Source organism: Monodelphis domestica, chromosome 8 (assembly GCF_027887165.1).
Source record: "Monodelphis domestica isolate mMonDom1 chromosome 8, mMonDom1.pri, whole genome shotgun sequence".
Lineage (NCBI taxonomy): Eukaryota > Metazoa > Chordata > Mammalia > Didelphimorphia > Didelphidae > Monodelphis > Monodelphis domestica.
The window spans coordinates 81,442,823-81,514,911 of record NC_077234.1 but is presented as its reverse complement, the minus strand read 5'-3'; the positions used below and the strand labels follow the sequence as shown (position 1 = coordinate 81,514,911).

At 36.6% G+C, this 72,089-nt stretch overlaps 1 protein-coding gene across 2 annotated transcripts; it reads right to left on the bottom strand.

Moving 5' to 3' along the window:
• Nucleotides 1–26,855: 26,855 nt before the first annotated feature.
• MYL1 (myosin light chain 1) lies at nucleotides 26,856–59,709 on the bottom strand. Of its 2 annotated transcripts, none has more exons than XM_007501799.3 (7): nucleotides 59,452–59,709; nucleotides 43,471–43,498; nucleotides 39,174–39,317; nucleotides 35,965–36,138; nucleotides 34,955–35,032; nucleotides 29,794–29,836; nucleotides 26,856–27,203 (listed from the first exon to the last, which is right to left on the bottom strand). In XM_007501799.3, exons 1-6 carry the CDS (start codon nucleotides 59,563–59,565, stop codon nucleotides 29,808–29,810), a joined length of 567 nt encoding a protein of 188 aa, XP_007501861.1. In that variant the 5' UTR covers nucleotides 59,566–59,709; the 3' UTR covers nucleotides 26,856–27,203; nucleotides 29,794–29,807. The 2 variants fall into 2 exon arrangements, with proteins under 2 accessions (XP_007501861.1, XP_007501862.1); XM_007501800.3 differs by lacking the exons at nucleotides 43,471–43,498; nucleotides 59,452–59,709 and adding exons at nucleotides 43,699–43,723; nucleotides 44,467–44,757.
• Nucleotides 59,710–72,089: the final 12,380 nt, after the last annotated feature.

Here is a 72,089-nt window from a genome sequence, read left to right as displayed (position 1 = left end):
TAAAAATACTGGAATTAAATGAGCTTTCCTTTAAGTGATAAATGGCATCTATCCAAAACCACTAGCAAACATTATCTGTAATGGGAATTAAACTAGAATCCTTTCTATTAAGATTAGGGGTGAAGTAAGAATGTTCATTATCATCATTACTATTTAATATTATACAAGAAATGCTAGCTATAGTAATAGGAGCAGAAAAAGAAATTGAAGGAATTAGAATAACCAATGAGGAAATAAAACTATCATTTGTGAATGTGAAATCCCCTACCCACCACCCCATGATTACATCAGTAATACCAGTTTTTAAAAACTTTTCTAAAAATAATAATTTTTTATAAAGTAAATCAACCAGCTGGTATGACTCTTATCCACCCCATATTGTATTATGTAAAATTGTTGTTCAAACACATCCATGTGACATCTGATTTTTACTTCACTTCTTCTTTGTTAATTGATTTTTGCTGACTGCACTTGATGCTTAGGAGTACTTGAGGCTTAGAAGTACTTGATGTTTAGGAATACTTGATACTTAGGAATACTTGATTCTCGGGAATCACTGAAATATTTTATTTTTAGCAACAAGTTCTTGATCTATATAAGGAGGCTGCTCACAAGGCTTGGGGTCTTCAGTTGTCCACTGAAGTCCAGCTTTATTGTGAGACCAGGCCTCTCTCAATAAATCTATTTCTTTTTGAGTTGGGGACTTTGTTTTATTTTTCAGTGTCTTGGCTAATAAATTTTCATCACACACTCTTTGTAGAGATTTATGGTATACATTGAGAATCCCAGAGAATCAACCAAAAACCTAATCAAAACAATTAACAACTTCAGAAAAATTGCAAGATACAAAATAAACCCACATAAATCACAAGCATTTCTATTTACCACCACCAAAGTCCAATAAGAGAAAGAAAAGGAAATTCCATTTAAACTGTAGGAAATATAAAATACTTAGGGGTATACTTAGCAAAACAAACAGCATCTATATGAACATGATTACAAAACACTTTTTTACATAAAGTCAGATGTAAACAATTGGAAAGACATTAATTGCTCATAGAAAGGCCAAGGTAATATAATAAAAATGACAATTCTGTCTAAATGAATTTACCTATTCAATGCTATATCAATTATGCTACCCAAAATTATTTCCTAGAACTAGAAAAAATAATAACAAAATTAATCTGGAAGAACAAAGGGTCAAGAATATAAAGGGACTTAATGAAAAAATATATGAAGAAAGAAGATTGATTTGTACCTGATTTCAAACCATACTATAAAGTGGTGACCAAAACAATCTCATACTGGCTAAGGAATAGAGTAGTAGAACAATGGAATAAGAAATCAACACAAATTAATGGCCAGAGTAACCTAGTGTTTGATAAACCCAAGTATTCAAGATATAAGAGGAAGAATTCACTATTTGACAAAAACTGCTGGGAAAACTAGAAAACAACATGGCAGAAAATAGGCATAGACAGATATCTCATACCATACATTTAAATCGACATAAATAAATTCTACCATACATCTAAATCTAAATAAAAAACAATATCATAAATGAATTGGGGAAATGTGGATAAGTTTAACTGTCAGACTTATGGATGAGGGAAGAATTAATGACCAAACAAGACATAGAGAACATAACAAAAAAGTGAAATGGAGAATTTTGATTATATTTAAAAGATTTTGTACAAACAGAACCATTACAACCAAAATTAGAAGGGAAACAATAAATTGGGGGGGGGGGGTTATAAGAAGTATCTCTGACAAAGGTCTCATTTCTCAATTATATAGGGAACTGAGTAAAATTTATGAGAATACAAAGCATTCCTGAATTTAAAAATAGTCAGAGAATCTGAACAGGCAGTTCTCATATAATGCAATTAAAACTATCTATGAAATATAAAAAAATGTTCCAAATAACAATTGATTAGAGAAATGCAAATTAAAACAATTCTGAGATATCACGTTATACCTATCAGATTAGCTGATATGACCAAAAAAAGAAATGATAAATGTTGGAGGAAATGTGGGAAAATTGGCACACTAATTCATTGTTAGCAGAACTGTGAACCAATACAACCATTCTGTAGAGCATTTTGGAGACACACCCAAAGGACCATAAAAATATGCATGTTCTTTGTCCCAGCAACACCACTATTGGGTTTGCATCTCAAAGAGATCAGAGATAGGGGGAAATGACTTGTACAAAAATATTTTAGTAGCTCTTTTTGGGATGGTGAAGAATTGGAAACTTAGGGGGGTGTCCCTCAATTGAGGAATGGTTGAACAAGTTGTGGTATATGAGGTTGTAACGGAATACTATTACGCCATAAAGAATGATGAACATGAGTTCAGAAAACCCAGAAAGACTTGTATGAACTGATGCAAAGTGAAGTGAGCAGAATCAGGAGAACAATGTATACAATCATAGAAATATTTTATGATGATCAACTGTGAAGGACTAAACTATTTCAGCAAAATAAAATTCTAAGATAACCCCAAAAGACTCATGATAAAAAATGCTATCCACTGCCAAAGAAGGAATTGGTGGAATCCAACTGCAGATCAAAGAATGCCATCTTTCACTTTATGAGTTTTTTTTAATTGTGTGTGTGATGTGTCTTTTGCACAGGAAATATGGAAATATGTATTGCATGAAAGCATTGGTATAATATATATCAGACTTTTTGCCATCTCAGAGAGGAGGTGATAGAGGAAGGGAGAGAATCTGAATCACAAAATGTCAGAAAACAATTGTCAAAAAGTATTTCTATATGTAATTGAAAAAAAAAACTTAAAAAAGGTAAGGGGAAAAAAAGAAATGTATTTGCAACACAAGCATCTGAATAGTTCAGGGAAAGAAGGAACTCCAACACAGAATAATTTAGAAATTTAAAATTAAATTGTTCTGTGTTCCTGAAAAATGAGCAGACATAAAGCAAGCCTATTTTCCCATATTGTGGTATTGTTATCAAAGTCCATTAAAGAAGATGGTAAATAGATTAAGTCTTCAGAAAAGTAGCAGGATTTGTGGGGCAATCAAACAAGAGAATTTCACCATAGGTACTGCTGATAGATTCTTAGTGCTCAGAATGAGGGGGATGATAATCTTACTGCAATCTCTTCTGCTCAGACCACAACAGGAGTCCTATGTTAAATTCTGAGGGAAGTGATTCAGGAAGGAAATGGTGAACTTGCCAAAGATTATCCAGTAGAAACTGAGTAACTCTCTTAGTAGGGTTAAAGAAGGAATTCCTGCTCATTTATAGAAGACCATATGGTGACTGAAGTCTTTTCCAACTCTGTGGTTGTATAATCTTATGAACTTATTTTTTTTTTCTTTTCAGTTTCTTGGATTGTAAATAGTATTCACATAAGGTTCAAGTATAAATTTCCTACAGGTCAATAAATTGCCTTTATAGAAAACTAATTGCAAATAATATACTCCAACTCAATAAAACAAAAACAAAAAGCTGTGTTGTGTCCTTAAAAATAATTAAAATATAGTTTTATTTTTTGTTTCAACAGAAAGGAATATCACTCTCCTTTATGGCATTCATGTAGTCAAGGAAATATCAATGTGTCATTTTTAACCTTTTGCATTTTTCCTTCTTTCATTCTTAACTGCATTTCCCTTTAGAAGATTATCAATTGCCTGTCCTACTACAAACACTTTGATTTAAGATTGGCCCTGCCAGTCATTGCTACATTAGGTAGAGAAATGAAATGTTTATGAAGTAATCTATATTGTCCTTCTGATCCACAGATTTTGGTAATAGAAAGTTCAATTTAATGTTCCAATAAAGTGCAATCTAATACATACCGTGCCAATTAATCTCAGAGACTGATGTAGGAGCAATGGTTGATGTGTTCTGTTGCATACCAGACTTTCTAAAGCATAATCATGTGGGTAAAAGAATAGAAATGCATTTTACAGCCCAAGATAAATCAAGAATAATAGGTCAGTCTACTGAGAAAGCTTTTTTTTTTCAATTATAGATTTGAAGCAGTTTATATATTTCTAAATAAATCAGGTTTCATAAGTATTAAAAGAATGAAAATTGAGAGCCACTTTGAACATCTTTAAAATGAGAACCTAGGGAAGAATGGTTTAGATTTATCCTTAAGAATCACCAGGTATGGAACATGAAGATACAATAGTGAACTTGGGACCAACTTTTTCAGACATTCTTCAACAAGCCTTCCATTTTTAGGTTCACTTCTTTACACAGACAATTCAGCAATATTCCTGATTGACTCATGAAAATTTAACAAACTAGAATGTTGCCTCTAAATTTGTAAACAGTACTTGAGACACTGGAAAAGACTATTTTGGTGGTGATGAGTCTTCCCTCTATCTAGTCAGATGGAAACTTTTCCATGTATTTAATGAATAGTCTTCATGAATTTCTATGATCCAAATAATTCATCTCTTGTTAGTCAGTCTTCTTATACTGACTCTATTCTCCTTACCTCTACCTCTTAGACTTCCTGGCCTCTTCAGTTCAAATGCCATCTCCTTCATAGGACTTTCCACCCCTAACTGTTATCCCTTCTCTCAAAATTACCATGTACTGACTTTATATATGTTTTCTATCTATTTATATGGGTACATGTTCCCTCAACTGGTGCAAATTCTCTAACAGCAAAGATTGTGTCATTGTTATCTTTACTTAGAATCTAGCACAATGCACTGCTCATAGTAGGTGCTTTAAAAATGCTTCTTGATGACTCGATTGGCTTGGGTAGAGGGATTTTGTGAATAGAGGAAGTTTAGAAAACTATCAGTTCTTCCCTCTTCCCATCTCTTCACTGGCTTATCCATCTATTCTCTCTGAAAGAGGCATTAGGTGATACATGTAAAACCCAGTAGAATTGCTTACTGGCTATGGGAAGAGGGGAGGAAGGAAAGGAGGGAAAGAACATGAATCATGTAACCATGGAAAAATATTTAAAGTTAATTAAATAAAATTTTAAAAAGAAACATGAAAAGGTATCAGGTAGAAAAATAAATGGAACCTATAACCTATAGTCTATGTGGCTCCTCTGACATCAATTATTACTTAATCTTATTGATGGGTATTGGTAAAGGTGATTACATTCTCTAAAAGTATAAAGCAATAGATGAGTTTTATCTCATCAATTCCTCTGACATGCCTGTCAAACAGAGGTGGAAGGCCCTATTATTCAAGTTTCTGAGTTGAGTAAGTCTAAAAAAGGTGAATATTTGGCTATTCTTGGATTGTACAGCAAGTCTGTGGCAGAGTTGAGCTTTTTTCTGATGTGATTTGTTGCTTTATCCAATAGTTAGATCAAATTACTAAAAAATCCTCCAATCCAACCCACCCTTTCCCCCTCCTAAGTTATGCTCACTTAAAGTCAGTGTCAATGCTAAAAGAGTGAAAGTTAGAAATTGTCCAGTTCGCTCTCCTCATTTTACAGATGAAGAAATAGGTTTGTAGAGGTTAGCTGACTTGTTTGAAGCAGTGCAGTTAGTTCTTGTCAGACCCTTTTCCCCTGCCTGCTCATCTCAGTTTTCTTCTCATATCACATTGTCTCCTTTATATGATATAGACATATTTTAAGAATTAAATCTATATTAAACAATTTCTAAAATTATAAAAGTATATAAAATGTTTTGTTTTTAAACAAGTGGTTATTTTTGGAATTTTTTAAGTTATAAATTTCTTAAACAAACTACAATAAATAAAAGAGTAGATTATACACATATATTACATATGTGTATATATACATGTCTTTTAAATATATATATATGTAGATAAAAATCTCATTAAGGTGAACATCACACTTTGTCAAGCCCTAATCTAGCATCCATTATCTGCTTTCTCCCAACTGAAGCTGCATCACTATTAAGTGTCCATTATGTGTCAGGTCAGACCATGGAGATACAAAGACCAAAAATGGAGACACTGTCTTCTACAAGCTTACATTGTACCTAGGTGTGTGTGGTGGGGAGCAAGGACACAATGCATCCACAGACAAATAAGTACAAGACCTTGAGTAAAACATTGAGTGCTTGAGAGAATAATGTTTAGTCATTTTAGAAAGACGCCTGAAGCCTTATGGTGAAGGGCTTAAAAGTTGAACAGAAGAATTTGGATTTTATTCTGTGGGTAAGAGGGAGCCACTGAAGTTTCTTTGACAAGAAAGTGAAAAATCTCAGATATTTAGGAATATATATTTAGTCCCTTTGTGGCAAGTGGATTGAAGAGGGGAGAGACTTGATTCAGGGAGCCCAATTCACAAGCTACTGGGATAGTCTAGGTAAAAAGGTGATTAAAATCTAAATGATGTTGTTTGGGGTATGAATGAAGAAGTTGGGATGGATATGGGAGATAACATTGAGGTAGATTCAACAAAATATGGCAAATGATTTTTGGTAATGAGAAGTGAATGAGAGTGAAGCGCCCAAAATGCCACCTGAGTTGGGAGATTAGTGATCATCCACTAGAAGATAGTGGTACCTTCAATAGATATAGATATAGGGGAAGAGCTAAACAAGTGGAACAAGTATGTGGTTGTATTGGAAAACTATTGGGCTATAAGATATGACAAGCAAGATGATTTCAGAAAAACCTTGAAAGATTTACATGAAGTGATGCAAAATGAAGTGAGCAGAAGCAGAAGAAAATTGGAACAGTAGCAGAAATACTGTATGATGAATAATTGTGAATGACCTAGGTATTTTCAGCAATAGGTTGATCCAAGACAATCCCAACAACTCATGATGAAAAATATCCACTTTCAGAAAAAGAACTAAAGAAGTCTAAATGCAGACCAAAACATACTACACATAATTTTTTGTTTGAAGTCTTGTAATAATTAAAAATGGGTTTGACAAATATAAGAATTTAAAAAAATTATTGTGGTCATCCTTTATAAAAATAATTAAATTCTCCAGTCAAAATGACTATAAGCAGCTTTTATTTACAACAAGGTAGAGACATTAATGTGGGAAATATAGGAAAGAGGGAGAAAAAAAATTGCCTAGCTACAAATACCCTAAATCCTAATCCTAATGCCTCTGGATCATGAATGCAAATCTGAAAGTGAATATCACCAAAATCCAAACTCCTAATTGGGAAGCCCAAATCCAAAGAGCCAGGACATATTGAAGAATCCATCAAGAACCATAAGCACACACAAGGATAAGATCGCCAACAGTCTCACCAAAGCTCATGCTGAAGAGAGTGTCCCACCAAGGCACCAACCAAGAGAGGAGAGAGTGAGAGAGAGAGAGAGAGAGAGAGAGAGAGAGAGAGAGAGAGAGAGAAAGAGAAAGAGAGAGAGAGAATCAAAATGACTCTTCTCCTTGGTCTTGCTTTTTATAGTCCTTTTTCCATTTCACTTCCTGTCTCTCCCACTTCATGGGAACCAATCACAGACTCCCAAATTAGCCTAGCACTGCCCAAGATGGGGCAGTGCTTGTGGCCTTTGGGGGTGTGATCTCTTTTTCTAGTGACTTTTGAACTCTTTTACTTAGTGACTAAGTGTTATGTAGGGGCACTTTAAATTCTTGATTGATTAAATTAAAGGTTGCTGACTGATTACATTAAAAATAAAAAAGAGTTTCTTTCTCTCTTCACAATTTCCACAAAAATGACCCAAATGGAAACAATGTTTTATGTGACTGTATATATAAAATCTGTATCAAATTGCTCACCATCTCAGAGAGAGGGGAGGGAAGGAGAGGGAGAATGAGAATTTGGAATTCAAAATAAAAAATAACCGAATGTTGAAGATTATTTTTACATGTAATTGGGGAAAATGAAATATCTAAAAAAAGAAATAAGTTCAGAAATACAGGAGGTTCTGCAAGTGTGTGTCTCAAAGGAAGGTAGAATAGACATCTCTAGTCTCTTTACTCCCCATTCTTCTCCAAGGGAAACTTTCATTCCTGGCAGGATTGGAAGCAGACGGGTGAGGTTGGAGGACCACTTTGTACTCAAAGAGAGAGAATACCTGGTTAGAATTATCTCGATCTGTTCCCTTATTGTTCTGTAAAGGAATATCTTTGGTTTTGAGCTAACTTTTGATCTCTTTGTCATTTTTTTGGGGGGGGGGGAAGGGAGGACTCCAAGCTCTTTATCTAAATGCTTTATCCTTTCCCCTCATAATGCCAGTTCCACAATGAATACACATAGCAAACAGAATTTAAAAAAACAACAACTCATTTATCCAAATCATAGAAAAACAGAAAGCAGAAGAGATATACATAGAACATATGCTGGACAATATAGAGTGAAGAAGCTCTCCTATTGGGGGATAAATCAGCTCAACCAAAAGAGCTTGATCTCGCCCAAGGGGAAATTCTCCAAAGCCTCTAGAGTAGTAAGCTGGGAATAAGGATGTGATGGAGAGTCTAGTCCCATTCCTGTCTTCTTACAGACTTTTCCTTCAGCAGCCTGAAATCAGGTTGATCTCTTCCATTTTTCTTCTCAAAGCCGTAGGCCAGGAACACTTGAAGCAACTTGACGTCATGAAGAAGACTCAAAGCTTGATGAATTCCCAAAAAGGAACTCAAAGGGGATTGAGTGGTGAAACTAATTCAACCCCACCTCTCATACAGGGCAGGGTCTCCATTTCCATCAGTAAGGAGAGAGTACCCATATCAATGAGTATATTACATAAGGAAGTTGAGAAAAGAGCTTTGGGGAGAAGATTATAAGTTCTGCCATAGACATGTTGAGAGTGAGATGTCTAAGACTCCCTCCTGAAGACGTCCAAAAGGAATTTGATCACATGGGACTGGAGTTCAAGAGAGTAATTAGGGGTAATACAAAGATCTGGGAATTTTCTGAAGAGTGATGATAATTAAACTATGGACCTGATGATGATATCACCAATAGGGTGCAGAGGAAGAAGAATAAATAATATATATGTATATCTAAATAAATAAATAAAGGAAGGAAGGAAGGAAGAAAGAAGAATAAAGAAAGAATAAAGGGCCTAGGATATAGTCATATCATACACTAAGATAGACTTTTTGCAAAGATAACTGAAAAGGACCAAACAATCAAGTGTGAGGAGAATTTTTAATTGGAGAAAAAATAAAATATGATAAAAAATAAATAGATGTAGCAATAGAGTGGATCATGACAGAGCACTATCATGAAAATCCAGAATGAGAGAGAATCTAGAAAAGTGGGTGGTTGGTAGTGTCCGATACTGCAGAGGTCAAGGAGCATGAAGACTGACAAAAGAACACTGGAATGAGCAATAAAGTTGCTGTTGGTGATCATTAAAGAACACAATTTCAGTCACATGTTGCTAATGGAAGCTCGATTTCAAGGGTTTGAAACGCTGAGTTAAAGGTGAGAAAGTGGAGGAAATCTGTGTAGACATCTTGTCCTAGAAGTTGGCTGCTCTAAATTCAAGTTATCTAACTTGAATCAGGTGTTAAATGCTATATGACAATCTTTTTTTTTTCTTCTCTGGTTTTCTCTCTCTTTCTTCCATAGCTGTGCCAAATCTTCTCTCCTTTCGAGTCTGCTTCCCCATCTCCTCTCCCTTCAGCAGAGAATGTCACTTCTTAGTTTACTAAGAAAATTGAGGTCATTTGTCAAGTGCTTCCTTCTTCTCCCTATCCCACCAAGGAATTTCCAGCCTCTTCCCTCTAAAGGAAGGAAAGGAGGAGACATGGGTAGAAAGAACTAGAGGAGAAAGTCTTGGCCCATTCTGTCTCAGGAGATGGAGGCACAGCCCGTAGATTTTCAGATTGGTCCCTTTTTGGGGTGGGAAGAGTATAAGTGCGGTGGAGACAGACCTCTAGCCTCAACATTGATGCTTGGCTAGGGCCATTGCATTCCATGTTTTATATAATATTTTTGGATTTTACCTGTAAGTGACAGGTTCTCAAATCTAATTTACTGAATGACAACCCTGATCAGAAAGATTCCCATCAAAACAAAGCCTCTGTTGTTCTTTATTTAAAGCAGCAGGGTCAACTGTCCTTGGGGTCAGGAAGGAAGACTTAAGTTTAAATCTTATGTCTGACATATACTGCCTGGGTGACCCTAGTGAGTCACTCTTAGTGCTTAGGCAGCTCTATAAAATTCCTTTTTCTATAAAATTCATTTTCAGGATATCAGTTCCTTCAACAATAAAGCGAAAGGATTAGAGTTTGGTTTCTCTGACTCTTTAAAGGACAATAAACATTTTTCTACTTTTGAAATATGCTCATTTCATCTCTCTTTTTCCCAAAGACTCAGAGAAATCACAATGGCATGATCGAAGAATGGAGAAGAGCTGGGACCTGCTTTTTCTGCTCCTTCTTTCATATACCACAGGGAGTCACCAGAGACCAAGTTAAACTGCTTTTCTCTGCCTGTTTAAGTACCCTGCCCTTGAAATTCTCTGGGTCCCTGTTATGAGCCCAACTCTTTTCTCTTTCTTTTTCTGAAATGATTCCTTTGTAGAGTTTGATTTTTGTGAAACAGGAGACCCCTTTCTATTTATTAAGCTATTAAAGCTAATCCTATCTGGCTCAAGGTCAGAAGTAGATCTGAGTAAATGGAAACTATAGAAACACACATGAAAGGTTGATCAGTTAAAAAAAATGGTTGCTGAAAAAAGTTGTTGATAAACTAACAACAAATTTATTTCTGTTCTCTCTCTTAGAGAAAATATTTCAACTTAAGGATAGAGAAAATCATCCAGAATTTAAAAAAATGATACTTGTTGAAGTTTTGAAAATTAATTAAATAGGGGCAACTAATAGGTAGCACCAGACCTGCAGTCAGGAGGACCTAGGTTCAAGTCAGACCTCAGACACTTCCAATCTGTATGATCCTGGACAAATTATTTAACCCTAATTTGCTCCCCTTTGTTACTCTTCTGTCTTAGAATCAATACTGCAAGAGTATCCTAAAGGTCCATAGACTAAGATTTAAAAAAAAGCAATTTTAGAGAAGATATTGCCAGTAACTTGGACCAGGAAAGCAGATATTCCAGAGTGAGGACCATCATGATTCCAAATGGACTAAAAAGATGACAGGGATAGAGGATGTCCCTAGACATCAGGCACTACATCATGAGACTCTGGGTGAGCCTTTGGATATAATGAGCTGAACTATGGGTGGCTGGACCCTTCATCCTCTTCTGTCCTTCCTTTGTGCTGTTATTTTCTCTTATAAAACTCTAGTGCCAAAAAAGGGGGACACCCACTAATGACTCCTCATCAATGTGCCTATGGTACACTTTTTTTTTTAATATATTTTATTTGATCATTTCCAAGCATTATTCGTTAAAGACATAGATCATTTTCTTTTCCTCCCCCCCACCCCCCATAGCCGACGCGTAAGTCCACTGGGCATTAGATGTTTTCTTGTTTTGAACCCATTGCTTTGTTGATAGTATTTGCATTAGAGTGTTCATTTAGAGTCTATCCTCTGTCATGTCCCCTCAACCTCTGTATACACTTTTTAATAGGTTAAGAAACATGAGTGAGACCTTCCATAAAACGTAGCCTATCTTTGGGCCTTTATGCACTCTGATAAGACAATCCTGAAAGGTATCGATATTAGATATAGGATGGTTCATTGAGGAGACAAACATGTTAATCTCCCAAAGAATCAGAGGAGAGATTGTGAGAATTGAACACCAGGTTGCACCCATTTTCTTAGAACTCTAAGGTTTGTCTTAGGGTGTTTCTCTAGTGAACTGGGTTTCCATTCAGCCCCTACTCTTTGATTGGATTAAAAACAGGACCTGAGGAATATCTGGATAAGTGGGGGCATCTGAATATTATGGGAGGATGCTAGAAGCCTCCCTGGTGTTCTGGAAGACCCTTGTCTCTTGTCCCTCATGACTCCTGCCATCTGGAAGACTGGCTTCTGACCTGGACCGAGGTTAAGTCTGTCTCATCAGGGTGACCCAGAAAAAGTTTCTTTTTTTTAGCCAAGAAGTGGGAATAAATGGGGGCATGGGGTAAAAAGTGAGTTTGGGTTAACTAGGTGACACCATGTGAACCATTTTCTCTCTTCTACTAGCTTTTTTACTATTTAATAAATAAGTACAAATGAACACATTAACTCTAGAGAATTTTAATCATAACAATATTGTTCCCTGGCTGAGAATCGAACCCTGGACCATGGTGGTGAGAGGACTGAATCCTAACCAGTAGACCAAGAAAGAAAGAAAGAAAATTAATTTAATAGCCCCAGAAAAACACACAATGCCGAACGGCAGGTCATATCTAAAATATTAACATTGTTCTTATGCCACACATACCCATATCAGAAGATCTGAAAATTCCAGTCCCATCTCTGACACCATTTAGTGACATAACCTTGAATAAGTCACGTAACTTCTCCGTCTCAAATTTCCTCATCTGTAAAATGAAGATAATACCAAATTTACTGTTATTTCCCATTTGTCCTTTTTAGTTAAATAGAAAGCCAACCCCACAGAAATTATGCCTTTCTCTATGCTTTGTAAAGCAGTAAATGCACTGCTGTTTACATAATGAACAAGCTCATTATGTAAAACATATAGCTATGTTTTGTTCACATGGACTCCAGATTTGCTATTTGTGAGATGCTCTTTGACATCCATAATTATCTCCTCTTCTCTGCTTGGAGGGAACTTCTGAGGAGCAAAATGGAGAAGCAACATGATGTAGTGGATTGAGGACTAGTCTTGTAGTCAGGGAGGCTTGGGTTCAAGTATTGACTTGGAAATAGATTGTTTTTGTAACCACCGCCAAGTGTTTTACCCTTCCACTCTCTTGGGCAACTCTAAGACGATAAGTTGCATTATAGGGGTTGACCTGCCATGGTAAAGGGAGTTTTCCCTAAGGAGAGCTCTCCTCCAATGAAATCAGAGACCTGGACAACATCATAGCAAGGCAATGTGCAGACTAGCCTGAAAAAATATGTAAAAGTGTGTGACTGGATAAAGCCCATTTTCCTGTATGGTGAACCTACCCTCTCATGGGTACTGGAGGAAGAGACAAGTGGGGGGGGAAATCAGCGTTTATGTGCTTCCCAGGGGTGAGAGCTGGGAAAGCAACTTGGAATATGATCTCAGCAGAAACTATCAAGTAAGGATCTAAACTTAGATGACCAGTCACAGGCTTCTTTTATGTTGGCATCCTGTCTGGATTTCTGCCAATGTGCCAAGGAAACAACCCCAGTTGGCAGCACCTGCCTAGGTTCCTTTTGGGTTGATCTGGGATTTATATTTTAAAATCCTTAGATCATAATACGTGATAAACTTCTTAGAACTTTCCATTTCCCATTAAGATTCTTATCTCCTTTCCAACTTCACATGACCTGAAGAAAAAAACCTATTGAGGGAAAAATGAGTCAAGAATTTAAATAATCATAAAGTTGAGTCCAATGTCCTGAATTTAGGTTTCAAAGAAATGATTCAGGGGTTTTTGTAAGCTTAGATTAGATAAAAAGAAAAAAACTCTTCAATGAATTTATAGAAAATCTTTAGTAACTAAGATACAATAAGTGCTGAGTTAGAATTTGAGTAAATGTTATATTTTATATATATATAAATTATATATTATATATAGTTATATAAAATGTTTTGAAAAGATTATTATCTATTGTCATTATGTAGATATCATACAATGTTATATTCTATATATGTATATAAATTATATATTATATATAGTTATATGAAATGTTTTGAAAAGATTATTATCTATTGTCATTATGTAGATATATAATGTTATATTTTATATATGTATATAAATTATATATTATATATAGTTATATGAAATGTTTTTAAAAGATTATTATTTATTTTCATTATGTAGATATCACACAAGGCAGGTAGGCGGTGCAGTGGATAGAGTACCAGGTCTGGAATCAGGAAAATTCATCTTCCTGAGTAAAATCTGGTCTCAGACACTTACTAGCTGTGTGACACTGGTCAAATCACTTAATCCTTTTAACCTCAGTTTCCTCATCTATAAAATGAGCTGGAAGTAAAAAAATGGCAAATCATTCTATTGTTTTTGCCAAGAAAAACCTATTCATGAGGTCATGAATACTCAGAAACAACTGAAATGACTGGACAACAAAAAATATCATGCAACATTAAAGCTGGAAAGCGACCTTAGAGATCAGTTAGTCCAACATTAAAGCTGGAAAGTGACCTTAGAGATCAGTTAGTCCAGTCCCCTCATTTTATAGGTTAAGAGGCTGAGGAGGAGGAGAGAGGTAGATGGTTTATCCAAGGTCAAACTTCTGGTTAAAAGGGATATTTGGGACCTTTTTGATTCCTAGTCCAATCCCCCTTTCACTCGATTACACTGTGAAGCTCAGAATAGTACTGTTGGGATTGCCCAGAGAATGCATCATATTCTAAACTATTTCTTTCCTCCTCAAGCCCTCGGTGACCACCCTTACCCCTCTCTTAGAGCCATAACTATGAAATATGTCATTTGGGGCAAAAACAGTTGGAGAGGGGCACTCAGTGACAGCACAGAAGATAGCTGGAAGGGGGCTAAGTGTGGCAACTGATCTCAAGTATAATGAACTCCTCCTAGGAGTGATTGTACCACACTGTAGCACAATTTGATGGAGGACCAAAGGGTAAGAGAGGGATAAGTCAGTTGCCATAACAGTAGCATCACATGTCCCTGCAATCATCTCCCTCCCTCCATGCCATTGCTCTGGGGTCAAGTCCCATTATCCCCCAAGCTAGTTTCTTGCCAGTCTTTTGCTTTATTGAAAATAAGGCCACTGGAGTTGAGCTTCTTTGATTCTCTTCTCTATCTTTCCAAAACTTCACATCCTTCTAATTTTCTTTCTCCTCGTTCTTGAAGGTAAGCTTCCTGGGGCAACTGGCTGGCTCAGTGGATAAAGTGCCAGACCTGGAGATGAAAGGCACTGGGTTCAAAAGTGACCCTAGATACTTTCCATTTGTGTGACCCTGGTCAAGTCACTAAACTCCCATTCTCTAGCCCTTACTACTCTTTCTTGGAATTGATAGTATTGATTCTGAGATGGATGGTAAGGCTTTAAAAAAAAGGCAAGTTTACTTCTTTCCAAAGCTAATTCTTCCACATATATCTTCTGTTCTATCCCTACTTTTTCTTCTATGACTTTACTTCATTAATTGTCCCCTCTCTTTTAAGTATCTTAAATATTTCCTCAACCATCTTTTCCCCCTCTGCCTACAAACACACTTGGGTCTTCTGTTTCTTTAAAAAACCAAAACCAAAGTCTCCAATTTTCCATAAAGAAGGATCAAATTAATCAGGGAAATATTAATTAGTCATTGACAGGCCAAGTTTATATAATAAAAATGATACTACCACTAAATTAATTTATATTCAGTATCATACTAATCAAAGTATTACTCTATAGAACTAGGATTTCAAGGGTATTACTGAAAAAAAATGGATAGAAGTACCAGATCTCAAACTATACTTGAAAGCAGTAAGTATCAAAATAACTTGGTACTGATTAAAAAATATAGGAGATAGTCAGTGGAAAAGATTGGGTATACAACATTCCTAAGCAAACCCATCTAATAATTTTTGATTCAATAAAGCAAAAGACCACAGTGGATGGGATCAGGCTATTGACAAAAACTGAGCAGTTGTCTGGTAGAAATTAGGTTAAAATCAATATGTCATACCATAGAGCAAAGTAAACTCCAAATGTACACATAGCTTAGACATAGAAGGTCATATCATAAATAAGATTCATTTCTTAGATATACAAAGGAGATGGTAAAAACCAAATGTTCAAAGGATATAAACAGGTAGTTCTCAAGGGATGAGATACACATTATCTATCACCATATCATATGAAACAATGTACCAAATTACTAATAATTAGAGAAATTCAAATGAAAACATATCTGAGGTTCTACTTTGTATTCATCAGACTCAACATTGCTTAAAAAAAGAAAAATGACAAATATTAGTGGGGCTATGGGAAAATGGGTCCATTGGTGAGGTTGTGAATTGGTCAAGTTGCTCTAGAAATCAATGTGGAATTATGTTCCAAAATAACTAAGTTGTGCATATCCTTTAACCCAACAATATCACTACTAGGTCAAAGGGATCAAAGAAAGAGAAAAAGGTGCTGTGTGTACAAAAGTATTTAAGTGCCTTTTTTGTAGTGGCAAAAATAAATAAAAATTAAGAGGGTACCCATCAATAGAAGACTAGCTGAGCTAATTTTGGTATATGAATTTACTAGCATACCATTAAATTTCAGAGGAAACTAGAAGGACTTGTAAGAACTGATGCAAAATTAAGTAAGCAGAACCAGAAGAACAATTTATTCTATAGCAACAACATTGTAAAAATGAACAATTTTGGAAGATTTGAGAAACTGACCAAACACAATGATCAATTATGATCCCAGAGGATCAATGATAAAGGATGTTCCCTGCCCTCCTCAGTGATATGATGGACATGTCACAGAAGGGTATTGGAGTCAGTATGCAGAAGAAGACATGCATTTTTGGACATGATCAGTATGAGAATTGGTTTTTCTTGACTATGTATATTTCTTTTAAGGGATTTGTTCTTTTTCTGGGGATGAAGCAGGATAATTGGAGAAAAAATTAATGCTTGATAATTGAAAAATATTTAATCTAAAAATTAAACCCCCCACAATCTCCCTCCAACCTCTTCCTCTAATCTCTTTCATTCCCTCATGCTATCATTTTCCTTTTAACAGTCAAACTCTTAGAACAGTCTGCACTCATTACTCCAGCTTCTTCTCTGCTCATTCCTTCATTTCTTGCAGTCACACTATTGCTCTCACTATTCTTCTCAGATAGCTTACTGAAGTTGTTAATGACTTCCTCATCACTAACTCTAATAATCCTTTTTTTCTTCTTGTGTTTATCCTCATTAATCTCTTTGTGGTATTTGACAGTGTAAGCCTCCCCATCCCTCCTTTTTCATTAGCTGTCCTCCATTGGTTTCTGTGCCATGGTGCTGTCCTGGCTTCTCTCTCACCTCTCTGATTATTTCTTTATCTTTCAATGACCTCCTCCTCTTCCTCCCATCTCAAATAGATAGGTGTTCCTTGGGGCTTTGTCCCTTGTCTTCTTATCTTCTCCCTGTTTCCTTTATTTCTTAGTCATCTCATACAGTTTCATGGCTTCAGTAGTTATCTCTATGCATATGACTCCCTTCATTTTCCAGGCTTCATAACATCAAATGTGTAAACTTCATATTATTTTTTCTAAATTTACCCAGATTTTTCTATCATGGAATAACAGAATTCTAGAACTGGAAGAGGGAAGCATTTATAATGTATCTACCCTATGCCTGACCCTAGACTAAGTGCTTTTATAATGATTAACTCATTTGATCCTCATAGCAGCAAAGAAAAGTAGATGGTATTATTATTCCAATTCTTCTGTTGAGGAAACTGAGGCAAAGAGAGGTTATATAACTTTCCCAGGTTCACCCAGCTTGTAAGTGTATATGGTCAAATTTGAATACAGATCTTCCTGACTCCAGGTCCAGTATTGAGCACATTATCCAGATTTTTAAAAATAAGTCCACTTTGTTTAATGTTGCACAAAAAGTATGGGTAGAACCAAAAGTGAAATATACACTATCACATTTGTTTACACCACTCTCTAGGACAGTTCTTCAGATTCACTTTACTATGCAAACAATATAAAGTATGAGGCAATTTGGGGGAACAATCTGAGGCAAAAGGGGGAAGACAAACAAATATATATATATACATATATATACACACATATATACATACATACACATATATATACATATGTGTATATATATATATAAAATAGACTAGCAGCCTAGAGAGTTTAAATAACTTCCCAGAGGTGATGCAACCTATTGGCAACAATTGGATCTGAGATATCCACCTAAGTTATCTGGATGCCCATTTTGGTTCAACATGAAGAAAGGTTTCCCACATATATGGCTCTCCAAATAATAGGGCAGTCTGCTATTGTCAAAGAATGAGGTCCCCATTATTAGAGGCATAGAAGCTAGATGTTGTAGAAGAAAATCATATATGGTTGAGATATTTGACTCGATAACTTCCAAGGTTCCTTCCAACTCAAATACCCTGATTCTATATCACTTTAATCCCAACATTCCTCCTCCTTATCCAGAAGGCTAAACCTACCCCCCAAATCTGGGCTTAATCTCCACAGTCAGTTTTGTTGCTTAGTTAGAGTAGCCATTTCTTGCCATACTTTCTAGTGCAGTTCAGGGAACCTAGTTCTGGTATTGATTCCTCCACCTGGTACAAATCAGTCCTCTGTTACTTGAACCCTCCATGCTCCTTTTATTCTTCCTTAGGAGTAGCAACCTGCTTCTGATCTCTCATCTTTACAACTACTACCAATGCCAGACCTCTACTTACTTACCTGGTGCCAAGTTTCTCTTCCACCCTATACTCCCTAACTTCTAGGTATCTTTCTGTGACTCCCTGATGCCTCTCCCTGATGCTACCTTCCTTTTTGAATGCATATTGATCATTACTGATACCTCATCATTCATTCATTCATTCATTCATTCTTTCTTTAAACATTTAATGCCTATTACAGAGAGACAGCTAAGTGGTTCAGTGGATAGAGAACTGGACTTGGAATCAGGAAAACCTGAATTCAAATCTCACCTCAGATGCTTACTAGCTATGTGCTCCTGGGAAAGTCACTTAACTTCTATTGCTTTGATCCATTGGAGAAGGAAATGGGAAATCCCTCTAGTATCTGTGCCAAGAAAACTCTCTGGACAATATTGATAAGCTGTGGTCCACAGGGTCATAAAGAGTTAAGCACAACTGAACTACTGAATAACAATAATACATATAACATGCAAGGCATAGTGCTGAGTGCTGGAGACTAATGACTTGTCTTGCCCTTTAGTCTGTATAGTTCCTTGTAATGGGACTTTGATGCATGCCCAGATCATCTATGATGGAGGCACCCATGTGGAAGACACTAAGGATCTGCTTTTGGATCTTCCTTTTTGGGAGATGACATCCTGCACTTCTGCATCTTTAAGTTTGCTTCCTGCAGCACATAGGGTTGAAGACCTTGTTCTTCATGGGCTCCATGAACTATGCTAGATGAGGGAAAGAGCCACTTTTCCCCTCACCTTAGACCTTTTGGCTCCAAGAGAGAGTCTTAGCGTTTTGTTCTGTTTTGGTTGTCTTTTCCATTTCTGGAGCAAAGGGTGGAGTTCCCCAGACCTGGGAGCTCAAGCTAGAGCAACTTTAAAGCCAAGGTTCTAGACTGGATCTTGCTGCCAGCTAAGGTACCTTTTGTCCTATTTCCCTGGGTTATTGTGAGAATCACATAAGATAATTGTAACAATTTTATAATGCTTGGTACATCAAATATACTTATAACAATACTCATTATTATTATTATTAGTCTAGTGTTTCTCTTTCTTTTTTCCTGCTATTCCAAATTGCTACTCATCCTGAACTTTTATAATAAATTCTCCTTAATGATTCTGGTAACAACTTGGTAACAACAATTTCCTATTTGCCACTCCCCTTCCATTAATTCATTGTTTACTGTCTCTTTCAGGTCCTTAACTAAAACATTAAATAAGGCAATATTGAGCTGAGATACCAAAAGGAACTTCCAACAAATAACATTCATTCATTTTTTATATCCGTGTGTTTACCTGGCATATCACTACACTATTTTTCATTTTGTTGAGCAAATGTTCAAGTTGAATCAGGGACACGGGAAGCTATATTTAACTAGACTTCTTTAAGCTGGCTCTCAACAAAAAGCAATCTCTATATTGCTGAGCTTTCTTCATCTTTACAGTCATATGAATTTCAAGGAAAATTAAGCTTGTGTTTCTGATTTATTTACACTTTCCTCATTGATGTCCAGGAAACCTTATGAGCCATTTTTATAAGTCCTTTCTCTTTGATCCAGGAAGTTGACTTTAATATGTCATAAATAAAGTTTATACCTGGAAGTGTTTAGTTTCAAAGACAAAATCACAAAGTTTAAGCTTTTTCTAATTACTTAGAACAGTAGAACCAGAACTGGAACTGCTGAGCTAGAACTGAATTTCAGGGCCTTTCATCTTTTATTTGCTTTGTAATCAGTATATTTTACTGGGAGGCATAATGTCTCTGGGGAAGGTATAGAGCTCACATTTTTGAGAATATTTGAAGTGTAAACTGGTATCTTGGGAAGGAAGAGTAGCACTGAGTTACACAAGAGAGAGGAGCACCCATTGGAATTAAAGTCAGAGTAAAAAGTTGTAAGACTGATTCCAAAAAGTGTCTGAGATTCAAAGTATTCTTGTGGCATTTGCCACCATTGAAATTATCTGAATTTGTAAGCATATCCTATAAGAGTCTAATGATTTCTTCCTATGTTGGTAACTGCTACCAGTGGTACTTTGTCTGGGAGTGAAAGATAAGTAAATGGACTGAACTCTAGACATAGACAGCGAATGTTTCAGAAGATAAAATTACATTTTGATATTTTAATTTTTTTTCTCTAAATACATCTTTACTAAATAATAGTAAGAGCTTGCCAACTGACCTATGTGCAAGAAGGACAAACATTCCCTTAACTATCATCCTTCTTGTTTTGTTTTGTTTCGGTTTCGTTTATCCTTCTTATTCATTTCTGCCTGTTATCTTTCCTGGCTTCCTCCAAGTCCCAACGTAAATCCCATCTTCCACAGGAAGCCTTCCCCAACCCCTCTTAAATCTCCTTCCTTCCATTTAGCCTGTAGATAGCTTGTTTGAACATACCTGTTTATTTGTTGTCTCCCTCATTAGATCCTGAGCTCTTTAAGAACAGGGAGTAGCTTCTTCTCTTCGCATCTTCAGTGCTGGTCAGAGTGCCGGTCATGAAATATATGCTTAATAAAAATTGATTAATTGATCCTGTAGAAGAATCAACAGTAACACTCAGCTCTCCTGTCTTTGAGGGGAGGGTTCTTGCCATTATTCCACATTACCTCTACCAAAGTGGTTTTACCTGTTCCAAGAGGGGAAGAGGTGAGGAGGGAGAGGATTCTAGGCATAGGGGACAGCCAGAGAAAATTCCTGAAGCTGAGATGGAGTGTTTTGTTGGATCAAAGAGAACTGGGCAAGGAGTATGGTATAAAATGTACACATCATATATGTTCATAAATGTTACACGCATGCATAGTTGCATGCTTATATCCATATATACACACATGGAAACACGCCTATGTGTCTTAAGGAGCAGGGAAGTGGTACAGTGAATGGATTACTGAGCTTAGAGATAGAAAGACCAGAGTTCAAATAAAGCCCCAGATACTTATTAGCTGTATGACCTTGGACAAATTACTTTTCTCCACTGTAAAATGGGGATCATAATTGCATCTACTTTCCAGAATTTTTTGTAAGGATCAAATTATATTAAATATATATATGCACATAAATATATAAAGTATTTACAAAACCTTAAAGTGCTCTATAAATGCTATTATTATTATCATACTAGTTCCATTGTACCTTTCTTCCTTCTATATATCATTTTGTGTAGACAGGAAACACTCACCATCCCTGTATATCTATTGTATAGCTCTTTATGTCACACTTTTCTAATTCACTTAAATGATATATTAGTAAATATTTTAGTTATCTATCTCTGCATCCTGTATTTGTGAGCTTCATGCAGTCAGTGACCATGTCTCATCTAAACTTTTTATCTTTTTTTTTAAGCCCTCTTATCTCTTCTACAAAATGACTAATTTGGGAAAATGTGTACAATGTTGCACACGTAAAATCTAACATTAGATTGCTACTGTCAAAGGGAGGAGGGAGAGATGGAAGGGAGGGAGAGAGAGAATTTGGAACTTAAAAGAACCCCACAAATGTTAAAAATTGTTTTTACATGTAATTGAGGAATATATAAAATACTAAAAAAATAAAATAGAAAAAAAGTTTAAAAAGCCCTATTGTCTGTTATCTTTCCTCTTTTAATGGGTGATATCATTGACGCAAAATTATGTTATCCCATAGTTTACAAAATAGGTTCCTATTTCTCAAAAGAGACTGTGCCCATTTGCTAATTCTTTAGTGTTAAAACATGAAATGGCAAAACGATTTTTAAGAAATTACACATTTATCTCCTCTGAAGTGTTTTAGTAGATAATGATAGGTAAGAGGGTTATTATTGTTCAATCATGTCTAATTCTTTGTGACCTTATTTTCTTGGCAAAGATACTGGAGCGGTTTGCCATTTGCTTCTCCAGTTCATCTAGTGGACAAGTAAACTGAGGGAAATACGGTTAAACTATTTGCTCAGGGTCACACTGCTAGTAAGTGTCTTGAGGCCAGATTTGAACTCATGTCTTTCTGACTCCAGGCCTGGGGCTCTATCCACTTGGTTACTTGTAGAGAATCTTAAAGGTTGGGACCACCATTGCTGACTACAACTGCAAATTAAGGCAGTGATATAAAGGATTTAACATGCATAGCAATAACCTCCTTGCAACCATGTTCCATTCCTCCCCCACCCCCACCCCCCCCCCCATTTCCCCATACCCATTTTAATTGCATGAGAGAACCATGAAGTTTTGGGGCATATGGGAGAACAGAAATGCCTTATTATATATCTATAACTGGGCAGATAAATGTCCCAGTTTTCTCATCTATAGAATGAGATGGAGATGGAAATTGCGAACCACTCTAGTATCTTTACCAAGAAAACCCCAAATGGGGTCATAAAGAGTAGGGCACAACTGAAATGACCAACAACAATAACAACACAACTATTTAATGGCATAGATAGAATTATAGAATATCTGTCCTTTGGAGACTATTAGAATGTAACTCTTTGAAAAGGTTTGGATAGGAACAGAAATTAAAGCTTAGGAGTTGACTGTCTATTGCTTTCAAATAGGGACATGAGCCAAAGATATTGATCTTGTTAGCAAGAGGGAATAGTTAAAAGAATAAACTTAATTTTATCCAAGGTGGGAGACCCTAGATTTTATTTCACCCACCCTTGGTAGGTTTAAAACTTTAACAATGAGTTGTCTGTCTGGGAAAGGCTTTCTAATCTAAGGAAGGAAGGAAAAAAAGAAGAAAGGAAGAAAGAAGGAAGGAAGGCAGGGAAAAAGGAAGGAAGGAAGAAATGAACAAACTAGATAGCAGATTGATAGAACACCAGACCTGGATTTGGAAGGACCTGGGTTCAAATCTGACAGATATTTCCTGGTTGTGTGACCCTGGGCAAGTCACTTAACCTCAATTACCCATCCCTTCCCACTCCTCTGCTTCAGAACTAATACATAGTATTGATTCTAAGATGGAAGGTAAAGGTTTTAAATAAAGATAGTGTGGTTTAAATGATATTCTTTCATTTAAAGAAATAGAAAGTAAGTTCCATGTTGTCTGAAACTTCCTACACAAAACTGCAGATTTTCAAAGTTAAAGGGGACCTTGTCCAATCCTTGAAGACATTTTTTCAAAGATACTAGAAAATATTTGTCTGCTCATGCAGAGTTAAAAAAAATTATATTTAAAGATTTGGAAACCTAGCACCTGTCATTTGCTCCAGCTGGTGTCGATGTTAAAAATTATCATCAGTGTCCCAACCCTTCCTCTCGGATGCACCTGCTATTGCTTGAGTTATGGCTATTTCAGACCCAGTAATTTAATAAGGTTAGGTCATGCAGTAATAGCACAAGCTGTTGCCCCACTGGGGGATTAATGCAGTTTTATAAGGACTCAATGGACAAGGGTCTAAAACTAGAGACCTTTAAATTTGCAATCTGTATAGATAGCACAGTCTGATTGAAATAGTACAATAGGTTGTAGCATAGGAGACATTTTGTAAATACTTAAAACCTAAAGGATGGATCTTTTGCCACTGGTATGCTTTAATTAAAAGCCCACAGACCTAGGATTTACTTTCTTCTTGGTGTTCTTTGCCGTCAGATGGCATTCTCAAAGTGAAACTTTTCCCCTCTTTCTCCAATCATGCTTTAAATTTAATTTATTTCAACTATTTCTATGAGCCTATTTTAACATTCCAACAATATCTTGGCCACAACAATACAGTGTATCTAAAATATAGTGACCACCAAAACCCGGGGACTATTGCCATCAAAGGCAGACATACTTGAGTTGGCTGATGGCCTAAATAGTAGGAAAATAGCTGCTCCCGAAAGAGTCAAATGCAGCAAAGTGATTTCTAGAGCTGTATAATACCAGCTGTCATGGAGACATTTCCTTTTTGGGAATCCATTAATCACTTCAGCTGTCCTAAGTATTCAAACTATTAAGTTTCAAAAGCTGATTCCATGCTAAAGAAGGAAACAAAACATATTATGAGGAGGAGTTAAAGATGAAAGAAATGATAAGCTTTTGTACCATAATCTTCTCTCTCAGATGTGCTGGGGGGAGAGGGCAGAGAGAGAGACTGAGATAGAGAGACAGAAACAGAAACAGCAAAAGACAATCAGACAGTAGAAGAGATGAGAAAAAAGAATAGCCAATGATATATGTAAAAATGTATCTCTCAAGGACATTTAATAAAAGATTTAAAAGTTCAAAAGAACTTTTGAAAGGACCAGAAACTCTCCTGGCAAAGAAAAAAAGTTTTTTAAAAAGTTGAAAAAATAAGGTCAATAGAGCATTATTTAGACAAGATGCAAGAAATCGACTTTTGCCTTAGCTTTAGATATTTTAAATGAAAAATCTTTATAGAAACAGGTAGGCTCAAGCCATTTAATCTAGTCTATATGTGGCAAAGTATTACTCCTGTAAAATGGCAGCATAGGCTCAAAGACTCTATGTAAAAGAGATCCCTCCACCTCCAAAGGGGGTCTACCCACTTTTGGATAATACTGTTAGGATGATTTTCCTTACATTGAACTGAAATGTCCATGCATTGGCCCAAGGTCTGTTTTATAGACATAAAGGAGGGGATTTCCAGGGGTGGAGCCAAGATGGTGTAATAATCCTCAGTAGCTCTGTGTCACCATGAGAATCCTCTCCAACCAAGATTAAAATATTGCCACAATGAATACAGGAGTGAAAGAAACAAGAAGGAGACAGAGTGAAACAACTTTAAAGAAAAGAAAAATCCCAAAGGTAGGCAATGAACATCTGTGGCACTGGGATGAGAGGAGAGCAGACCCATCAAGAAGCTATAGCAAAGAGGGAAGAGCAAGCCAAGAGTGAGCCACACTCTCCTACCCCACATCTGCTGTCCAAGGTTCAGGAACCTATGCCTGAACCAACATCCAGATCCTGAGACCCTGCCTGAGCAAATAGAGGTATAAGCCAACCCATACCCCTTGACATTTCAAACCTGTGGAGAAGCCTGGAGCCCCAGCCCAGGGAATTATAGTTTGGGCTTGGGACAAGGACTTAATTCACACTTTGAGGTGGATGATAGTTCTAAGTACTGATTTTTTTGCCTAAAAGTTAGGGTGGAGCTCCAAGACAGGACAGTCAAGGGTGTGCCTGATTGGATCAAGTACACAGTGAGACCAAAAATTTGAGACCACGCCTGACCTGATCAAAATCAGAGTGAGATCAAAAGCTTATACCTAAGCCTGAGGCAAGTCTTTAAGCTATCAGGATCACACGGGTCAACTGAATCATCAGGGGGAGGGGGCTCTCAGAACTCCTAGCCCTCAGACCATCACACCATCCCCCCCAAGCCTACCTATAATTAGATAGAAGAAATGAGCAAACAACAACAAAAAAAACAAACCTGACTCTAAAGAATTTTTATGGAGACAAAGAGCAAGGTACATACACATAAGGGAGCAGTGAAAGCAAAGGAAACACACCCAAAGTCCAAAATAAAAATATGAATTGGTCACAGATTCTGGAAAAATTCAAAAAGGATTTCAAAAACCAATTAAGAGAAGTAGAGGAAAAGTGGGGAAGAGAAATTAAAGTGATGCAAGGAGAAATGAAAGTAATGCAAAACAAAAGGAAAGTGATGCAAGAAGAAATGAAAATAATGCAAGAAGAAACGGGCCAATTGAAAAAGGAGAACCAAAAACTGACAGAGGAAAATCAGGCTTTAAAAATTAGAACTGACCATCTAGAAACTAATGATTTCATGAGAAATCAAGAAACAATAAAACAGAATCCAAGGAATGAAAAAAAAAGAGGAAAACATGAAAAAAAACCAACAGACCTAGAAAATAGGTCTAGGAGAGACAATTTGAGAATTATTGGACTACCTGAAAACCATGATCAAGAAAAAACCTTGGATATCATATTACAAGACATTATCAAAGATAACTGCCCAGAGATTCTTGAACAAGAAAATAAAATTGAAATTGAAAGAATTTACAGATCACTTCCAGAAAGAAATCTTCAAATGATAACTTCCAGGAATATAATAGCTAAATTCAAGAGCCACCAAGCCAAGGAAAAATTCTTAACAGTCAGAAAGAAACCATTCAGATACCATGGAGGATATAATATAATCAGGATCACATAGGACCTAGTGGCTTCTACATTAAGGAATTGAAAGGCATGGAACATGGTATTCACGGAGATGAAGGAGAAGAAATATATCCCCATTTCTACATGCTAGATCTTCAAGTACTGGAAAATCCACTACTATGACCCCCTTAAGTTTTGCCTGGAGAAAAGAAGACATTTCTAGGTGCTTATCAATAACTCTGGAATGACCTCAATATTAAACTTAATTTTGCCACTAGGAACATGATATAGATTTCCCTTTTCTTTGTCACCCCTTTGCCCCAGTTTTCTCTTTCTTTCTAGAAATTTAGATAAAAACAAATTGTTCTTCTAGAAAGGATTTGATAATAAATCTTTTTTTCCCTGTATATTTCAAGGGAAATCTTCATTTTTGTTCTTTGCCTTCAGAATATGACAAGAATTACAAAGACAATGTCATTACCAGAGACTGACCAAAGTGATTTATTGATTGTTTCATTTTTTCAAGGGTACACATCTACCCATGGTAGACAGCATAGAAAGAGAGATAACTCAGACTTGAGACCTGTAGAAACTTTGTCCAAGTTGTACTTCTGCAAATATCTGCTTTGTGTAGTAGAAACATAGCTTGAGCATTCAGAAGGAAAAGAAAAAGGTACATAAAAAATTGGGGAGGCCTTCAATATGATATAGTCCAAATTTCTTTGGTTTTTCCTGTCTTGTTGGTCAACTGATCTGGAGAGTTGAGTATGAATGTTCCTAAAGTTTATGGCTTAGTTTCCAGTCAGTCTTCAGAGATGTCTTGTTCTGTTAAGAAGGGGGGAAAAATAGTTAGATTTATGTTGCTTTTTTCTCCTAACAAAAAAAAAGTAAAAGTTTGGTTGGCATTTTTGAGAATAGGGGAGAAAATTTGACTTAAATTTTTGTTTTGTTTTTTATATATGTTATATATTATATGTTTTATATTTATATGTTATATACATAAAATACATATTATATATTAAATTAAATATTTGCTTAAATGTTAAAATGTTTAAATAATTTGTCTTAAAAATCAACAAACATTATTAAGTGCTTACTATGTACTAGTACTGAGGATGCTAATCCCTGGGGACACAGAGAAAATAAAAAACAAAGCCTGCCCCCAAGGAACATCTATTATAATGGAAGAGACATGTAAATAAATGGGTAATTATCCCACAAGGGTAGGCTAACAAGAAGATAACCTTGGGACTTTTTGGTTATAAGATTAGTTTTTCTTTGAAAGAAGTATATAATGTCTGGCTGAGATTCCATCTTTTTTAAAAATTCTTACTTTCTTAATAACAACTCTTAAAGACAGAAGGGCAAGGGCAAAGCAAATGGGATTAAGTGACTTGCCCAGGATCACATAGCTAGGAAGTCTGAGGTTTTTGAACCCAGGTCTTGTCCTCTATCCACTGTGATTCCTAAATGGCTTTCTGTGATTCCATCTTTTACGTCACAGAAATCACTAGCTAGTAGGACACTTATAGACCTTCATCATGGTTTTGTTTTTGGTTCAATTCTATGATTTAATTATTTATTTAGCTTAATTATGGGAAAGTCCTCATGCTGAAATTCCTTCTACAATTCAGATCCTTAGTTCCTCTGTTACTTGTAATCTTTAATTGCCAGGGGGTTCTGAGAGAGGTAAGTTACTGCCCCACTATCACATGGTTAGTAGATGTGAGCAGATGAAGGATTCCATTCCACGTCTTTCTGTATTTCAGACCTATTCTTTCTACTATTCTACCTTTCAGACTTAAAAAAATATAACCAAATTCTGATAAGTTTATCTAGGATATGCTACTCTTAATATTAGACTATAGCCATATAACTTCTTATGGAAGCTACTTAATTAACTATCAAATAGTAATTCCCTTTCCCCCAAACCTTCTTTTTTCCCCCTTGCTTTCAAATGTCTAATAAAGGGCAATTCAGCCAGCCTCTGTCACATTAGTCAGCATGGTTGATTTCTTAATATTTTATCATCTGTTTCAACATGTCCTTTGGAGTCCCACGAAGGCAGCAGAAGGGAAGACCAAGCATGTTTAGATAGAGACTCAATTTGAGGATAGGATAAAACTTTTAGCCATTGCATGAGACACAGGAAGTTACTTTAGATTGACTGAGAAGATGCTTCTTAGGTAGGATATCAACACGGAAGCCCACCAAGTCTGAAAGAGGTTTTCCTCTTCACTTCTGATTCCTGTTAGTCTCCAGCTACTTTCTATTTTTATGGAATGTTATCCTTACTCATCTCCTGTTGAAATCCTACCTATCTTTCAGTGCTCAGCCCAAATGCCAGCTTCCCCTCTATTCCAAACAGAGAGGGTGTCTTTTCCTCTCTGCAGGGTGAAAAACACTCTGTACCACTCATTTAATAGCCCTCATTCTCTCTTGTAGTATCGTTATTTGCCTTTTTATCTTATCTTCCCTGCTCTGACATAGACTGTAGACCTTAAGGAAAGTAGTGCCTTGGGTGTCTTTGTAGCATAGCAAGTGCCTTGGCTGGCCTAGAGAATGTTCTTAATAAAATGCTTCTTAAATTCAATACGAAACAAAATGGTACTGGAGACCAATTAGTACTTAAGAGTTTAAAAAGTTTCCAATCTTGTCCTTTATGTTTTATCCTTCATAAGTTAAAAAAAAGCCCCATTTATCTCCCTCCAGGAAGAGAAGCTGTTCTGTGCTTAGCATGTATTATTTCAGATGATAGTTTTTTTTTTTTTGGTTATTCTCTCTCTACCCCAACCCCAATCTTCTAGCACTGAAAGTGGCTCAAGCACAAGATATATAAATATATATCAACCAGTGTTTCCTATATTCCTCTATAGATTGGAAATATTTATTTATTGTATTTAGTGAATGTTTCTTTATTGTATTCAACGAATGTGATAGAATTTGTTTATTGCATTTCATGAATCTTTCAGGATTTGTTTGATTTTAAAGAAGTAATTGTCATGTATTTGAGCTGGTACCCTTGATAGCCAATTAATTAGATACCTTATTATTGGTGAGGAGGGATAAGGCTTTGTGGGTCCAGTCTGAGGATTCAACCAAATCATCTGATCTACTTTGGTATTGAATTCATAATTTTGTTAGGAATGTGCTTTAATTAAAGATATTAATCAACAACAAGCTTGACATATCAACTTTAGTGAAAACTAAGGAATGTAAAGGAAAGAATGTCTAGTTTCAGAGAGACACAAATGCAAAGAAACTATAGTCCACATTATAATTATATCAAATAACTTGTATTCTTGGGTAGTGGTTCTTCATTGGAAACAATATAATTATATCTGTAAGAGACATGACCCCCCAGAGAAAGAATACAGTCAAATAAATCATGCAGATTAAAGAGATGCTGCTGTACCTTGGGAGTTCCATTTATATGGACATGATGTGTTTGACGAAGGCTGTGGAATAATAGAAAGAGAGGATTAGAATGAGGAAAGTTTCATAAAAGGTTTATGGACAATCTGCTAAATCCTACTTATTTTCTGCTATGACACTAGGAGGTTTAGTACCTGGGTGTCTCTTACTATTAGGGAGAGTCGGTCTCCCAGGCTGGTCTTATTTTTATCTTAATAGGCAATTGCCAAACTTAGTATCCTTAGAGGACAAGCCTTAGTGAATCTTAGACATTTACATGTATTTAAAACATATGTTAGGTTTTAATCCATTCACATTTCACACAGTTATCGAGCTTCAAAAATATGTATTTATAGGAAGGCTGTTAATTCAGAAAGGAACAGCTGGCGTCGGATAATGGGATTTGGATTTCTGTTGTATGGCTTAGCATAGAGGAATGACAAGACACCTGGAGTATACCTAAGAAAGCCTGATAAGAATGTAATTGCTTTATGCCTTGCAAATCTAATCAAAAGGGCTTTAAATGGAAAAGACAAGGAGGCTGGGGGGAAGGAGAAAAGGACCAGTCTATGCGTACCAAGCTAGATCCCATGAAGAATAGCTGGAGTATAGGAAGAGCAGTGGAGCTACAGAGCATTTTAAAGAAGATGAAAATCCATGGAAGGAGTTAGTAGTTATAATGACCTGGCCTCTAATGGCATGACCTATAGGCACAAAGGCATGACCTATAGGCAACAGATAAGATGAAGTGAGGGGCTGCTCTTTGGCATAGTGGATAGAGCGCTGGAGCTGGAGTCAGTAAGACTCATCTTCCTGAGTTCAAATCAGGATCCAGGCACTTACTTACTAGATGTGTGACTCTGGGCAAGTCACTGTTTCCTCATCTGTAAAATGAGCTGGAAAAGGAAATGGCAAACCATTCCAGTATCTCTGCCCTGAAAACCTCAAATAGGGGCAGGAAGAATCAGATACCACTAAAATGACTGACAAGGAACTAGATGAAGTAAATTAGAATGCAATGTTGATCTTCTGGTTATCACAAACTTGGTGGGATAAAACCCAGGCTAGGAACAGATTCTGGAGGGATAGACCTGATTCATAAGAGGCATTAAAGGGGTTGGGAGGAAACAAGGAAGCATTATATATTAAGATGATATACCCCTATGAGGAAATGAGATTATGAACTTGGCTGCAGGTGGGCTGGTGTGGGGGAAGATGGTATCAGCATTTGGGAAAAGTAGTTTTGCCATCAGAGTATACTACAGACTATTATTTCTACAGAAAGAAGTTGATGAGGAGTTTAGGAAGAATCCTAAGCCTGGGAAAGAGACATGGCCCACAGTAGGGATGAGGAGCATAGATTATCCAGATATCTGTTGGAGTTCTCAACCCAGAGTAGTTAATAATTTCCTGACTTGCATTAAAAATAATTTCATCCTTTCAAAAGATAAAGGAAACAAGGAGAAATTCAACAATTCAATTCTGGATCTGATTTTTACTAAAAAGGGAAGAATTAGTTGACTGAGTGATGGGGAGGGAACCTAGTCAAGGGAAGTGATCATTTGATGCTCAGAATTTGTATTAGAGGAGAGAAAACTAGTTAATTCTGACATGTGTTGTAGGTTTTGGGAGGGCAGATTTCAAAGGGTTCAGAGGAAGGATTGGAATGATCTTATGCTTTGAAATGATACAGTGAAAGTCACCCTGAGAGGGATGGAAAACATTGCAGCATGAAATTCAGAGGACATGAGGAGAGAAGGATTCCACTGAAGAAAACCAGGAGCTGTCCAAAGAGACTGGTGTGAATGTACAGGAAACTTGCCAACTGAATCAGATTATATACATGTAAATATACAAATGTATGGATAGATACACAGCAGATGGAGGGAGGGGCAGGTCATGATGAAGGAGAGTGTGAATTAGATTTGTAAGAATGGCTCAAGAAGTGGTAAAGCTCAAGATGAGTAGAGGCCATAAAGAAAAGCTAAGTTTCCACCCCACTCTCCAAGCTATATTTAGAGGAGAGAGCTTAAAGAAAGGATTGGACTGCTAGTTGGTGTGGATGACTGAGAGAGAGAGAGAGAGAGAGAGAGAGAGAGAGAGAGAGAGAGAGAGAGAGAGAGAGAGAGAGAGAGAGAGAGAGAGAGAGAGAGGAAAGGAGGGAGGGAGAGAGAGAGGGAGGGGGAGAGAGAGAGAGAGGCAGAGACAGAGACAGAGACAGAGAGAGAGAGAGAGAGAGAGAGAGAGAGAGAGAGAGAGAGAGAGAGAGAGAGAGAGGCTACCTAATCCTTATTTTACTTGCTTTTTGTGCCAAGGAAAATAATCTCTGGACTAGAAAGAACAGAACATTTGGCCTAACAAATGATTAAGGAATTGATACCCAAATAAAGAAGGTATAATCAGAGGGCACTTAGCTTCCCTTGAGGAATTCAAGTCATTTGGCCCTACCCAACTAGCCTCTCCTTTCATCCTTTTCCAATCTATTCAAATCAACATGCTTAATTGTCAGTGATCTGAATGTGTCACTCCCCTGCTCGAAAAGTTCTAATGGCCCCTTCTTGTCTCTAGGATGAAATAGGAACTCTTTTGCTTGACTTTTAAAGCTCTTTAAAATTTGATTCTTGTCTCTCTTCTCAGGTTTATTACCCATAATTCTCCTTCACATTTTCTATGTTTCAACAAACTAGGTTACATGTTCCCTGGACATGACTTTCCATTCTCCTCTTCTGGACCTTGGCACAGTCTAAGAGATATCTTGGGTTCATCCTCTTTGTATCTCTGCCTCTTTGAATCTCTTTTTCCAGATTCAGCTCAAGAACTATGAGGTCTTACATATTAGCACTCTTCCTTGGAGAAATTATTTTGTTTTTATTCATCTCTCTATATTTCCTCAGATAGAATGTGATCTCCATTTGGGGCAGGGGATTTTACATTCTATCCTTGATTCTCCATTGGTAGGTAGTAGGTACTTATAAAGTGCTGAAGAAGTAAACAGGTTACACCCTTGGTTAATAAAAAACTAATGGGTGTGATCATTGAGCCAGTGTCAATAATACCTGAAAGATAGTAGAAAATTGTGCCGGCATTACAGTATTGGACAAGGGCAAATGTTGTCCAGATTTTTTCAAAAAGGCAAAGCACAGAGTCTGCAGACTATAAACCAGGAACTGAAGTTTAATAATATATTCTAGAATTTGTCTGGGAATTATAAAGAGATGGTTTATCAATATCTAGAAAAAGAGGCCACCACAAAGAGCCAGGCTAACTTACTTCTTTAGGGACAAATGAAGCCAGGCCAAATAGATCCCCCCCTTTTTTTCAGGGGTTCTAAACTTCTAGATCAGAAGATTACTATGAATACATTAGATTTGAGCAGTTTTAAAACACAGTATATTATATGCTGCTATTCTTGTGGAAAATAAGGAAAGATGGGCGCTAGACGTTAATACAATTAAATCTGTAAATGGTTGAATGGCTTCACTCAAAGAATAGACATTAATAATTTTTGGCAGAAGGACTCTAGTAAAGTAGCTCTGTTTCATTCAACATTTTTATAATGACTTGGTTAAAGGCAATGGTGGCAGATTCATGCAATTTACAAATGACGCAAATCTGTAAAAAATTCACTAACATATTGGAGGAAAAGTCAGGATCCCAAAAAAAAAATTGGCAAACTAGAAAATGACGTTGAATCTATTCAGATGAGATTTAATGGGGATAAATGTAAAGTACTACCCTGAGGCTCTGAAAAAAAATCAATTTCATATGTACTAGTTTGGGGAGTACAATCAGAAAGCAGTTCATCTGAAAAAGATCTAGGTTCAATATGATTCAACAATGGCTTATTGAAGCCAAAGAAGGTAATAAAATCAGTGATAATCCCACTAGTGAGATCACAACCGGAGTAGTATATTTTGTCCTGGATGTGATTTTTCAAGAATGACATTGATAAATGAGAGAATGTCCAGACAAGTGCCATTAGAATGGTGAAAGGTTCTTTAGTCTGAGCCCAATGAAGAATGGTTAAAGGAACTGAGGACGTGTCCCTGAAGAAGAAAAGAGACAGTAACTGTTTGCAAGGACAGGAAAAATGACACTTGTTCTCTCTGGTTCCTGAAGGCAGGAATTGTGGAAAGGCAAATCTAAGTTTGATGTAAAAGGAAAAAAGGCCTTTCTGATCATTAGACCTAGCCCCAAACGGGAAGGAACGCTGTTGATAGGGTGTTGCATCACATGATTGCCAAGCTCCCTTCCATTTCTGCAATTAACATTAGATACTAGGCATCTCATTGGGATTTTTTTGTACCACATTTCTTGTTTGAATTCTGGTTGCCACTTGGATATAGCTGAAGCTGCTTCCATATACTTCTAGAATAGTTATTTAGCTGGAAGATACTTGTCCCCTTTCATTAGTCCTTGTCCTTCATATTGAAAGAGGACTAAGATGACATCAGGTCATTTGCCCTGTGCATAAATTGGATTTAAGTGAGGCAGAGTTGCACAAAGTTGTTGGCTTCATTCTCCCTTCCAGAGTCCCTAAAGTCCAATGGCAAGACAAAAGTAAAGATCACTGGTGAAAACTTACAAATGATATTCCCTTTTGGTGTCCACTGGTGAGGATCTTAGCTGGTAATTGTATAATCCCCGCCCCATCCTTTTATAGTCAATTCTCCAATGGCTTTGGAGTATCATGAATTTGGATGTTTTCTCCAGCCATGAAGAATGGAACCCATTGGAATTAATGCCAGCCCAGACAGTGTGACTCTTGCCCATGTTCTCCTCATGCATTTGCTATAGGGACTCCACTCAGTGTGTTTTCTCTTGACATTTTCATGGCTCTCAAAAGTAATAAACTATGCAATTTATTTTTACACAGTAAATTATAAATCAAGTACGTGGGAGGAAAAAGTTCAGGGAAATAAAGCATTTTCCATTCTAAGGACTTGGTGAGATGCAAAATGAAGATAATACAGACACTTTAAATCTCTGTCTGACTCAGTTGCCTCATCTATAAAATGGGGATAATAATAGCCCCTACCTCCCAGGGTTGTTGTGAGGATCAAACCATATATTTATAAGATGTTTTGCAAACCTTAAAGTGCTATAGCTATTACTATTATCATTATCATACCAAAAAAAAAAAAAAGCATTCCAGAACCTACCTTCATAGTTAATGCAGCCATTAGAGTCTTCTTGACCTGCCATCAGGGCTTCTACCTCCTCTTCCTTCATCTTTTCACCTGGAAAAGAAAAAAAAATTGTAGGTATTTAGAAATTAGGGCAGAAAGCAGTTTCCTAATGTATTCTAACTTGCTTTTCTAATTTTATTCAAGATGCTATTTTAAAAAAAGTGTTTACCTTCTGCCTTAGAAGAGAAACTAAATATCATTTCCAAGGCAGAATTGTGGTAAGGGCTAGGCACTTGGGGTTAAGTGACTTGCCCAGGGTCACACATCTAGGAAGTGTTTGAGGTGAAATTTGAACTCCAGATCTGGCTCTTTATCCATTGAGTCACTTTAGCTCCCCCAAGTAATACTAATTTGAGAGGTAGTGTGAATGGTCTAGTGGCTAAAAGAATGATCTTGGATTTAGGAAGACCTAGGTTCAAGGTCTATCTCTTACATGATTTGGTTCTGTAACTGTGGGGAAGTCTTTTAACTCCTCACAGGATTGCAGACAAGTCTCTTAAGTTCCCAAAAGGACTATCTAATGTAGATCAGTGGAAGGATTTTCTGCACTGGGATTTCCTTGGTACTGATGAAAGTACTTCTCTAGAGAAAGCCTTCAGGCACTTCCCCTCCTCCATTTTTAATTTTTAGGGACAAGAAAACATAACAATTTTTGAATATTTGAATTATTTGAATAAACACCACAATGTATTTATATTCTTGCAATTGGAGATGATTATGTCCTTATGATTTAATTCTTTATTCATTACAGGATGGTCTCTCAAGAGTAGATTCTTTTAACCAAGTTCTGACATCCTAAAAACAAATATTGCCACTGACTGGTCAAAGTACGCCATGAATGACTTCCCTCTCCATTGTTCTTCATCAATTGCACTTTGGAACATTTCCCTTTGCGGCACTCATCAGGTCTCCCTTGACCCATATCCCTCTTTCTTCTTCATGGACAGCCTCCCTGCTGGCCTCAGGAAATCAGCTGTACTCACCCAGGGTAGCCAGCACATGACGAAGTTCAGCCCCCATGACTGTTCCATTGCCCTCTTTGTCAAAGACACGCAGCCCCTCCACAAAGTCTTCATAACTTCCCTGGTCCTTGTTGTTGGAGATAGCCTGCATCATGGGCAGGAACTGCTCAAACTCGATTTTCTTGGCATTCATCTCTGAAAGAAATGGGACCATTTTGAGATTTATGGACCCTCCAGAGCCTCTCAAACGTTCTGGATGCACAATAGGACCCCACTCGATCATGCTATCCACAATAGCCATATAATAGCAGCTCCCGTTTGTTGATCAATGACCTGGAAACACTCCAAACAATCTTGATTTCATCTACATTTAAGACGATGAAACTTTTAAGGAGAAGCGTTTCTGGAAGGTAATTTCTTTTTTAGGTGGGGAAGCAATATAAAAGTCCTCTGAGATACTACAGACATTCAATACTTCAAAAACAAGATTGAAATAGACTTGATTTGTAATGGGATTTTTTAATAATGATGTCATCTGGTCAATTCCCACCGTGTGACAGTTTGCTGTACAAAGAACTTTCTTTTTTTTTAAACCTTTACCTTCTGGTATTGGTTCCAAGGCAGAAGAGTGGTAAGGGCTAGGCAATGGGGGTCAAGTGACTTGCCCAGGGTCATACAGCTGGGAAGTGTCAGGCCAGATTAGAACCTAGGACCTCCTGTCTCTGGGTCTGACTCTCAATCCACTGAGTTACCCAGCTGGCCCCTGTTTTTTAAAGCTATTTGGGGGAAAAGCAGGGGGGTGGGGCAGTTAGATGGCTCAGTGGATTGAGAGTTAGGCCTAAAATGGGTCTTGGGTTCAAATTTGACCTTATTTACTTCCTTAGCTATATGACCCTGAGCAAGTCACTTACTGCTCATCTACCTTGGAAGCAACATACAGTATTGATTCTAAGATGGAAGATGACTTTTTTTTTAAAGTAAAGGAAGAGGGGGCAACTGGGTAGCTCAGTGGATTGAAAGCCAAGCCTAGAGATGGAGGTCCTAGGTTCAAATCTGGCCTCAGACACTTCCTAGCTGTGTGATCCTGGGCAAGTCACTTGATCTCCATTGCTTACCCTTTACCACTCTTCTGTCTTGGAATCAATATTGGTTCCAAGACAGGTGAGAGTTTTTATTTAAAAAGAAAAAAAGTAAAGGAAGGCACTAGAAGGCTGAGAAGTGGGAGAAGAATGGTGGATATCAATTCAAATCCTGGTTATACTACTTAGGACCTTTTGGCCAAATCACTACCTCTCTGGCCATTATCTACAAAATGAAGGAGTTGGTCTGGATGACTTTTAAGGTTCTTTCTAGCTTTAAATCTCTGAGCCTTAAAGTATAATATAAGTAAATCTGGACTTAATTCTTGAAGTCTGAAGTTCTCTGGATGAGGGAGCTTTCTTTGGCATATTTTAACAATCTCCCACCAGACTATACAAAATATTGAAATGGTGCAATCATTTATAGACAGAGGAAGGAAATTATCTCGATGCATATTTTCCCTCCTCCAGTGGGCTCTCATAGGATGGAAATTAAATTGGAGAGCAAAGATTAAAACAGATTGAGTCTTGAATGCTGAAGAAATGAGCTACATTAATCTAATCATTCTGTGGTCAAAGATGGATATTTAATTAGAAAAGGGCATTTTAAAAATAAAATTTGACCCATTGCTTTCTTATCTTATCTCATGCTCATGATACTTTTATCTTATTTTATTTTATTTTTTAAACCCTCACCTTCTGTCTTGGAGTTAATACTGTGTATTGGCTACAAGGCAGAAGAGTGGTAAGGGCTAGGCAATGGAGTGACTTGCCCAGGGTCACACAGCTGGGAAGTGTCTGAGGCCAGATTTGTACCTAGGACCTCCCGTCTCTAGTCCTGGCTCTCAATCCACTGAGCTACCCAGGTTCCCCCTCATGATACTTTTAGCATGATTAAAATAATAAAATTCAACCTGGGAAGGGTTGGGGTTTAGAAGAGGGAAAAAGTTTGAACATAATTCTAAAGGTGATTTAGTAGATTACATTTATAATAATAGTTAGCATTTATATAATATTTAAAGGTTTGTAAATGCATTATACATGCTATTGTGCTTTATCCTCACAAAAACCCTAGTAAGTAGGTGCTATTATTATTATCCTCATTTTACAGATAAGGGAATTGAGGCAGACAAGAAGAGATATAACTTGCCCAGGGAAACAATATAAGAGAGTGTCTGAAGCAAGATTTGAACTCAGGTCTTTCTGACTCCAGGTCCAGCCCTCTAGCTAATATGCCACCTAGCTACTTCTAGCTGGTCACTTTCTTTTCTTTGTAATTTACTTTTTAGTTTGTATATTTGCTAAGATGAAGCCATGATCTCTGAACTTATTAAATTAATTGAGGAGAGGTTAAAAAATTACTTGCTATCTGTTGTTATTTAGGGAAGAGGGAGGGACAAAATTCCACTTGGCAATCTCAATTTGCATTCTCCATTCCCAGCTGTTTCTTTTAATTGATATTTTCTCATGTATTGTCCCAAATCACCTGTCTTCCCAAACTGCCAAATGGCTACTTGGGCCCAATGGCTAAATATTGATGTTGAGTGACTGATTTTGCAATAAACGGGTCTGAATTTTACAAAAACATTTCTCACTGATTTCTTCAATGTTTCACTTGTAAAGTTACAAACTGAATTCTGAATGACAATATAGAATTCTGTAACGGAATTCTGATGTCAAAGTCCACAAATGGTTCTGTTATGAAGTCTGATCTCTTTTACTCTTCATTATAGTCATGGATACTTTGGAGATTGCTAAAGAATGCTCAGAATGCTCATTAAAATATAAAAATTTAAATTAAATTAAAAAAAAAATCTTTGCATGAATCACCCAAACCACCACGTTTTCAACTGCTATATTTTCCAAGAATGAGGCAATGCAGTGGGGAAGGGGGGAAGGGGAGGGGGAGGAAAGAGCTGGTCTTTGAGTGTATGAAGAGCCTTTTTGGAACTTTTTGGAACTAATTGGAACTAATACACAGTACTGATTCTAAGATGGAAATTAAGGGTTTACCAAAAAAAAAAGTAATTCTCTACTTTGATTAAAAAATTAAATGGGGAAGTCACTTATTCATCAGCATCTGGAAGCTGACCTTGCCTGCCTAAATATTCAGGTTCTCAGCTTCTCAGAGACATTTCTTTCATGACTTACCTTCATTGCTGGGGTTTCCTAGAACCTTCTTGACTTCTGCATTGGTTGGGTTGGTACCCAGAGCACGGAGCACATCACCAACTTGGCTTAGTGTGATCTTGCTTTCGCCAGTCCTGTCAAAAAGGAGGAAAGCCTCCTTGAAGTCTGTAGGAAGAGAGAAAGCAGGTTATTCAGGGATTCTTTCCTACCACAGACCTATATATATGTTTCTGGTTAAGGTCACTCTAGACTGACAGTTTTAATCTTTTTTAAAAAAAAATTCTAGGCATCTTTTTCTTAGATATACTTTTCTCCAAGTAACAAATGCCATTACTGTCCACATTATAGTCCCACTTGCCTTGTCTTACCTCTGGAGATTATGGCTTTTTCAGCCTCTCTTCATAAAATTCCTTTTATCCATTTCAGCAATAGGCAACCCATGCCACATTTACTACTTTTTTTCTTCATTTAATCTCTCTCTGCTACTTTGAGGAACAGTTATGAATCATTTCCCTTAAAGAACAATAGATTTCTATTCTGATCCCTCCATTTACAAGTTGTGAGACTAAAGACAAATCATTTCACTGAGTATCATTTTCCAAATCTGTAAAGTGGGTATAATAATATTTTAATTGCCAATCTTAAAAAATCGTTGTAAGGCAAATACTTTTGTTAAATGGAAAGTGCTAAAAGTGTGATGGGACTTTGATCCATTATTACAGGAGACCTTAGGAATCCTAGGACTTTTATTACCTTTTCTTAAAAATACATAATATTGCACTTTCATTTTGGGCAGGCTAGTTTTTTAAAGAGTGGCCAAACCAAAACAAATTCTGCAAAATATTATAGTTTTCATTTTGATATTTCATAGTTAAGGTTTTTATTTTTTTTTTTATTAAGTGGTTTGATCAGTTATGGAAAATTCAAGCAAAACTTTTCATGACACGCCTCTAAGAATTAAGGTAACTCCTTTCTTGAGGTCCAGGACTCCTACTTCTTTCTATTGATTAACACCCAGTAGGATAATCATTTTCCTGAAGGCAACTGGTAAGTTCAGAGGTCTATACATTCACATGTCAAAGTAACCATTCCAAACTAATTTATGTTGCCACTGTGCCAAATGCAAGCTAATTGGAATGCTCTCTAGATTATTTTTCTGTTAAGTTTTTTCTGCATTGTATCCTTTAATCATATGGCAAATGCCCACTATATTCCAATATCAGATGTACATCTAAACTATTCTATGACATAATAAAATATTTATATAGCACCTACTATGTGCCAAGCTCTGTGCTAAATGCTTTACTTATGTTATCTCCTTTGATCCTTACAATAAACCTTAGAGGTAAGATGCTATTAGTATCTCCATTTTATAGCTGAGGAACCTGAGGCAAACAGAAATAAAATTATTTGGCCAGGGCTACATAGCAGGTAAGCATAGACAGCATTTTGAACTCAGGTCTTTTTTACTATAGTAATGTGATGATGATAATAATAATAATAGCTAATATTTACATAGAACTTACTATGTGCCAGGCACTGTATTAAGCACTTTATAAATATCAATAATTTGATCCTCATAGCAACCCTGGAGGGTTGGTACTATTATTATTCCCATTTTACAGTGGAAGAAACTGAGGCAGAGGTGAAGTGATTTACTCAGGTTACGTAGATTTACTCAGACATACAAAATGTCTGAGGCTGGATTTGAACTCAAGTTTTTCTGACTCCAGGCTCTGTGCATTATAGTGCCCCTTGTTGTGTTTCTACTTGGCATTATCACTTGAATTCATGTGCAGCTCTATTCAAACTTTTAATTTTTAACCACTGATCTCTTGAGAAAGAGAGCTTGAAATGTGGCATTGAATGGGCAAAGAAATGAGTAGCAAAGAAAAAAGCCAGAGCTCTAATTATGCCAAGAGGGAATTGGAACAGGGAGTCATAGAGGGCACAAAAAATCATGAACCCATCTGTGCCCTTTTTTGGGAGGTAGAAGAAAAAGACAGGAATCCTTTTTTTTTGGCACATGCTCACGCCACCATAGAAAACACCATACATTTCTGAAGGGTCTGAATACCATCCTTTAGCCTGAAATTTACCTGAGTCTGGACCAGTGTTTTAGAAAACTCCATGGCCCCTCTACTCATTCTCTAACCCAAGCTAAAAGTCTCTGGTAGGTCATTCATTTAGGATCATTCACTGGCCAACTATGAAAATGTTTTACTTCTTTTACATGAATCTACAATTTTAAAGTAGACTTCATGACATTTACAATAAGGGCTCAACATTTCCATGACCAATTCTAAGAAAACACACTGCAAGGGCTGCAGTTGATAGATGATCCACAAGTTATGAGTCATCATGTTCTCTTTCATCTTCCTTCTTTAATGGACATGCGAAATTGGAGTCTTCTGTCACTGGCTTCTGTCCTCCATACAGTCTGTTTAGGAGGTTCACTATCATCTTAGTCAGACTGCTGATGCAGGAAGAGAATTTTATGGACTGTAATAGAATAGCTTCCAATCTAATCCTCTCTCCTTTAAATGCTGAGACCAGAAACTGACTCTCCCTGATCAGTTTCCTTCTTGGATAAGATAACTCGTTTTAATTGGAAATCATCTTAAGTGATTCTAGTCTCTCTAAGAATCTAGGAGCTCTTCAGAAGAACCAGAAGGTCTTCAAATTTTGTAAATCTTGCACATTTCCTACTTATAATTTTTAAAGGCTTCAGTGATCAATCTTGGCCCATTCAAGACTAAACTACACTAAAGGAAATATGTCGTTTTCTTGAGTTTGTTTTCCTGACATGAGAAGGGGGGAAAAGACCCCTTAAATAAAGTCTTTCTTTATTTTGAATTTTAAAACAAGTTTAACAGGTAGAGTGAGTTGACTTAATGCATGTAAAATCAGTTGTTCTGTCTCCTTAAAATGGGTTTTAATTGCTCCTTTCTTAGCCTTACAAATGGTATATGTTATAAAAAGATTGCAAGTTTAGACTCTGTCAAGGGCTGCAGAGGACTATACTAAGACTAAGTTATGTCCTCAGTTGAAGTGTTTTAAGAAAATAGAGTGAGATTTTCACTGAGGATGAAAAATAAAGGAAGCGGAATCTTCCAGAGACTTTTCTTTTTAGGTATCTGATATTTTTTCTACTATATTGTTCTAAAATTTGACTTGGCTTGTATATCAGACTATTTGATATGACTTCTTTACAAGGCCATCACCTATGACCATGTAGTAAATGCCCTTGTGAATTTTCCAACTATTTTCCTTCCTCTGTCTGAATTGACAAAAACATCAATGTTTTTCAGACCCATATTTAAGGCTTTTTTTTTTTAATAAATAAGCTATTAGGTTAAAAAATTAAGCAGTATGATTAGTCATTCTAACTAATTCAAAGAGTAGGACATCACAAATCTTACTAGTGTTTCCCTTTCAGTTCCTTATCTTCCTGTGATAAAATACCACTATCATAGTTCCTTGAATATTCTAAGAAAAGAAACCAAACTGTCAAAGAATGTTATCTTCTTTTACCCAGTTAGTATTCCCATTGAACAAAATTCTTTAGAGACAAGAATAAGACACATTTCTAGAGAAAAGCAAGAAATGGATTTGTTGGACCCAAAATAGAACCCTTCTCTCTGTTCTGAAATAATCAAGCATTGTGTGTCTGGAACACAATGAATACTTTCTTAATGTTCTTTAAACCGAAGCTTGGAATGTTCTAGCTCTTCTCTGTTTATATGAAGGACAGGGCCAAAGTAATCAATTTAACATCAAGCATGGTATTGTAGAAAGTATGTTGACTTTCCACATAAACAAAAACAGCTGGACTCCTTTTCTTTCAAAACCCAGACATGGAGGTGATTATTACAAGATGAAAAGAAGAGTGGTGATAAAATGGTTGTTCTATTTCTTTGAGAAATTTAGGCAGCCAAATCGAATAAATTAGATCTCTTAAAATTTCTTTGGGATCTTGAATGATCAAATTACCTGAGTGGCCAAATAATTTTGGTTGACTAGATACTCTGGGCAAATGGCTTTAATTTATGAAAACAAACCAATAGATGAGGTATCAGCACTAGTTGAGAACATCTCCCTTTTGTCTGCCTCAAGACCTTTGGCTGCAGCTCACCAGAGTGAGACTCACTCTTGTTAAATGTTTATATTTAGAGAAGACTTCAGCTCAGTCTACCTATTATGGTAGGCAGGCCTAAAGGGGATAATTAGGCAGAGATTAGCTCTTCCTGAGAGTCAGTTTTTCCACATGCCTTTTTGAGGAGGGCACTCAGAGTAACAACAATCTGATTTAACTTACCATCCTGTTGCTCTTTAGAAAACTCGATCTGTTAGAAAGACATCAATCACAAAGAATGGTTTAACCCAACAGATTCCTGATGTTTCTATGTATCTAGCTGATTCTCTCCTTAGAGGAGGCTCCCAAAGGGTCAGCAGGAAGCAAAATGCTTTGAAGGTTAGTAAGGAGGTCAGGCTGGGGAGCTGAGACCTCCCAGGTTTAGGGAAACTGAGGTTTTGTTGCACTTACCAGCAATCTGGTCAGCACTGAAGGACTGCAGTGAAGAGAGAGGAAGAAGAAAAAAAGATACAGCTAATAATTGTTGAAAATGCATTGACAGAATCCAGAGTATTCTCCTATTTAAAATTTTCTAATACAGAGGTCTGCATTGAGGTAGGTTGTTATGGCCTGAGACTAGGCAGAAGTCTTTAGATCTAGGAATTTTAAGACTCTGAAATAGACAACTGAGGGAAAAATAGTGCCTGGAACTTAAATAGTGAATCCATGCTTCATCAAATGCTGAAATAAATGTCTCCTAGACTGACAAAATGTTTAATAGCTCATTTAAGATTTTGCCCTAGATAGATATACAGCATGAAGATGTTTTGAAGCACTCTCTCCGCTTAGCCAGGACGTTTTCAGTTAAGACAAGGCAATAAACCCAACGAAATACTCTTAACTAAATAGTAAGTAAGTATCCCAGGATCAAAGTTTAGGTTAGATAGTTCTCTAGTGAGAGCTGTTCTTCACTTTCCATTTCCCACACAGTGATCATCATTCTGTCTGGCAAATGCAATTCCATTAATTATTTGTCCTGTGGCAATTGGACTAACTCAAGAAAATCTGGGTGGATGAAAGAGCTCAAGGCAATTTAAAAAGCCCCTTTCCCACGGCCAAAGCCTGGATTCTGAAAGCCTCGCTTCCTCCTCCTCCCCAACCTAACTAGGGCTGCCTCTCTTCCATTTCCCAGGAGCCCTGCAGCAAGGGGCTGCTAAATCATTTCTTGGTCAGACCCACCATGATGGAGATGTGGAGAAGCTGGCGAAGCGAGCTGGAGGAGGCTCCTGTCCCTGTGTGGAGTCCTCCCTCTCCCCAGGCTTCTTATTTATGGGGAGGCTGTGATCTCACGGCCAGGATCAGGTATCCAAAGACAGTGGCCACTCCCCTTGGAGAGTCCTTTAGCTTTCTTAGGGCAAAGGCAAAGAAGGCTCCGTTTCTTACTGGGTCTATCCTAAGGGCTATTTTAGGAGATCACACAGAGCTTGGGAGTGGTCAGCTATAGTGTGGCTGAAGCTTGTCAGCAGTTGGGGCTTTTATCATCTCTCATTGAATACCCCCTGGAGCTTCTCAGCAGGGACCATTTGGGCCACTTCAGTGGTGGGCAAATTAAAAAGTTGCTTCAGGGCCAGGTTCTTTTCTGCTGGAGGATTAGGGTCAGGGCAAGCTTCTGGTCAGCATATTTGGTTATTACTGGGTAGGGGGGTGGGGTGGGTATTTCAGTGGCAACTACCTGGATCAGCCTGGTTTTGGGTTTCAAGAACAGCTGTTATAAAGAGATTAACCCCTGAAATTCTGAAGCTGATGGTTGGGCCCAACTGTAGAGGCTTCCTTTAAAACCGACGAGAACTTTCTGTACATTTGTCTGGCTGAGTGCCATCTATAGTAGCTCAGGCTAGCTGCAGGATAGTGCTGTTCAGTACTTGGAGTTAAGACCTGGGTTCCAGGGACGCCTCTGACATATACTTAGCCTTAGGACATTAGGCTGGAGTCATTTACTAGCTGCATTCCAGGTAACTCAGACTGAAAACTATAAATCAATTGCTGGTCTAACTCAAGAAAATCTGGTTGGATGAAAGAGCTCAAGACAATTTAAAACGCCCCTTTCCCATGGCCAAAGCCTGAAATCTGAAAGAATTCTCCTTCTCCTCCCCAACCTAACTATGACTTCCTCTCCTGGCTGTCTCTCTTCCATTTCCCATGAGCCCTGCAGCAAGGGAGTTTCTACCTCTTTTGTATTCTGTGCACCAAAAGGCACCCATAAGGCTTGGGGGACACAAAGATAACATTCGTGAGATAACCCCAACCCTCAAGGAAGTTGCATCTTCCATTGATCACCAGGAATATAAAACCTGCCCAGCCTAGAAACCATTTTAATCTCCATTTTCTATGCATTTTCACTCCCAAAGCTTTAGTTTCTATTTCTGATTCTGGCACAGATGTCCTTCCTACAGCATCTTTAATCTTATGCCATCTTTTTAACCTTTTCTTCTTCCTTTTTTTAAAGGTAGGACCATCATCGTGCTTTTAAAGATTTCCATCTCCATTTTTTATGTATGTAAGATCTCAAAATACTTATATTTAGCAGTACCTTAAACCCTTATAATATTGACTCTTCCTTCTCCTATTTGGCCTTTAATAATTGTCCAATGTTTCAGCTGTCCAGAAGGTCTGCCAAGCTTTCCTCAACTATAGAAAATGGAGGATATTTTTGGACATTGCCTTATAGGGAGGGCCTGCCATTAAAGGAGTTTGAAGCAACCAAAGAGCTGTGGCACCATGTTGGCCTTTATAAGACTTACAGATTTAGGATGGACTGACAAGCATTTAACTGAGAGTTGAGAGCAAGAGAAAGTCAAACCAGAGACTTATTTATTGGTCAGTGTCTTCTGTTTACTACTGGCCCTCAGAGTAGCAGCAACTCCAGGGATGATTCTGAAGAGATATCAGCTGTGAGAAGTCCCCTGAAGTTTGAATGAAGTACTTATCTATTTTCTACAAGCTGTGATAAAATTAGATAGTCATTAGCTAATTAATCTGTGTCATCAACATGACAAGGTTGAACTAAAAGTAGATGCTTGAATATTGTTCAAGTCAATCACTCTTTCACAGGGAACCCACAAAATAGGAGCCCTCAGACTGTAAGAGATGTTATTTGCAACTCTCCAAGGAGAAAAGTGTATAATTTCCAGGCAGGGAGAGAACAAGACATTAAATTTAAGCCACTGACCAGATTGTAGGAGTTCTTAATATTTTTAGTGTCATCTCCTTCTCAAAAAGTGTTTTTTAAATAAAAATCCTTACTTTCTGTTTTAGTATCATTTCTAAGGCAGAAGAGTAGCAATGGCGAAGCAATTAGGGTTTTGTGACTTGCCCAAGATCACACAATTAGGAAATGTCTGAGGTTAAATTTGAACCCAGATCCTCATGACTCCAGGCCTATTGCTCTATCCACTATGTCATCTACCTCCAGAATAATGTTTTAAAATGCATAATATAAATACAGAAGGTTACAAAGGAAATTAATAACATTGAAATATAATTATCAAAATGTATATATTTTAAAAGCCAAATTTATGTATCCCAGATTAAGAACCCCTATACTAGAAGTGTGTATTTTCTTATAATAATAGATAAGGAACATGTTTTGAGAATTTGAGTTCTTTGGTGAAGACAGATGATACTATTTCTTAATTATTGGTATCCTTATAAATATATGTTAATAAATTTAATCAGTAGATTAAATTTCAAAGGATTATTGGAGAAAATGGAGGTCAAATGTAAATTTGGAAAAGCCCCTAAGAAGTAAGATGGGAAGATAAAGAAAAGTGTTTATTTAATTTTGCAAATGGGTAAGAATTGAGAATATTAGAAAAGAGTATGAGAATATATCTAGAAGAGCCTTCCTTTTTTTTGTTGTAGCCATGAGCAACAAATAATTCAGGAAATGGGACTGATTTTAGTTTAGGATATTTGATCCCTAACTGGGTGGACAGAAGGAACAATGTTTAAAAGTTCCTTAATTCAAAGTTGATTTCTAAAGCATGAAAAATTAATAAAAATGTTTCTTTCTTAGGAAATTCAACTTTATTTGAGCTTAATTTTTATTGATGTGCACATATAATGTACAGTACACTTATTTTGTATTATTGTTCCTGGATGGGAAAGAATAATACAAAGTACTCTAATTAGATGACCTATTTAGGTGCACATTTTTTGAAATAAAATTCTTTTTATTGAGATTTCTCTACTTTCAGTTTTTTCTCATGGATTTTCTTGAAGAACAAGCATAGATATTTACATCCTATCATAGTCTATATTCTCCACCAAATTTGATCTGGAGTTCCCAGAGCCTTCGTAAATCTGAGGTAAATCCCATTACACGTGAAAGATTCCAAGCGTGGGCTGAGACGGGGACTGGAAATCCCAGTTGTGAAGGCTGCCTTCATAAGGGCTCATCCTCAGAGTGGCTGCTTTCTCTGTTGATGAGTGTTTCAGTCATTGAAACTCACTAACCGAGATAGGGTCGGGTGGGGCGGGGAGAAGGGAGGAGGCGAATGGGAAGGGTGCAGTAATAATCTTCATCTGTAGAGGGAGCTCCTACACCGATAAACATCCTAGACCTCCCGACACTGAAAAGAGCTCATAAAGCATCGTTGGAGGGATTCCTTAAAACAGCTTTGACAAAACAAGAGGACCTTAAAATCGAAAAATGCAAAGTTCATTTTTCCTAGTTTGCTTTTCTTTTTGGCCTGCACAGAGACGAAAATAAATAAAATCTACATTTGAAAAAAATTCTGACCTGTTAGTAGGTGGCAATTGGCAAGATGCTAATGTTCTTCAAATTGCGGCGCTTATAGGTAGACCGCCTTAAAGAATTTTTATTGCAGCGGCTACAGGATCCTTGTTCCCCACTAGTTACCTTGAAAAAATTTCCTCAAACGATTCCAGGCAGTTATGAGGCACGATGGATTGAGTTTGGGACTTAATAAGAGTGGTGATAAATCTCAGTTCAAACCCAACCACTGACACTAACTAAATGGGTGATCCTAGGCAAATCAGTTAATTTCTATCTCAGTTTCCTCATCTGTAAAATTGGAATAGGCAGAAAAAAAATCCCTACCTTTTTATCAGCTCTCACCATTCCTTTATGTGCCTCTGCACCATCCCTAGAATGGTCCCCCTGGGCACCAACTTATCTTGGAATTCACTCATTTAGGGTTCAGATCAAATCCTACCTTCAACTTCTGTTTTTGGGACCCCAATGCGTAAGACAGAACTCCACAGTTAAATTAATTCTTATTGAATTGGAAGGAATAAAGGTGATGGCATCAGGAGACTAAGGGGGGGGGGGGAAGGAGAGGGAAGTAGTGCTATAAATACACCACATTTTTTTTCTTTAAAAATTTCTTGAATTTTGTCCTTTGTATGTCCTTAGTAATAGCCACCTACTTCCTAGGGTGGTTGTGAGAATAAAATAAGATAATATTTGTAAGATACTTTTAAAACCTTATAGTACTACAGGAATGCTAGATATTATTATTGTTATTATTATTAAAAGATTTGGTAGGGTTAAGGTAATAAAATCAAGGGTGAGATAAAGTTTCTAGCCTATAGAAAGAATCCATTCCCAAGGGATAATAAAACCCCACAATAATTTTGTTTTTCAAGGAGATTCTGGAGTTGATGTTTATAAGCATGTAGAATTTTAATTAAAGATAATAAAAATATAAGTAGAAATTAAATTCTATAAAGATTAAAATTCTAAAAGCCTTAGGATAATAAAACACATCTTCCAAAAAGTTTCATTATTTCTGCAAGACACATGGAGAGAGAATGATTGATCAAGAAGGGCAAAAGGGGGACTAATAGAGCCAAACCTCTTTTTCAATCACTAGTACGCTGTGGTTACAGAACACCTGATTGAGGACCTGTCAAAGACACCAATGACCGGAAGATGAGAAGGACTTTTGTAAGCATGAGCTCATCTGTTTTCAGCCCATCCTGGTGGGGCTATTACACTGTAACTCCCTCCCTCCAAACACACAGACACGTACCTCTCTTCCCAAACATATTTTCTAGCAGGAGCAACAGTTTACCCTGGGACCCTGCTCATCTGAATTGTTCAGTTTGAATGAAAGAAATCAACTCTTCACTTCCACTTTGTTAAGTCTCAGAAAAGAGGAGCTGCTGAATCCAACAAAAAAATTATTGAGTTGATTGCTGAGACTTGGTATAAGTAGGAGAAACCCAACATGAACTTGTGATATAAGCTCAGATTTCTAATAATAAGATATTAGTTGAAGAGGGAATTTAGAACTGTATGAATGGGAAAGAAAAGTTTTTCAAGGCTAGCCTGAATGACCCGATGAAACTGCAAATCGGTATAGAGACAAAGCTTGAAAGAAAATAGTATAGACCTATGGGAAATGAGACAAGGACATATAAAAATTATAACAAAGAAAAAATGTGGTTATATGTAGTGCTGCTGTTTTTTAGATTTCTGATGTCATCAGCTTTTACTCAATTCAATTCAACAAGAATTTAACACCCACTATGTGCCATGCACTGACTTAGGTATCGGGGACACAAAAACAAAAGTTGAAGATGGGATTTGATCAAAGTGCCTTTGAATTGTTTAATAGATTGATTAGAATAGAATTCTCAAACTGAATTACAAAGTTTGCCAAATACTTGTATACTAGATCAGAGAATTTGGAAATGGTGGGAACTTTTAGAAGTCATCTTTGCTCTCATTCTACAAGTTAGGAAAATGAGACAGAAAAGTTATTTCTTGGTTATTAATTTGTTATATCTAATTCTTCATAATCCCATTTTTTGGGGGCAGAAATACTGGAGTGGTTTGCCTTTCCCTACTCCAGATAATTTTTCAGGTGAGGAAACTGAGGCAAGCAGGGTTAAGTGACTTGCCCAAGGCTATACAATTTGTGTCTAAGGCAAGATTTGAACTCAGCAAGAAGAGTCTTTCTGACTCCAGAAGCATCATTGTATCACCTTTGCCATTTCTACCTTTTCTTAATTGTCAATAATGCCATATACTATAACAAGAGCTCTACTCATATGCCCCATTTTCATCACATTTGTTTCTTTATGTATGTACTTTAAGGGTTTCTCAGCTCTTGCTTCATTCTTTTTACTTTAATTCAAAAATCCCCTTTTGTGACTACAGAATTCCGTAAACACTGGGGCTGCCATTTGTGAGATAACTGGAATCTTGTTACTTTCAGTTCTTTGACTTTAAGAAGAAGGGGGCAAACCCCTCATATAGATATAGCAAATGGACCTGGGATTTCACTGATAAAGAAAACTCAGAGGAGGAAACTGCTATTAACAATGCAGATTAGCACTTTCTCCATAACTCATAGTCTTAGAGAATCCCAAGTCTACTGAGAGGGCCATTGATTTCCCAGGAGTCACACAACCATTCTGTAGTACAGATGGAGCTAGAACAAGGTTTTTTACTACTAAACCACCTATCTACTAAACCACTGGCATATTGTATATAATTTTGTGACTTTTTTTTTTATGTGGAAAACTTTCCCCCAGGATTACAGGAAAGATTAATAGCCTGCAAATTTTAATTTGCCATATAAATGAATATAAATTTAAATTTGAATGAAGCCCCTATTATTTCTAAATGTTGATCTTTGCCACATGGACAATTTTTATTCCCTGCAGGGATAAAACCGGAAGGAAGTATAGAGATCTTGTTTTCATAGAAAAAGTTTCAGAGGATGAAGAGAAGCAAGGGGGGAAAGGTGTTATTGGTGAACTAACCATATCATTTGCAAAATTTCCATGAGTCAGATGGTCTTTAATGTCATGCAATTATGGGACAACTTCTAAATACAATTTGCCAAGGGTTTTTATTTGCAATACTAAAAGGTCAGGAGGCTAAATTTGGCACTATCACTGTCACAAATTCAATCAGCTTACCCAGTTGACTGGCATGAGAAATGGGAGTGAATGACCATTGGTGGAAATACTTCTTCCTCTTAAAAAACTCATGGCATTGCATTTACATGTTGCCCAGTCTTATTATTTGAATTTGATTTTAACAAAAGTTAAAGAATGCTTTTCAAAGATTATTGTCATTCTGCTTGCTGAAATTTCTCATGTATATACAGTGGTTTAAAAATTAGAGGGCTGTAACTCGGTGCTGACACATAGTGATATTTTTAAAAAGATTGGCTGGTTCTGATTTGCCAGCAGAAAGATTTATATTGGAGTGGCTTGACACTATGGTTCAGTTTAATAATTTAATTGTTCCATTGAAAGGCCAATTATAATGATTACAATTTTACAAATGTCATATCAAGAGTCCTGGACTATTTTTTGATGTTATTATTTCTACTGGTGCCACCTAGTCATTATCTAGATGTCTACTTTCAATTAATACATACAGATGGCATTATGTTTCTGCTATTTTCCTTCAAGGCTTAGCAACTACTTGATCATCTAATATTGAATTGGATAAAGTCATTCAGTAGTTCAATTGAGAAAACATTTATTTAAACACCTACTATGTGCAAGTCACTGTGCTAGCAAAGAGCCTACTTGGTTTCAAGTTCTTTGCTACCATAGACTATTAGCATAAATGTTTTTGTGCTTATGGGTTCTCTCCCTCTTTCTTAGATTTCTTCAGGATATAAGTCTAGTGGTGGGTTTTTTTTTTTTTAGCTATTGATAATTTAATGATGTTTTCAACCCATCTTTTTTCAGATGAGGAAACTGAGGCTCCAAAAGAAGTGACAAGCCCAATTTCAGATAGTAATGTGTCACTTCAAACATCCCTCCCTCTCCCAAGCCTGAGCTCCTTAGTGGTTAGTATTCTCTCTCATCCTTAAATTATTTTGTACATTTGCTAGGATTGCTTCATTCTTTGTATTTTTAACCATAGCACTTGGGAAAGTTCCTAAGCCTGAGTCAGTGTTTAATAAATACTAGATTGATAGATGTTGTATATCTAAGGAGAATGGAAAACGTAAACTCCTTATGGTTAGAGGCTGTTTTTACTTTTTTTTTTTTTGGTCTTTGTATCCCTAGCACCTAGTAGGGTGTCAGACTTAGTGTTTAGTGAATACTAAATTGATGTTGTATCCCATAGGGGAATGTAGAATGTAAACTCCTTGTGGGCAGGAACTATTTTTTCTTTTCTTTCTTGTCTTTTATCCCCAGCAGCTAGCACAGTGCCTTGCACATAGTAGGTGCTTAAATAAATGGTTGTTGAATTGAATTGCCAAATGACTTTATCTATTTAAACATAAAATGAACTAATTTGTGCCTATGGCAGCATGTTTCTACATAAATCTCCAGAGGAAAACTTCTAATTTTGATTTTGTCAATTATTTGCAAATCAAACACAGATTGGAAACCATTTTGAGAAAATTAATTTAATGGAAAACTTTGAAAGAATTGTGCCTTTTTCTTTAAAAATGGAGGAAAAAACAGAAATCTTTCAATGTTTTAATTGATTCTTTCAAATTAAAAAAATAAAAATCTTGCGTATTGGGTTCCATTCTTTATTTTTCATAGTGGAGATTTGCACTGATGGGAATGAAGAAAGAAAGACCAGTTGGTGGCACTCTCAGGTCCTAAGATTCTCTCCTGCATCTTATTTTCTGATAATACCCTGGAAGTGAGTTCCAATTACTGACCTGGGGGAGTTTGGGAGGAGAACAGATCATTTTTAGTTGCTCAGTAGAAAGATCAGATAGCTGAATCACTGACACCACAATATTGCTAACTTGCCATTGGTAGGATCTTCTCATCTGCAGCTGCCCTAGTCAGGTGTATATATATATGTATGCAAACACACTTTTAAATATTAATTTTTCATTTTATGGAATACAAAACTGTTTATATTTTTTGCATTGTATCCATTTTGTTTTCTAGTACATGAGTAAAAACTGCCCAAATTTCACATATGAACATTTAAAGTCATGGCTGCGTTCATCTATAGATGACTTTTAAAAATCAGTCCCATGTGCCATTATGCTTTAGGAGTCACACAAAATGGTCTGATGGGGAATAAAAGGCAAGGAAACCAATATCTATGTTATCTTGTAACTTTTTATCCCAAGTTTGTGACTACACTATAAAGGACTCCTGGAGTGATCACAGAGATTGTAGGCTTTAGGACCAGATGTGAAACCAGGCACAGTTAGACAAGAAAAATAGACTGTCTTTCTATGTCTTTTCGAATAGGGATGAAACAAACATTCATTCTGTATATGAATGGGAGGAAGATCTTTTATTTCCTCAGTAAATTGAGCTGCCCTCTGTGGGAAGTCCTTGACTTAGATAAGTGCTTAAAAACTCCTTTTAGGGAATTTCCTGAGGCACCCAGAGGTGAAGTCACTGGTCCGGCAACTGTCCGAGATGGAATTTGAACCGAGGATGTCCCCATGACAAGCCTAAGCACTCTATCCCCTTTACGATGCTTCACTTACATGTGGGAAGGCAGCTAAGTGGGTCAGTGGATACAGCTCTGGGTCTGGAGTGAGGAAGACTTGAAATCAAATCTGACTTAGCTCTGTGACTCTGGGCAAGTCACTTAACCTCTCTTTACCTTAATCCATCAGAGAAGAAAATGGCAAACCACTCCAGTATTTTTGCCAAGAAAATCCCATTCAATGATGACTAAGAGTGGAAGATGCCTCAACAATAACCTCTATGCAGTCTATACCTGAGGGATCGGGAACAACAATAATACCATGGACCTAGTCTAGAATCCATCTAAATCTCAGTCTAGAACCTGACAGGATGGCAAAAGAAGAATGAGTTGAGTTGCAACCAAGTGTTTGCCTAGGCAAATATTTTCTTGTGCCATATCATCCCCTACATAGATCTTAAAGCAGAAGAGAGATGCTTATAATACAAAATTTTCCCGTTCCCCTTAAATTGTACACAAGAATCCTCTTCATTTAAATGATCCTTTGTTGTCCTAAAGTTTGTTGTGCTACCAAATACAGTTCTGTCAATGCATTTTGTAACTTTACCTCTCTTGAAAGAGCACTTGCAGGACCTACGCAGAAGTGACCTGATTGGGTGGTAAACACAGCAAGTGTTAACACTTAGGAAAGCAACCGAGAACCAGGATTCAAAAGAACATCAGAGGAAAATAAATCAAATGTGCTCAAGGCATGCAGCATGCAAATAATTTACTTACACCATGAAGATCATAGAATCACAAGATTGGAACTGGAAAAAACCTTAGAGATCATCTAGTTCAACCCTTGATTCGACAGATGAAGAAACTCAGCTTTTCTTTAAAAATAGTAATAGCTAGCATTTAAAACACTTGATGAGTTCTCAGATTTCAGCCCGTATAGGTAGGTGGTGAATGGGAGAGAGTGCTGGTCCTAGAGTCCAGAAGATCTGAATTCAAATGCTGCCTCAGATCCTTGTTAGGTATGTGATTCTGGGCAAGTTACTCAATTTCTCTTAGTCTATTTCTTCATTTATAATTGGATCAAATGAGCCAATATAGAAAAATTGCTTTGCAAACCTGAAAATTCTATATAAATGCTTTCTATTATTAAACATTTTAGACCTAGGTTTTTCATTGTTTAGTCTTTGTATTCATTTTATTGTTTTACATATTCCCGGATGGTTTTAATGCAATCATTGTTATTAACTATGTGTCAAACTATAAGCACATTTCTAAGGGTTTTTAATTCTGTAATTTACATTTTTTGTCAGATTATCTTGGCACTGTTTTATTGAAAGTACCAGCCTTTTGAGAAGGAAAGATTCTAGAGAACCAATAAGAATAGTGTTTCCAAGTATTTTTGAAAAGGCTACTTAGAATAGGTACATAAAAAAAAAAGAGGAAATAAAGTTAACCTCATCTTATATACTCTATCAGTGAATATATATAGACTTTTCCTAGACTTTGGGAAAACTCAAACCACACAGATTTAGATCTGAAAGAGGCTTTAGAGTCCATTTTGTCTAATCCCTTCATTTTACAGACAAGGGAACAGAGGCCAAGAGCAGTTGGTTAAGTGACTTGCCGATGATCACACGGGTAGCAAGGAACAGGGTCAGCTCTTGAACCCCTGATCTCTGACCCCAAATCCAGCACTTTCACTATGTAACCCAAACCCAACAGCCAGTAAGTCTGGAAATGATGTCACAGTGTATTTTTATAACTACCAGGTACAATGATGTGTATTAACCATATTCATATTATTACACTTGGTTCTTATAAAAGTCCTTGCTCTCAAAATTCTTATTAATGCCATCAATATTGCCTGAATACTTATTGATAATAGCGTCTTTAAAAAATCTCTCACTTTATGCCCTATGAATAACTCTAAGACATAAGGGCAAGGGCTAGGCAATGGGGGATAAGTGATTTGCACTGGGTCACACAACTGGGAAGGGTCTAAGGCCATATCTGAACTCAGGTTCTCCTGACTCTCCATTGCACCACCTAGCCATCCTGAACAGCATCTTAATCCTGGTAGAATTTGACATTTATCTCTGTTTTGTTTTGTTTTATTTCTGTTTTTAATTTGGTAATTGAAGGAAATCAAACAGAGTGAAAGCTGGTCAATTGCATCCTCTTTTTTTTTTTTAACTCTTACTTTCTGTCTTAGAATCAATAATGGGTATTGGTTCCAAGGCAGAAGAGTGGTAAGGACTAGGCAATGGGGGTTAAGTGACTTGTCTAGGATCACAGAGCTGGGAAGTATCTGAGGCCAGATTTGAACTCAGGACCTCCTGTCTCTGGGCTTGACTCTCAATCCACTGAGCCACCCAGCTGCCCCCTGCATCCTTTTTTAATCTGAAATATTTTCAGGACCCAACCACGTAGAGTGGAGCATCTGACTGTATTTCACTAAATTTGGTCTTGTAGTTGGGGAAAAGATGGGTTCTGGCTAGGAGAGGCATTGGGATGTTTGTTTGACCATAGCTGTAGCACTGCATAAATCAAAGTGTTCATGGGCTGCCTTTTCTATGCCTTTGCATGTCTTAGGGACAGTTAGGCAGCTTGGTGGAGTGGAAAGCAGGCTAAGCTCAGGGCTCTCCATGAAGTCTTGTCTCTGTCACACAGGAGCTGGGTGACCACTGGGAAATGACTAAGCCTCTCATTGCCCCAAGACAATTCTAGAAGGCTAAGCTACAGATGGATGTTCTCTACACTAATAAAATCACAGGTTTGGACCAAAAAAAAAATTAGTTAAATCTTTGATCTTATGAAGGATAAGAAAAAGAAAGTTCTTCATCCAGCGATGGACTATTCTTTAAGTTCTTTCTTATTCTTATAAATATTATAAATAAAAAACTATTCTTATAAAATATAATTTTATAAATCTGCAGTCTCTTAATAAGGCTCTCTGTATTGTTTTAAGTTTTTATTCTTTCTTTCTTTAATTTTTGTTTATTATATATTGTTAATTATAATTTTATATTATTTAATTATTATATATAAATCTTTAATAAATAGATATTTAAATTTATATTCTCTCTGTTTAAATATAAATTAAGGAAGAGAGGCAGTGTGTAGTAGGATAGAGAACTTATTTGGAGCCTGGAAGGCCTAAATTCAAGTCTCCCCTCTGACACATACTTGCTATGGGACCCTGGGCAAATCTCTTAATCTCTCAGTGCCTAGGCAACTCTCTGTCTGTAAATTGCCAAGAAAGGACCCACCTGCGTTACAGGAAGAAGTTCCTCCCTGTGAGTTCCCTAAACCAATGAAATTGCAAGTTCAGTCCCTATTCCTAAATAAAGTAAATAACTTAAGTGAGATAAATATAGAAGCATTGATAAAATATGACATGATAAACTATCTTAATATGGAGTTTTTACGGTCATCTTAATTCATAATGGATTTTTTTTATCATATATATGATAAATTATTTTGTTTTATTTTAAAATACCTAAAAATACACACCAGTTCCATAATGGTTCAGAGTATGGAATGCATTTGAATTGTGTTACAAAAATGCCCTTGTTCCAGCTGGCCAATTTTCTTTTCTTATCCTCCTAACAATCCACAGGATAAATGGTATCCTCTAGAGAAATGCTTTCTTGTGTATGCTATTTTGACCCCTGACATTTCCAGGTGGTCAATATTCTTCTTGCTTTGCAAAAAAAAGGTAACAAAAGTGAAAACCCGAGTTCTAAAGCTCCAACAGCTTTGAGATGTTCTTTATAATCTAATACTATTTTCATACTTTTGCTAAGCCTGTGGAAGCCTACAGTAGTATCTAAATGATTGGTTTAATGAAACAGATGGAAGAATAAGCTCATTTTTAAGAATTAAGGGAAATCTCATTAACTTTCCAAATAGATACAAGGTTTTTGGCTTTAACTTCTGGATGTTTTTTTTTTTTTAAGATGACAACCCTTTTCTTCAGAGACATTTCACCCACTACACCGAGTTGCATTTTGTTTTTATTATACAGTTCCTAAATAAAGAAAATTAATGTCTGTTTCCATTAGGCAGATCCTTTACTTCTTAAAGCTCAAAGGTAAAAGGTTTCCTTCATAGGCACTTGCAATTCCAGGTACAAACGGATGCGATTGTGTTATAAATCACAATCAACTTGAATAGCAACAGCTTTGTCATATACTCATCTCCCTAGTGTTCTTACACAGCTGATAGTTAAAGAACAGGGACACCCTGAAATTAGCATAGTGCCTGTAATCATATTCGATTTTTTATAGAGTGATACACAAATCAGCCCACTTTGGTAAAGATATATTAGCTAGGATCACTGGAGTTGAAAATTCCATTTCCTCTTAATGAACTGTACACAGGCAGCCATCAAAGTAACAAATAATTTATTAGAAAGTCTAACATGCATTTCTCCTCATAAATCGGATATCCATACCGTATAGATCCCTCTCAATGCCAAGATTCTACTGCTCATAGATAATCCAGTATATCAAACATCACTCAGAGATCAGTACAGTGGTAATGAATGCCTCCCCTTTTGAGCACTCGGGTTATGTGTTCAAATTATATCTAAGGAAGCTTAAGGGTATTTAATTCTTCCCCCATCCCTTATCTACCAAAAGGATGCCAGGAAAATATTTGCTTCAAGGAGATGCCATTATTTACAACTATCCAAAAATATTTCAATTGGTACTAAAAAAAAAAGAGAGAGAGAGAAAGCACCAAGGCATGAGTGACTAGAGTATCTCAAATTCATTAGGTCTACGTGTGGCATAAACGAAAAGGATCTTCTGAAATCATTGGACCCTGTCTTTCCCCCTTTAGTTTCCATATAAGGCAAAGATTCCTTAGAGATTTTTGAAGTAGTATTTGAACCAATCGCAGTGCTGCTGTGAAGGCAGGGAGGCACGCTTGGTCAGTGACATCCCCAAGAAATACAGGTGTAAGATGATTTACCCTTCTTTTCCAAAAGCTTTCATCACAGCCCAATGTTAATGCAAAAAGCAATGGCACACTTCTTAATTCAGGTTCAGTATTCAAGAACTCAGACATAAACTAATATTATCAAACAGAGCCAACAGGCTTATACTACTTGTTAGTGTCAATTAGAAGCAACTTGCCAGTTTTGAGCACCGCATCACACCATAAAGAAATCACAAAGACGACAGTCATAGTCACTGAAACCCACGAGGATATAATTTTCTGCACTAGGATTTCACTCTAGAGTGGGATCAAATTTCATTTGGCAGAGCTTAAGAGAGAAATTGACTGGAAATGCAAAAAAAAAAATTCCTTATTTAGAAGAAATAAAATAGTTGCCCAACAAGTATGCCCAGGATAACTGGGTCATCTGGTGTTTTAAAACCTCTGCCAAAAGGAGTAGGGATTGCAACTTTTTTTTTTTAATACAGTACCAATCCAAAAAAAAAAAAATCCAGTTTCCTTCAAAAAACTATTATCCGGGCTTAAAAATTTATAGCCTACAATTTTTTTGTTATCTAACAGAGCAGCCCAGGACAAAAGGAAACTGATGAGGAATGGCAAAGAAATTTGAATGAACCCAAATTCTATTACCCTTTCAAAACATCTACTTTTCCTTTCCTGTAGTCACTTAAGCAATTCTAGTTGAGATTTCCTACACATCTCAAAAAACAAAAAGAAACCCCTCCCCTGCAAGTATGACAGTGCTGAGTTAGATCACCCTTCCTAGAAATATATTCTTTTGCAAATTTCTAGAGTTCTCCTCTGGGGAAAGATGTTTTCAGTGACCGCAGCATTCACCTATTTACCTTAATGGCAGAGAGGTCAATTTTTTCTTCTTTTGGTTTGGCTGGAGCTGCTGGGGCTGGAGCAGGGGCAGGTGCTGGGGCAGCGGCTTTCTTAACATCCTTCTTTGGTGCCATTTTGTTTAAAAAAAAAAAGTTTTAAAAATACACCTGCAAAGGAGTCTCTCTCAACACCACCTGTCAAAGTATTCTTGAAAGAGCAGCGGTGGCTTGGTTGATCTACAACCCAGTGCCTTGAAGGTGGACCCAGAGTGTTAAATAGTATAAGGGCATATATATATTTCACTTAGTGCCTAATAGAATCTTGACACATGCAGTTGGATTGGACAGTTCAGTAAGTCGAGGGGGATGTCATTCCGACTCAGACTATAAATGGAATCTAAGGGGTTAGGGCTTCATCACATTTTTTTAAACTCCCTTGGCTTTTTCTCCCCCCTTCTTTCCTCCAGATAAAAAGAAGGGACCATGACAAAGCCAACTCCTGCTCTCTTGCTGACAGTCAAAAGCAAGTTGACTAGTATTTTTTCTTGGTAGAATTTTAGTTCTGCTAGAGTTGTAAATTTCTTTTTTTTCTTTCCCTTCCCCCCATGCCCAAGTATCTTTACTGAAGGATTTAATTTCAACTTGGAATTTTGGCTTTCAGGGCTGGGAAGCTCACCAAACTTCTATCCTGCCCCTTTGCTCTTGCTCCTCCCTTCCTTTCCATATTTTGCAAGAAAGTGTTGATCAGCAAAGAGTTGGTGTTTAAAAATAAAAAGCAGACGTATATGGAAAGCTCATCAAGCTTTGAGAACAGCCTGATCTCCCTTCCAGAGACCAAGCTCTCTAATTCTTCTTTTTTTTTTTTACTGTGAATTTTACAATAAACTTCTCCTTGAAATCCCAAACTACTTTTTGAAATTTAATTTATCTACCATAAGCAGTATTAAGTGGCATGGAGAATGGCTAGTAGATTTGCCTCTCTCTACAGACTCCCCCACACCCCCCCATCATCAACTAGCCATCAATCAAAGGAGACATTTACAGTCTTTGCTCTCTATTTGCAGGCTTAAAGCCTTCAGACAAGTCTAATGATCTTTCATCTTCTTGTCAGCAGGATGATTCTATACCTTAGGTCTTCTGTAGTGGAGATAAAAATTCTATACTTTACCTAGATGGCTAGATTTTTTTAAAGGTAAGAAAAGACTTGAGCTGTCATTCTCTAACAAATTTCTAGCAACCTGAAGGTGTTTATTTTTTATATTTAATTCACCTGCTTAACAACCAGCTCCTAGTCCAGGTTATTTTATCCTTTTGTGTGTGTCATATAAACCCTTTTAATAGTATGGTGAACACTATGTACTTCTCAGAATAATGCTTAATAAAATATAAAAGATTACAAAGGAAACAAAGGTCTTTATGCATGAAAAAGGCCAAGATAACTACTTAATGCATATATTACATTCTGGAAAACTCTTCTTGGATGATTTTATGATTTAAAAAAAACACCTTTTTTTTTTGTACCTGAATTTTTAATTTTTTCCCTCTCACTTTATGTGACATCACAACAACTTAAAAAAGCCCTTACCTTTTGTCTTAGAATTGATAAGGCAGAAGAGTGGTAAGGGCTAGGCAACTGGGGTTAAATTGACTTGCCCAGGATCACACAGCTAGGAAATGTCTGAGGCCTGATTTGAACCCAGGATGTTCTGTCTCCAGGCCTGGCTTTCTAGCCATTGAGGCACCTACCTGCCTCTCATTGAAACATTGAAAAATAATGCTGTTAGGATGATTTCAGAAAGCTGGAAAGACCTACATGAACTGATGCAGAATGAAATAAGCAGAATCAGGAGAACATCATACATAGTAACTGCAATATTGTGGAATGATCAACTGAGATTGATTTAGCTACTCTCAGCAATACAATGATCCAGGAAAATTCTGAGGGACTTATGACAAAGAATGTTATCTACCTCCAGAGAAAGTTGTTGGAATCAGAATGCAGATCAAAGTATATGATTTTTCGCTTTAGTTTATTTGGTGGCTTTGGTTTTATATAATTATTCTCTTACAAAAATAAACAACATGGAATTATATTTTGCATGATAATACATGTATAACCCAGGTAGAACTGCCTGCTAGCTCCAGGAGACAGGAGAGAAGGGAGAGAGGGAGACAATTTGGATTATATAACTTTGGAAAACCTATGTAGAAATTTGTTATTGCATGTAATTGGCAAAATAAAATCTCTTTATAAAAAATGTAATGCTGTTAGGCATGCTTATAAAGGAAGGAGATAAATTACCATCCACTAAGTATTATGTTTTTCACTGGGATCTTAAGATTTTTTAAAAAGTTAACTTTATTTTGAAAAAAAAATACTCCATGACAATTCTCTTCTATCAGAATGTAAACTTTTTGAGAATTAGGGATGATTTCATTCTTTGCTTCACCTGGCACATAGTAGACACTTAGTAAGTGGTTATTGTTTGAGTGATTATCATTGATAATCAATTTAAGTCAATATTGTCATTTCCTATATTTTTTTCAAGGTTTACACTGAGATTGATGGCTTATCAATGACTTACTCAAGATCATACTTCAGTGACACTAATCTCTTTAGCTCATTTTCTGCCTCTGAAGCCCCATAGTCTGGTTTACAGTAGCCCATACAGGCAGTAGAGAGGAATTTCTTACCCTTCCAAGTCAATCATCTCCCCAAATCATCCTCTGACATCTGAATGTCAAAATGTCTTGCTAATATGAATATGTATGTATTTGAGGAAATTGCTTGTCACCCATTTAACAATGAGAATAAAGTTCTTCAGATAGGATACCCTATGCAATTGAAGTATCATTTCTCCCTTCCCACTCCCCTCCTGCCTTTCTTCCCCCTGCTCCAAGGGCAAAACTCTGCATTTTCTTTTCATGACCAAAGGAGGGCTGAAGTCTCTATTATTAGCTAGCACTTTATGATCATTATTTATAGATGACCAATTTTTATTTAACTGTCTTTTTATTTTTCATTCTACACTTTACCCAATATTTTTACAGCATCAAATGAAATATACATAGAGTGCTTTGAAACTTGAAAATACTACATAAATACTTATTAAAGATTGTGACCATTCCTCAAACAGGGAAATTCCAGGTTCTGGCCCCACATCTGTTCATTTAGAAAAGAAATGAAACAATGGCAAGTACGTGTTTTAATAATCTCCCCCCAAATAAATACACTTCAGATTGAGAATTCCACTGGACATTTGAAATATGGAATTAAAACTAATTTTTGAAAAAAGCACAAATGAGAAACAGGAATATTTCATTTCCCATCTATTATAGAAATGGTATAATAGATGTTTTGTACTTCTTAAGGCAAGCTAGCATAGACAGGATATTAGGTTTGGAGTTGGAAAGACATGGATCAAATTGGACTTGTGATATACTTGTTAGCTGTTAGTCTCCTATAGGAAAGTCATTTAACTCCTTCATACATCAGACATAGGACAGGACATAGACTGTGAGTTGGAAGGAACCTCAAAGGTAATCTGGTCCAACTTTCTTCTTTTACAGAGAGGGAACTGAGACTTGGAGGGGTTAAATGATTTGCCCAAGATCTTGTAGGTAGTAACTGACTAAGTAATTGATAGATTGCAATCTGCTTTGCACCAGTGAAGAAAGTTTCCCTCCCAGGAATTTCATATGTTGATTAAATCACAATTTGCGTAGTCATGTATCTAGGAGAAATAGCTTGGCCTCATTTCACAGCTTCCTCTGATTTTGTTTTTCATATTGAAAAAGCCTGGATATAGGATTGAACAGCTATCAAGGTAGAAGACTTTCAGTCACGGGATTTAGAACTAAAAAAGATCTTTAGAGGTTTCCAATCCACTCTCCATCCCCTCCTCTTTTACAGGTGAGGAAACTGAGGCACCAAGCCATTAAGTCATTTACCCCAGTAAATAGTAGAGCTTGGGTTAATCCTGATACCAAAGTGGGTTCTTTCCACCCCACCCCAAAAGAACCAGCATGTCTTAAAATCTTAAGGAAAAAAGTATGTAGCTGAACTTCTTTCCTACTTTGGGAATATCCATTGACCGTGTGCTGCATTTATACTAGAAAGCGAATAGATTTGCAAGAAATACAGTGCTGGGTTTTCTTTTCAATGGCCGAAATGTGTATGTGATATCATTTTGCTTTATTAGTAGCAGGCAGAAACTGTACATGAAGACAAAGGAGTTTCTGAAACTCTGACCCTGAGCACTTTAATGTGATAATCAGCATGGATGTGAACTTTCCCCACTCCCCCTCCTTTGATGGGATTATGTGTCAAGACTCCCTTGTAAGAGAAAGAAAGGGCAACAGCTGAGGATTCATGTCCTTAGTGACAGCTGATGAACACTGTGCCCAGATCTTGAGTGTCCCTCACGCTTAACTGTACCATTTGCTGTATACATTTTTTTAGCTGCTTACCCAAGCATAGGGGAATGGACAAGAAGAATTAAGGGAAGAGAGAAAAAGAAATACCTACTGAAGTTTGGGTGAAATGGATTAAATTTATTCTTCCAAATTCTACTGTTCCATCCCCCTGGGGCTGGTTTTCATCATATAAAGACATCAAAAACGAATTTGCTCCTCTGTTGCCATAGCATAGTCTTTCACCTTCTTTTGGACTAAGATTGTTGTCTTTGGTCAAGAGATTTCACGGCTGGAGGATGGAATCAATGCTCTAGTTTTTGTTTTTCTCATTTCCTATGGGTTGTTCCATGCTTACTAAATACATACATTCATATTTCTCCACCTTTTCTTTTTTCTTTTCTTTCTTTTCTCTACTTTTTCTTTTTTCTTATCAGGATCAAGTGTTTAGTCATTGATTTTTCAACTACCAAGGAATAATTGTTTTTGCTACAGTTCCTGAAAGACATTTTCTGAGAATCTAGGAAGGAACAGTGAAGAGAGAGTATTCAAAGAGTGTTCTAGTTTTCCAGGAACCAAGATGTTTCTAACACCTGAAAGAAAGAGAAGAGGCTAGAAGCAAGGAATTGCTAAATAGTAACTACCAAACTGAGGAGAGATAACCATTTAATTTTGAATTAAAATGGGAACAAAAATGGATAAAATAATGGTTACTGAGTCAGGAAGTCTTGAATTCCAATTTGGTCTCAAATACTCACCAACTGTGTGACACTGGACAAGTCCTTTAATCTGTTTGCCTCAGATTCTTTAACTGTAAAATTTTTATTAAGGAACTTCTGTGTACTAGGCACTAAGAGCTGTACTAGGGAGTGGTAGAAGATGACTCCTGCATAAACATTGCTTTTCAAGACCTTATAATCAAAGAGTAAATGGGGGAAAGGTGTGGGAAGAGTGGGGACAATCCCCTTGAGGTCTGATGGCCGTAAAAGATGTGTGATATTCTCAGTGGATTGAGATCATTCCAGAAGTACAGATTTCTGCTCTGTAACTATAGAGGGCTCAGATAGCAGCTTGTAGCACTCAGAGGCTAAAGACCATGCCCAGGGTCATATACCCATTTATTCACTTCTGCCTCTATTTCTTTTATCTAAATAAAAACAAAGGGCTACATAATATGTCTAGGTGCTTCCACATTCCCATTCTGGATGATATGTTCCTGTGTTTTCCTATTGAATAGATTATTGAATAAATAAGACCTATTGAATAGGTCTTAGGGAGAATTCTTTAGAGTTATTTAAATTATTATGGTAAGAGAAAATGGAGCCTGAAATGACTCCTTTCCAGAGCACTATTTATGAATATGCTTGTTTCTTGATAGTGACGATTTAATTTCTACATAAAATAATAGATGCTGGAACTAAATTATGTACTTGCATTTTTAAGGAAAACATTTTGCTTACTTTTTAATTTTTGCAACCTATACTATAAAGCTACATATCTGGGGCCTAAACTTGAAAGAAAAATCCTCTCAAATCTCACTGTATCACTAGATCTATGGCTCTGTAGAAGCTAGGCGGACCTCACTAGTAAGTAGAGTTAGTAGAAACCGTATTTAAAATTTTAAATTTAAAACTTTTTCAGAACTTAATAGTCTAAATAGTTTCAATCATTGAGTGTGTTATATCTATTCAATAAAAGCATGCTCCTTTATTTAAAAAATGAATATGAAATCAATGGTACAATATCACCCTCCCTGTCTTTATTCTCCCTCTCTCTAATGGTTAGAGAAACTGGGGCTAATAATAACACCTACGTCCCAGGATTGTTGTGAGAATCAAATGAGATAATATTTGTAAAGTGCTTAGCAAAGTACCTGGCCCACAGTAGGTACTTAATGAATGATTGTTTTCTTCCTAAGAAATATTATATAAACATATTTCCAAAGAACACATTTTCAAGCTTAACTGGAAAATGGAGTTAATTTTTTTTATTTTGGCAGTTGATATTTTTCCTCTCTCTTTTTGGGAAAAAAAAAGCAAACAAACAAACAAAAAGCTACCCTATCCATTGGTTAAAATCCCTCCTTTTCTTTAAGATCTGGCTAATATGCTATTTTTCTCTTAAAATCTTCCCCAAAGTCCCAAGGTGAAAGTGATCTTTCCCTTTTCAAAAGTCAGTAAGCACTTTGCCTGGACTACTCTTCAGAATTTATCTCACTTTCCCCGGATCACAGTTTTTGTTCATTTAACCCTGGGGTGAAAGACTTTTAGGACAAGAAAGAGTTGGATGCCCTATGTGGAATTTTTTTTCACTTATGTTGGCCCTATAACCCCATCCAGGAAATTCAGGAAAGAATATGAATCATTCTCTCTCTCTTCCAGTTGCCTCAGAGAAGACTGAAGGATATAAGTTTATTAAAGTCCACAAAGTTTTTACAGAGAAACTTAAAAAAATTAAAAAAAACCCTTACCTTCTGCCTTAGAATTGATGCTAAGTTCAATTCCAGGGCAGAAGAGTGGTAAGGGTTAGGCACTTGGATTTCAGTGACTTGCCCAGGGTCACACAGCTAGGAAGTATCTGAGGGAAGCTTTTTATTAAAAAGAGGAAAATAAATGAGACTCTTGAATGAACAATCATTATAACCAAAGATGTGCAAAAATTTTCACTCCACCATAATCTCAAATATGAGGGCAGAAATTTCTCAGTCCCTTATTTCTCCCACTCCCCCTCCTCAACAAGCCCTAAGTTTAATTATGGCAATCAAGATAATGGCAAACATTTCCAGAATTTTCTTCTCATCTTTAGGTGCTAATACTTCTTCCTCTCTCTCTGGCTTTCTTATCATCTTTCCCAGATTCTTTAATCATTAGAGAGAAATAAAGACTTCCCTTGATATTCAAATGATGAAAAAGAGAGGAAAGGGGAGAAAAAGTCTTCCATTGGTTACATGTATATGTCTTGTAACCTACCCCTCCTCCATCACTCTTCATTGGATTATAAAGTCTTAGAGGGACAGAAATTTAGGCAGTAACCCTCTCTGTACCCCTAGCACATCTCGTAATGCCCAGCATACAAATGCTCCCTAATAAGTATTTGTTCCTGAATTGATGCAAGAAGATGTTTCTCTGCCTCTATTCAGCAAGTCTCTACTATTCCTCAGGGCCAGTGTGGCTCAAGAGGAGGACCAGGTAACATCTCTGGAAGCCTTTGTGACAGATGTATTACAACATACTTGTTTATCTCTCTTCCTGCTAGCAGGTAAAGAAAAATTTAAGAAGCCAAGAGCCATGGCAAGGGAGTCATCAAGGCTTGGTAAAGTAGGAAAGAGAAGCCCTGAGCTGAACAACAAATATTCTACAAGAGTCTTCAGAAATTCTCAAACTCTCCCTGACTTTTTTAGCAAGCCAACTTCCCAACCTAATTGGTTCAGCTGGTTCCATTTTTTTTAGCTGTTTCTCAGTTTTCCTTGTTCTTCTTCTTCATTTCTAGTTCACTTTTGTCTTAAAGGCAGTGCTGCCCAGATGACAAATGACAGATTAGGATGGTGTTGGACAGTTCCGTTTCTCAGGAGGATAATAATGTAGAATGGGGAGAAGAGTCAGATGAACAAGTCGATTGGGGCATCAATAACACCAAGGAGAGGCTGGTGGCTGGTGGATTTTTATTTCTTGTCATTTTAGGACTAGAGGGTTATATATTTGGACAATGGAAGAAGAGCAATGAAAGTCTTCATTTCTCCTTTTCAACTGTGAAACAATCCTTGATGCATCTCTTTTGAACTGGGTTAGTGTGGAACATGATAGTTGGGCCAGGGCTCCATTTTCTCCTTTGCTCTCCTTTTGGAATGGTATTTGTGACCACTGCTCTATCTCTCTTAGTCATGCTTTTCTTTCCTGTCTAGATACTTCATGGAACAGTAAGGATAACAGACAAAATAGATGGACCATCCTTTAAAAGGTCAGATAACACCATGTTCCTCCATGCCGTATCATACAAATTCATGAAATATTCTAGACTTTTTTCTCATATGACACTCAACCTTCCAACTTAGAGAGTTTTCACTGGCTATCTTCCATGCCTGGAATATTCTACTAATCCTTCTTATCTTCTTCAAATAAGACTTGAAGAAACCCTTCTGATTTCCCTGGCTTCCTTTGAGTATTCACTAATGTCATACCTTCTATAAGAAACTGTTTCTCAGTCCTCTTTAGAAAACTCCTTTTCTCTAAGATCACCTTCAATTTATCTGGTATATTTCTTTCTTTTTTTTTTTTGTATAAAACTGTTTGCATTAGACTATGAGTTCTTTGAGAGCAGGACTGGTGTTTTTGTTTTTTTTTCCCCCCTTTGTATCCTCATCACTTAGTGCAGTGCCTGTAGGAGGCTGATAAATGCTAAATTGACTAATTGACCTTTCTCTTGATCTTGCTTCCTTTAGCACAGAGAATTGGTTCAAGCCAACAAGTTCATGCTGTTGTGAGAGAAAACAAGTTTTTAATATTTTAACAATTCAGGAAAATGTCAACTGACTCCATTAATAATATTTGATATTTACATAGTGCTTTAATGTGTAGCCATCATTAGACTATATATCGCTCTTTGAGGGCAGAGATTATTTCACTTTTGTCTTTTGATCTCTTAGTATGTTTCTTGGAACATAGAAAGTACTTGATAAATATTTTCTTGCCTACCATGTAAGACAAGCAAAATGAGTACTGTTCCCATCTTTCTCTCATGATACCATGAACATTGGCTTATCTTATGAAGTTTTCAGCCTCCTGGAATGCTATTTGTTGTTCTGTAGGATCTATTTGGTTCATCAGATGGGTCATCTTATTGATGATCATTTTTAATGACCTACCCAGAATGCCTAGCACATCTGCTACCATTGATTGTCAGAATTCATCATTTTTGATTTTATAAATTTTTAAAAACACAGGATTTGTTCTCTAAGAAAACCTGCATTCTGAGGGGGAGATAACATATAGAAAACAATTTGATGCTGTGAAGATTAAATTTAACTCTCCCCTGATTGTGAAAATGAAATTAATTAACTCTCCCCTGATTGTGAAAATGAAATTAACTCCACTGCCCATTTTTAGATTTAATCACCAAAAGTGTAAACACCCTACTTAAAAGTTGAGTGGGGAGATCTGCCCATTTTTAGATTTAATCACTAAAGGTGTAAACACCCCATTCACACTTTGCACAAAGTCCAGTTTGAAAGAGGATTTCTAAAGGGGAATGAAGCTATCTGCAGATTAATCACACTGTGCGTATCACTTAAGGCTCCATTGCAAGGTATAGGGGTACATCTATAATTCTGGGAGTCTCATTAACAAAGCCATTCAGAAGATATTTGGCTTTGTAATCCACACAGAAAAAGTGAGTCTGTAAACAATGTCTATTGTCTAGACCAGCTCAGTAGTTCTCAAACTTTTTAGACTCAGGACTCAATTACATGCTTTAAAATTATTGATCACCTTCTTTCCCCCTGCTCTCCCCAAGAGCTTTTTTTAAAATGAGTTATACCTTCTACTATTTACTATATTAGAAACTAAAACACCTTAGCATTATTATGAAAATAGTTTTGACCTTATGGATCCTCTGAATGGGTCTCAGGGTCCCCCAGAGGACCCAAGACCACACTTTTAGGACCTTTAGTTTAGACTATGAAACTTTCTTTAATCATTTCTTATTGAACAACAATATTTTGTTATTTGCATAGCATAATTTGTTCAGTCATTTCACAATTTATGGGTACTCCTTTAGTTTCTAGTTCATTGCTCCCTAGGAGAGCAGCAATTAACATTTTAAAAAATATGTCATTTCTCTCTTTGATCTCTTGGGGGTATCAGCTTTATAGTGGTACTTCAAGATTAAGGGTACCCCCATTTTATTGACTTTTGAGGTATAGTTCCAAACTGCTTTCCAGAATGGTTGGATTAATTCCTAATTCTATTAACAGGGCATTACTACACTTGTCTTACAGCTCCTTCATTTTTCACTTTTGACTTTTTGACAACCTTACAGGTGTGAGATGGAATGTCAGAGTTAAATTTGCTTTTTTCTAATTAGCAATAATTTAGGTTTCTTTTTTTTGAGAACTGCTTGTTCACATAAATTGACTGTTTATCTGTTGGAGAATTGCCATCATTCTTATATATTTGAATGGGTTCATCATATATCCATACCCGAAATTTTCTCCTTCCTCATCTCTGTAACTTGACTTCTTTCAAGTTCCAGACAAAATTCAGCCTTCTACAAGAAGCCTTCCCTGATCCCCTTTAAGGCTAGTGATTTCCCTCAGTGATTATCTCTAATTTATCTGGGTTTGGCTTGTTTATAAATAGTTATTTGCCTACTGTATTGTTTTTCCCATTAGACAGTGAGCTCCTAAAGAAAAAGGATTGTATTTTGGCTTTTTTTGAATTCCCAATGTTTAACCCAATGATTGCCACAAAGTAGGTGTTTAATAAACCTTTATTGATTTTATCAGATAATCTTCCCACAAATTTTTTCAGTTAATCATTTCCTTTCTAATTTAACTGCAACGATTTCTGTGTTTTTCAATTGTATGTAACTGAAATTGTTCATTTCCTCTTCTGTGATCTCTCAATTTTTTTGGCATTGCATAAATACTAATGGATTAGTGGGGGCTTTCCATCAGTTATCCCTTATTCTTGCTTTATGATGGTCAGCTTCCTTTAATGTTCGTATTTCTCTCTGGTAACTTTCTTTATACCAGTCTGTTTATACAATTCTTGATTGATAATAGTGGTCATAGACTATATATACCTACTCCATGCCTATATTATGGCGATTTGGGGACATGCAACTTTTAACTCTTCAAAGTCTGTAGTATTCCAAAGGCCCACAGCAATATGATGTCACCCGCAGAATATTGGCACTAAAGAGAAGGGTCTTTGTTTCAGTGAAAAGGTTGGAATCAGTAAAAGAGATGCACGATTTCTCAAAGGCAATCTGGCCCTCTTTCCTCATCCTTTTCAAATCTGGGCTTGGCTTATTGCCCATGCTCTGCACACATGGGAGATATATTCTGATGGACAAACACTCTGAGTTGTACATCCAAATACATTTTGTAGTGTAAAAAATAGGTATTTTTCTTCTACTTGGTTTTATATGTATGGAGAGCAAGTACTATAGCTATTATCAAATTTTACAGATGTAAAAACTGAGTATCAAGGTTGTGACTTGCCCATAATCACATACTTAATAAACATTGGAGGAAGAATTCAAATCTACATTCTTTTTTTAAATTAAATTTTTATTTTTAACAATTTATAACAATTAATAAATTAATAACATTAATTTTAATATAAAATTTTATTAATAAAAATTAATAATGATAAATTAACAATTTATTTTTAACAATTCAAACATTGTTCCTTGGTTTCAAAAAATAAAATCTACATTCTTCTAGACTTTGAGTCAGAGAAAGTACCCTTTTCTAGGCTTTCTGAGTCCAAAAAGTCCTCTATAGTACTCATTCTACTGTACTATACATGCTATTTTCTGACATTTCCCTTTGTTCATATTATAACTAGGTAGGACAATTAAATAGATAGAAACTTAAATATATATGTAATTTCTGCCAACTTAAATGTTTTAAGTTGAAACTCAGAATTTCCCTTTTATTTTCACATAGACAATTCAACTTATATTTCTATGGTCGTGACAATGCTGTAGTGGCACTAGATCAAGTGAAGAACCTAAGGGTTGGGAAGTCCTGGGTTAAAATTCTGCTTTGGGCATTTAATGGTCATGTAAGCCTTCAGGCAGCATTCTGTAAGACTGATTTTCTAAGATAGAAACAGGTTATGACCTAATGTAATTCTGAGATCGCTTTAGGTGATGAATACATTTCTCTATTCTTTTGCTGCTTTTTTCTCCCAGAACAGTTCTGGACCCTCTTTATATTTTAGTCTTTAGTTGACATATTCACTCATATTCAATGATGCGCTTCCAAAGCTTTGCCACCTGCAACCTATTTTTTCTTGTCTGAGCAGCATGTACAAATTGCAGTCCAAATTTGGTGGATGGGATCTATATGGAAATCACATCTTTTTATTTACTTTTCCCCCTCCTTAATGATTTGGGGAGAGGGGGATAGAATTCATGGTTGTGCATCTCTCAGGCAGTAATAAGTACCATTTATTGAAACCACAGACTAGTCCAATCCCAATTTATCCCATCAGAAATCAAGCTACTTTTATGTTATTTCA

Coding starts and splice junctions, on each gene's coding strand:
- MYL1 (XM_007501799.3), bottom strand. CDS start 59,565: ATGGCACCAAAGAAGGATGTTAAGAAAGCCGCTGCCCCAGCACCTGCC. Junction 39,318..43,470: donor TTCTAAAGAGCAACAGGATG/GTAAGTTAAATC, acceptor CTCTTCCTACAG/ACTTCAAGGAGGCTTTCCTC. Junction 36,139..39,173: donor AGGAAACCCCAGCAATGAAG/GTAAGTCATGAA, acceptor CATTTCTTTCAG/AGATGAATGCCAAGAAAATC.